The 71,263-nt window shown below is 35.1% G+C and overlaps 7 protein-coding genes and 1 long non-coding RNA gene across 21 annotated transcripts in view; 6 read left to right on the forward strand and 2 right to left on the reverse strand.

Annotated features, from left to right (window-relative positions):
• LOC113717241 (phosphoribosylformylglycinamidine cyclo-ligase, chloroplastic) overlaps positions 1-407 on the reverse strand; it is a 5,840-nt gene extending 5,433 nt beyond the window's left edge. Inside the window, exons 1-2 of one of the 4 annotated variants that reach the window (XM_027241962.2) lie at positions 246-407; positions 104-158 (exon numbers count right to left, since the gene is read on the reverse strand). The gene's annotated coding sequence lies outside the window, so the exon portion shown is untranslated. Of the gene's footprint in view, positions 1-73; positions 179-245 lie in introns of all 4 variants that reach the window. The other 3 variants (XM_027241961.2, XM_072070893.1, XM_072070892.1) reach the window with 3 other exon arrangements.
• A 4,671-nt stretch (positions 408-5,078) lies between these two features.
• LOC113715493 (uncharacterized) lies at positions 5,079-5,598 on the forward strand. The gene has a single exon (XM_027239704.2). The coding sequence runs from the start codon at positions 5,130-5,132 to the stop codon at positions 5,463-5,465; it is 336 nt and encodes a 111-aa protein (XP_027095505.1). The 5' UTR covers positions 5,079-5,129; the 3' UTR covers positions 5,466-5,598.
• Positions 5,599-10,839: 5,241 nt separating this feature from the next.
• Positions 10,840-13,546, reverse strand: LOC113717077 (uncharacterized). Its single transcript, XM_027241727.1, has 4 exons — positions 13,253-13,546; positions 12,911-13,023; positions 11,968-12,553; positions 10,840-11,337 (listed from the first exon to the last, which is right to left on the reverse strand). Exons 1-4 carry the CDS (start codon positions 13,544-13,546, stop codon positions 10,840-10,842), a joined length of 1,491 nt encoding a protein of 496 aa, XP_027097528.1.
• A 9,737-nt stretch (positions 13,547-23,283) lies between these two features.
• On the forward strand, positions 23,284-24,766 carry LOC113717078 (uncharacterized). The gene is made up of 3 exons (XM_027241729.2): positions 23,284-23,814; positions 23,956-24,184; positions 24,291-24,766. The coding sequence occupies exons 1-3, from the start codon at positions 23,284-23,286 to the stop codon at positions 24,764-24,766; spliced, it is 1,236 nt and encodes a 411-aa protein (XP_027097530.2).
• Positions 24,767-35,458: 10,692 nt separating this feature from the next.
• LOC140016843 (uncharacterized) lies at positions 35,459-39,168 on the forward strand. Its single transcript, XR_011823078.1, has 2 exons — positions 35,459-36,975; positions 37,066-39,168. It is a non-coding gene; the product is annotated as an uncharacterized lncRNA (long non-coding RNA).
• A 1,691-nt stretch (positions 39,169-40,859) lies between these two features.
• LOC140016840 (secreted RxLR effector protein 161-like) lies at positions 40,860-41,552 on the forward strand. Its single transcript, XM_072070866.1, has one exon. It carries the CDS (start codon positions 40,860-40,862, stop codon positions 41,550-41,552), a length of 693 nt encoding a protein of 230 aa, XP_071926967.1.
• A 6,963-nt stretch (positions 41,553-48,515) lies between these two features.
• LOC140016999 (uncharacterized) lies at positions 48,516-55,097 on the forward strand. 6 transcript variants are annotated; one of them, XM_072071334.1, is made up of 6 exons: positions 48,516-48,675; positions 48,814-48,872; positions 49,117-49,433; positions 49,640-50,391; positions 50,465-51,051; positions 51,767-55,097. In XM_072071334.1, exon 6 carries the CDS (start codon positions 52,933-52,935, stop codon positions 53,698-53,700), a length of 768 nt encoding a protein of 255 aa, XP_071927435.1. In that variant the 5' UTR covers positions 48,516-48,675; positions 48,814-48,872; positions 49,117-49,433; positions 49,640-50,391; positions 50,465-51,051; positions 51,767-52,932; the 3' UTR covers positions 53,701-55,097. The 6 variants fall into 6 exon arrangements, with proteins under 6 accessions (XP_071927435.1, XP_071927436.1, XP_071927434.1 ...); XM_072071335.1 differs by having other exon boundaries at positions 49,117-49,159; positions 49,381-49,433; positions 50,465-55,097; XM_072071333.1 differs by having other exon boundaries at positions 50,465-55,097.
• A 9,122-nt stretch (positions 55,098-64,219) lies between these two features.
• Positions 64,220-71,263, forward strand: part of LOC113717328 (uncharacterized) — an 8,326-nt gene continuing 1,282 nt past the window's right edge. For 2 of the 6 annotated variants that reach the window (XM_027242126.2, XM_027242130.2), the window contains exons 1-10: positions 64,221-64,383; positions 65,046-65,259; positions 67,060-67,224; positions 67,315-67,433; positions 68,750-68,824; positions 69,300-69,393; positions 69,486-69,545; positions 69,730-69,795; positions 69,876-69,974; positions 70,661-70,705. In XM_027242126.2, the coding sequence (XP_027097927.1) occupies positions 65,137-65,259; positions 67,060-67,224; positions 67,315-67,433; positions 68,750-68,824; positions 69,300-69,393; positions 69,486-69,545; positions 69,730-69,795; positions 69,876-69,974; positions 70,661-70,705 (846 nt within the window). In that variant the 5' untranslated portion in view covers positions 64,221-64,383; positions 65,046-65,136. Of the gene's footprint in view, positions 64,384-64,734; positions 64,902-65,045; positions 65,260-67,059; positions 67,225-67,314; positions 67,434-68,749; positions 68,825-69,299; positions 69,394-69,485; positions 69,546-69,729; positions 69,796-69,875; positions 69,975-70,660; positions 70,706-71,263 lie in introns of all 6 variants that reach the window. The other 4 variants (XM_072070803.1, XM_072070804.1, XM_072070806.1 and 1 more) reach the window with 4 other exon arrangements.

Here is a 71,263-nt window from a genome sequence, read left to right on the forward strand (position 1 = left end):
ATATATTCCAGTTCTAGTCCACCAAAAAAACTTAAAAATACACAAAACAAAAATTAAGAAAACAGAAACTTACAGAAATTTCAAGAAGGTCAAGTTGATTTACCGATGAAGTCAGTCACCAAGGAGTGGCAGGCAGCAAAAAAGAGTTCTGGAGTTGTCTGAGTGAAGCAATTGTATCCTAAGTCAAATAAAATAAGCTGCCGAGAGTAGAAAGAGAGAACAGAGGGGAGCACAAGAAACAAGACCTGAGCAGCGGCGCCGCGTAAAAGCCCAGCTTTGGGGGAGGCAACTACAATTCTTACCTTTGTAAATTGGTTTGTAATACTACTCCAATTTGGTCCCTAACTCGACACCCCGCTGTATTTGATGATCATTCTGTCCCGTCCCAAAAAACCGGACGAGGGGCCTGGACGGTAGGCAACCGTCCAGGCAGTTCACGGCTTGGATGAAGCCTCAAAAATTTATGCGGCTCAGATCACGTCTTGTAATTCGATTTTCACGTCACGTGAAACTCACAAAAATATTATTTTATTTTACTCGCTGTTGTTCAATTATTATACCTTGTACAGATGATGGTACATCATGTATGTATAAATGGTGTTACAACTTCCGGAGCGGTTGTTCTGAAGAACAACCGCTCCAGTCCCGCGTTAGGACTATTACCTCGGGGGCCACGTCGGAAAGCCTACTGACGGGTAGTAATAGTATTGAACTCAGCTGCTGACGAGGGCACCGATTCGACTTTCAAACTCTTTTTTTTTTTTTTTTTTTTATAAAACTTATGGCTAGTCTGGGAGTATGAATAGAAGTATAAATGATAGAAAATTTTCAGTTATGAAAGAAAAGAAAAAAGTTTGATATTATTTGAGATTTTAGAAAAGAAATAGAAGAATTTTAAACATACGGATCATTAAAATTTTATTCCATATACATCAAAGGACAGTAGTGATATTTTGAAAATCTTATACTAAATCTTCGCTTAGCATCCCTTGTTTTCCGCCTATATTTGGGCGGAAAGGTTTTTTCACATAATCTTTCGATTTTTGTTCTTTTCTGTATTTTACTACAAAGCTTGCAAAACAGCATCAACCGACTTATTTATCTCACTTTCTCTTCTTTTTCCATCAAATCTCAGCGCCCAAACGGACTGCTAGAGTCTGTCCCTGTAAAAAACAAAATAGTAGTAGCAATAGATAGATGACATGTTGGTAGGAATTGGGAGCAAATAAAGTTTATTGATTGATGAAGTCCAGTTGATTGGGTTTTACGAGTAGAGTTTTGTCGAAATAACCAGTCACACACAAAAACGCAACCTGTCTCTGTTGGGCCTAAAAATATCATGGTGTGTGTACAATTCTTTAATTTATTGGGGTTATGGATTCAAAATGGGTCTGGCCTAAATTCAAAATTTTATTTTTTGTAAAAATAAATTCAAAATTTTCTCTCACATTTTTTTGGCAAGAATAAAGTCAAAATTTTCACTATTCTTTAAAGGGAAAAGTATTTAATACGTCCCTTACATTTAGTTAAACGAATTATTTCATCCTTTACTTTTTAAATGATAACTTTGCATCTCTTACAAAATCAAGTAAGTAAAATTTGGTCCCCAACTAAGGTTTTCGACTATTTCTTACCCCGAATCGATCATGTGATCCACCTCGGTTATTTTTTTTAGGAACAAAAAGGTTAAATTTCATTTATGATTAAATAAATAATCCAATCCAAATTCATTTTTGACCCCAATAAAAATATCTAATTTGAATCATATTCAAATTTTTCTAAAAAAGTGAGATTTGACCAAATATACATTCATTTTTACTACTAAAAAAGTGGATTCTGACCTTTAGGTACATACAAAATGATTGCATGCAATGATTTCAAGTTAAAAAGTGGTCAAAAATTTAGAAATTTTGCTTATTTAAATTTGTACGGGAAATAAAGCTAATAATTAAAAAAAAGGATTGAAAAAAATGTATATAACGAAATGTAAGGACATTTTGAACTACTTTCCCTTTTTAAAAGCAATATTTGAAAGACAAGATATTTGATGTGTGGAAAGGTAATTGGAATAGAAGCTCCTCGCCTTTAGTTCTTCAGCCTCAAGGCTTCGTTCCTTAGCTCGGAATGTAATATGATAATTCCCCTTGATGTTCTAAAACACACCTCTTAGTCTCAAGTGAACTTAGACATGAGAGGGGCCTAAGAAACTAGCTATGACTTGATTAAAGTATCAATTAGGAGTCCGACTATCAATGGGACTAGGCCAACCCAAACTCAGTTTGTTTGGCTCAAGAAAAAGTTCAATGAGCCCGATCTTTCAGTGAGTCGGTTTGAGTTTGAATCTAAAAATTATATCTGAATTAAATATGAGTTGAGTTCGGGCTTCATTAGGTTCAAACTTGATATAAGTCTGACTCTTTAATTACCTATATATATATATATATAATATTTATATTTTGATATTATATATAATTATATATCCAAATATGTTATTACTAAATACTAAATATATACAAATTATAAAACACAAAATATATCTAAAAACTTCTCGACTAACTTTCTTGAGATTCAATATTGGTAATGCATAACTGAAACTCTAACTTTTCTTGTTGATTGCGTAAATTTTTGTATTAACATAACATTGGTTGATTTCTTTTGGGTCTAGAAACACAAATCATCGAGTATGTTCGGATTCAAATCACAAGGTTTTGAAAAAGTTCCAACTTTTATATTAATTTATGACCGCATGTTTTATTACTATTTTTCATGTACTTTGAATGAATTACATATAAATATTGTTGAAAAATTCTTGACTTATGTACTTTTGAGAACTATTATTTGTTTATGTTTAGTTTTAATGTTGTAGTCCTGTGAATGTTAAATTAATTTTACAACTCAATAGTTATAGCAATTATATTAAGAAAATTGAGAAGCAATAAGTGAGTTTGGCCTAAACCTAAATAAGGCTCAAAATCCGAATATTTTCTGAATTAAATATGATTCTCACATTTATTAACCTAAAACTTACTACCCAAAACCCAAAAATATTACAAATTAAATAAGCTGAACCTAATCTTATGAAAACCCGGCTCATAAAACGCGATTGACAGGCCTAGGACACAATCATTAATTGACAATAGAATATGGAAGAGTTCATTAATAAGTCCACCAAGGATATGGCTTATGAAATAGAATATGGACGAACTCAACGTTACAAGAGTCTGTTTATTTGCTGCTCTAAGAAGTGAGCTCGTGAAAACGTTGGTTTTAGGGTGTAGAGTTTGAGCATAATTACGTCTCTGCACTTTTCTCCTTGCATTGCCTCAGCATAACTGAGAATATTGGCGGATGTTCCAGACTAGAGATATATGACACTGTTTGCAGTCATGGACTAGTGTGGAAGTAAGTCCAGGTTTCAGTTTCCGCTGTGGCAGTGGGGAAACCCTTAAAGACTTCGGGTGTGCGATGGACAATTTTGTTTACTTCTCCCACGGCACCATGGGTGGATGTTGATGATGAGGAATTATGGATGAAAAGCACTAATGGATGGATAGAGGGGCACGAGGATTCGTGGGATTTTAGGCCATCGCCTTGCCCTGCCCTCCAGATTAAAGAACTGCCTAAGGTGATGGCTGGATGTTAAAGAGCACTGCAAAAACTGTGCAAAAACTGCCTAGGGCACAGTTTTTGCAGTGTTCCTGCCTCTCGCCCCTCTCATCATCCTTTTTGACCAATTTATGGCAGTTAATTGTATGTTTTGTCTGAGGGAATTAGGAGTTTAATAAAAATTATATAATTGAGTATGGCAAAAGATGACGTTAATTTTATTACACGAAATTCAATTTTGTCTCTAATATTTGGTTTATGTCCCAAACTAGTCTTTAACGTTTTCATTAAAACAAATTTGGATACAAAGTTTTTGATTTTATACAAATTCAGAACAATTGGCGGAAGTTTAACAATCTTAGAGCTGAAAATTAATTTTCTATTAGTCAAGAGATTGAATATGCTTTTTTTCCCCCCGAAATTTTGACCATTTGAATAATTGTGGTTTCATAAATTTCTAATATAGATCATTGAGAATTGAAGGATGAAATTAGATCCGAATTAGCTCAAAAGAACTTTAGATGTGTACTAGGAGTTCTTTTGCAAAACTTCTTTTTCTTCTTTTCTTTATTTGCTTTATTTCATTTATTCGTGCTACTAGTTTCTCATTTCTTTCTTCTCAAATTGGTCATATTGTATGCATTTATAATTTTGCATTATGAATAAGCAATTGTCATGACTTTTATCTTTTTCTGCACTTATATTGACTATTAAATATTCGAGTTGACATCCATTTATCATTTTAAATTATGAATAATATATGCTCAATGTAAACATGTTGATAATCTAATAAATTCATTCATTGGTGTTTTAATTGGTTATAAAAGGAGTTTCAAATGAAATAAGAATTTTATAGAATTATCTAGATCATTAAATAAATTTATCAATGTACACAAACATAAAAAAATAATTACTTTTAAAACTTTATCCTTAGAGCATTAGATTTTAATAGGAAGGAAAAGGAAGAAAAAGCTAAAGGAAATTTGTTAAAGAATTATTAAAAGCAAATCATATTAGCACTTACCTTTATTAGTTAGTGCAATAATAATCCCTATTGAACCAACGACCCTTGGACTGTTGGCCACTATACAAAGGCACTTAAGGTCTTTGTGGAATGAGAGGTCAAGAGTTCGATACTTACCTATTATCAATTGTCATTAACATGTGGTTTCTCTAAATCCAACAGATGCCAAAGGGTACCTGTCTAGTGTAGAGATGGTTTAGTTCCATTCCTTTGATAGTAGTAATTGGTTAATTTATTTAACCGCATGGAAAAATGGGGCTACTACATTTATTTTGATCAAAATATAACAAACCAATTTGACATACTAGCCACATACTGAGAATCAAATTTACAGATTTATACACTTGATAGTTTTGGTTTTAGGTCATAATAACTAAGGGGGTGCTTGGTTCATGCTCCGGAATTGGAATTGGATATGGAATGAATTATAAAAAATCAGTATGGGTATAAGCTCGTGGTATCGTTGAAATCACTACTGCTTGGTACAATTTTTAGTGGAATGGGTATCAAAATTATTATTGCATTTTTGCCCTATCTTTTTCTTTTGTTGGGTCCATTCACACGGGCCTTTAGCAGCAACCGCCAGTTATCAGCCGCCTTGCTTTCAGCCTATCTGCAGCTATTCCGAAGCCAACCCATCCTCCCACCGGAGCTCTCCTTCAACTTCCAGCAACCGAAGATCCCGTCCCACAAGACCTTCATGATAAAGAAGAAGCTGGTGAAGAAGCAGAGACAGAACAGGCCCATCCCTTATTGGATCCGCATGCGCACTGACAACACCATCCGCTACAACGCCAAGCGCCGCCACTGGCGCCGCACCAAGCTCGGCTTCTAAATCTTCTGCGTCCGCCGTCACCATCATGTTACTTGTATTTGTCTCGAGCTTTTTTACTTCTGCCGCCACTTTTTTGTTGTAGGTCTCGATCGAATTTCATTTGATTCGAAGTCACAAAATTGAAACTTTAATTTGATTGAAGAAAAAAAAAAGAGGGCGAGGAAGGAGTGATACTAGTGAGAAGGAAGGTGAAAGTTTTTGAGATGTTAAGTGATGGCAACAAGAAAAATTTTTAGATGCCATGGATGAGGAGACAAGTGGTGGGAGGTGATGGGGAAGACAAGAGGGAGGATGACGGGATGAGGGTGAAGGGGCGAGTGGATAAAAAAAATGTTTTATAAAAATTATCTTGGAATCAAATATAGGAATTAACAAAACCCACCAAATCACTCAGGAATGGAGAGTTCCCAACTTTTTAGAATTCATTCCAAAATCTTCAATCCCATACCTATTATCCAAGCACTTAAAATGGATATCATTCCAAATCTTGAATCCCATACCCTCAAACCAAGCACCCCCTAAAGTTTTCGATATGTTGTAGTTAGTACTTCATTCATACAATTTTTTTCTCTTTTAAAACTAAATTATAGAAGCCCCTAAAGATGCTTTCCTACTTCCATCATCTCTTCCTTTCTTTACGAGTCATAAGATCCCTGTTTGAAGGCAAACTGCTGAGCAAACTTTAAACACATTGACGGTCTTATGGTAGTATAGGAGATGGAGCGTAAGTAAAAGGTCTCAAATTCAAAACATCCTACTTACATTAAAAAAAAATTGACAATCTTAGAAACAAAATATAAATGAAAATTTACCCAGAGAGAGGTTGCACTGGTTTGCAGATCACAGTATTTAGACATTAACGTTTTCAATTTAGGAAAATTAAACAAATTGTCCTGAGCAACTAAGTTCATTGTCTTGATTAATTAAGTTGAACTGATCGCGCAGTTAAAGTCCATTGATTAATAAATCTGAACAATTGGGCTTCATTAAGGTTTTTTGCAACCTGATATAGATTTTAAGAGTAAAATTGGAACATCACTTTAGTTTGTTCCAAATCTAGCTAAACCCTAATTTGCACATGGCATTAAGCCAACGATGAAACAAAAAAAAAATCATAAAATAGAAAACAAACCTTTAGTTGAAACTTAGAATCTCATTCCATAGAGTAGCTAGCTTTGCCATACTTGAAGAGGCAAACCAAACCCCCATATGTTTGTCATTTTTGGTGGTTTGGTTTGGTTCCACATCGTATGAAGCTGGTCCATTTTCTGAAATGCATCAAAGTTTCCGAGCCTCGATGATACGTTATTGTGACAAGGGACCATGCCATTATTAATGTAATCTTAATTAATTGTCAGTGAAAAATGAATAGAAAATGTGTCATGTTTGGATTGCATTTCAATTTGAGCAGTCTAACCAAAAAAAAAAAAAAAAAGTCTACACAATTGTAGTTCTTTTATCTAATTTAACATATCCTGGCCGGGGTGAGAGATTGACGCATCAAATAAAGTGCACCAAACGAATTGCAATTTGCAGTATTAAATTGCACATATTAACTACACTGATAAGAAATTGTTTTTCTGGTGTACTGCAAGTTGCAGTGCAGAATTGATCTTTAGATTTGTCAACGCTTCCTATTAAAAAAAGATAGTAGTGGTACTACTTGGATCGGAAATGCCCAGAGGCCCCTCTATATGTCCATGTGCTGCATTTGGTTACGTGGAAGAGGGAAATGGGGCCGCAAGGGTTGTAGGTAGGGATGGGGTCTATCGGGGAAAGCCCCCCCTCGTTTAGAAACTGGGCGGGGGACAAGGGTATATCCCCCCCTCCACCCGTTTGGAAAAAAAAAAGATATATATATATATATATATGTACATAATTATATATAATGATATTATTAATTATACTACTAATTATACATGTCTATTAATAAAAATTATTAATTATTTATACTAAATTTATTAATACATTTATATTAAATTCCTAACTACACTTAATACAGTAACACTTTTTTCTAAAAAAATATCATAATAATTTAGTGATTGTATTTGTATCAAAAGTAAAAACTTGATTATTTTAGTTATATTTGTTTTATCATATTAAATTGTATTCAAATAACTTTTGTTTAATTATTTTTATGAGTTTCAATTGTGAAGTTACAATGAATAATAATTTGGTGATATGTTGATATTTTAGTACTTGATTATTTGCTCAAATTTAATTATGATGAAATTATATAATAAAATTTTTTTAAGGCGGGGCAGGACGGCACAAGCGGGGGGTAGGGGGAATTAATAGGCACCCCCACCCCATTGCCACCCCTAGTTGTAGGAAGTTGCCATTCCGGAAGGTTGATGGCTTAGATTTGGTAAAAAAAAAATGTATGGTCCAGATTTCATCTTGTACATCATTTTTCACACCATGTGTGGGACCCACTAAATTTTGTTCTATAGTTACACGTGCAAATTGAGTTACATCTTATGCAAAATGCACAAAACTAATCCGAACGATTTCTCTGTTGACTGTTCCTGCCCCTAATCCCATGGAAGAGATTGGTTGTATGTCATGTGTGTGTGTGTCTATATATATATATATATATAGGAGCTTGGGGCAAGTAGGATTAAAGTTCTTTAGTACCGTTATATAGTTCTTATATGTATATAACATGATATGATGAACGCCAACATTATTTTGATGTATAAGTGTATTTGATTAATATACAAAAATTAATTTAATATATGGGTACAATCATATTTGTTAGTGTGCACCAAATTTTGAAAAAAAGTAGGACAATCATACCAATTGCACCAGAACCAACCGTCACTACACAAACCCTATATAGCAACCATTGGGTTCTAGCCCAATGGCCACCAGGAGAAAGGATTAATCGCTCTCTGGGTATTGGTGGAGCATTGAATCCCTTGCCCGCATATCAGGTGCTTTAGTGAACCATTTGCCAGTTTCTTGGCTTCACATTTAGAGGGTGCCTTAAATACGCCTGTCTAGTCTATCCCCACCTCCTTTCCCCTAGTATAGGATCAGTTGTTATTGTTGTATTGGAAAAAAAAAAAATTCATAGCATGTTTATAATACCTTGACTTCACTCATGTGGAGAAGATATCATAATTACCAGGACATTTACAGGATTTTTTTTTCAAAAAACACTGACGCGATCTTTAATCACCTCGTCTTTACTCCATTAAGGATGATGTGAGTTTTAACTGTTTATAATTCATAGCATGTTTATTACAATTTTTTCTGCATTACGACATCCAAAGACTGCATTTTCACACAAAATTTCTGACCAATTCTTCAACATGACCCATATAATCATTCTAGCGGCCAGTGGATTCTTCCACTGATTGATTTTTGTTGCTCGTTGTGGCCTAAATGTGTTCTTCAACAATGCATTTTTGCATGATCTTTTGGCTTGAATTATATGAGAAACTACAAATTTTCAGACTGTTGGAACTATATAATACTTCTTCATTTTTTCTTCTCTCTCTCTCTCTCTCTCTCTCTCTTCTTTTTTTTTTTTTTTTGGTTTTTATTCTGTAGAATTTGATATAAGATGTCGGGGACCATCAAAAGTATCTTGATAAGCAGCTGTACTTCCATTTCCAATCATAACTATTATCTATTATGATTAGCAAATCTAGGACATATAAGAACTTTACCGGTATAAGAAAGGACAACTACACAAGGGGGTGAATTAATGTTTTATTTTCCTCAAACTTCACAGGGTCTACTAGTAGTTTGGTCAAAACATATGCAAGGTAGATGAAGTTAACAACCCCTGTGGAAGAAAACGAATCACAACAATATTGTTCTTCCCTTATTGATAATATCACATAATAACTGGTTACATAATAGAGTAGAGTTACATCATACATCACATTTTTTTTTGTCGAAAAGATAGGAGAATTTCATTATCGTAAAGAAACTACATGTGCGAGCAACGGCTCAAGAGAACTATACAAAAAGTGTTCAAAGACACTGAGGAAAAAATCTTTCCTTATTTAGCACTAAGTTTTCTGCTATCTATCATATTTTCTTCCCTATCCAATCCAAAGGAGCGCATGCAAAACAGTCTCTGCAGCTTAGAGATATCTTCCAGCAATGTAGCCATTTTGCTATTCGCAGGTCGTTGCTGTGTTATTTGTTTCCACAGCTCCTTGTTACATAAGTTGAGCCTGACTTTACTCCATTGATGTTGCACAGCTTTACACAAAACCAGTTTTAATGCCATTGCGTCATCTAGGACTTTGTTCCCCAGACTTCTCTCTTTCAGCACCCAATCTGCAATTTTAGTACTTCTATTTTCCCTTACTGTGACTCCAATTCCAAGAGTGTTCTATCCTTTCTTCTTTCCTATTACCACATCCATAACTATAGTTCCTTCAGCTTCATAGCCCTAGCTTTGTTGTTCGTGCATGGGAACTGTTTCTTCTGTACTCTTTCTATCTTTCGATTGCTCCACTTCCACTTGCTCCAGCCATTCTTTATGTGCTCTTTCTACTGTTCTTATTGATGTGGATCTAGTTGAGCTCTCAAATTCCTTTTTGTTTCTATCTTTCCACACCTGCCACAAAATATGTGCAGTCAGACCAATATGTTTCTTCCCTTTTGGTCTATTTCTTGCTTCTGAGATTCTAAGCCACCATCGTTTGAAATCTCCCTGCTGGTTATTAGCTCCATCCCACTAAATAGGAGCTGCCTTCCATATGTCCACCGTGTGAGGACAATTTAGCAATAGGTGTTCTATTGTTTCCTGTGCCTCTCCACATGTTGTGCACATAGGATCACCAACTCCTGTTCTTCTACTCACTGCTTCCCTTACTGGCAACGCTCCTTTAATGCATTTCCAGATGAAAAACTTAATTTTGTGTTTAATGTTGAGCCTCCAGAGTGTGTTCCATATCTGTGTCACTTGTTGACTTCCTTCTGCATAACTGGAGCCAGCTCTCTCAGAATTGCACCCCCTTGCATTTCTATTTTTCTTCATCAGGATTTTGTAGCCTGAGTTAACTGTATACATCCCTCCATCCTTTGGTTGCCAATAATAGCTGTCTTCCCTTCCTGATAGGCTTAAAGGGATACTTAGAATCCTCTTAGCATCATTTCTGTTGAAAGTTCTGAAAATGATGTTCATGTTCCATCTGTTGTGACATATAAGCTCATCCACCATTTCCAGCTCGTAGTTACTAGATCTACAGGCAGTTGGCTTACCTGTGATTGTCTCTGGTATCCATTTCTGTTCCCAAATTCTTGTACTTCTCCCATTTCCAATTCTCCTGATCAAATCTTCATCTATTAAACTTCTTGCTCCCATTAATCTTGGCCAAATCTAGGATGCATTCTTGGAGGGATTACATTATAGGATAGACTCCTTAGGGAAATATTTGACTTTCAACACCTTGCTGACATGAAGGTTTAGCTTGGTAAGGAGCCTCCATACTTGCTTCCCTAACAGTGCTTTATTGAAGGCTTCGAGGTCCTTGATGCCTAGTTCTCTTGCATTTTCGTGCAGTGCCATTCTTTCCCAAGAAATCCAGTGCATTTTGTTCCTGCCATTGGTTTCTCTCCACCAAAAATTGGCCATCAAAGCTCTAATGTCTTTGCAAAATTTTCTTGGCAGCTTAAAACAGGACATAACATACGTGGGCATGGCCATTGCAACTGCCTTCAACATTACCTCTTTCCCTACTGAGCTCAGAAATTTGTTTTTCCAATTCTGAAGTCTTCTTTTTATGTTTTCTCTTACAAAGCCAAATATCTGATCTTTAGTTCTTGAAATCACCATTGGAAGTTTCAGATATTTCCCTTGCTTTGCTTCCACCATCACTCCTAGAGCTTGGCCTACCTCTACCCTCTACTCACAGTTCATGTTTCTACTAAAAAAGACTGCTGATTTGTCACGGTTGATCAATTATCTTGAAGCAGTTTCATAGATTTCAAGAACTTTCATGATTTCTATAGCCTCTTGCTTGTTAGCTTACAAAAGATGAGGGAATCATCTGCAAAGAAGAGATAAGTAAGAATTGGTCCTTGCCTGCTGATTTGCAATCCTTTGATCCTTTTTCTTTCTTCAGGTTTCCTCAGCAAATTGGAGAGTCCTTCTGAGCATATTAAGAATAGCTAAGGAGACAAGGGATCTCTCTATCTAATTCCCCTTCCTGGTGACACAAAACCTTTGACTTGTCCATTGTAGTTGAAAGAGTAGTTTACTATTTTCAAGCAACTAGTTATCTAGTTGATCCATATAGAGCAGAAACCCATTTTTTCCATCATAGCCTGCAAAAAGTGCCACTCCACCCTATCATAAGATTTTGCCATATCTAACTTAATTGCCATGTATCCATCTTTTCCTTGTCTTTTGTTTTTGAGGTAGTGCATGTACTCATGAGCTACAATCACATTGTCTAAAATCTGTCTATCTGGAATAAAAGCCGATTGATTTTTTGCTTATGCATTTATCCAGGACAGATTTCAAACAATTTACCAAAATTTTAGAGATGATTTTGTAAAGCACACTGCAAAGAATGATTGGCTTGTAGTTTTTCAAACTAGTTGGGTGCAAGATTTTGGGAATAAGAGAGATGACAGTATGGTTTATAGATTTAAGCATGAATTCTGAGTTAAAGAATGCTTTGATTGCTGGGATGATGTCACTCTTAATGGTTCTCCAGAACCTCTGAAAAAATAGTGGAGACATCCCATCTTGTCCTGGAGCTTTTTCAGGGTTCATAGAAAATAATGCATCATGAATTTCGTCCTCCTCCACTGCTTTGGTCAGCTTGTCATTCATCTCCTGAGTTATGGAGTGTGGAATACCATCTAGAATTTCTGACATATCATTCATCCCTCCACTTTTAAACAACTCCTTAAAGAAATCTGAAATTTCAGTCACTACCTCATCCTCATTTTCTGTCCAAGAACTATTTTCTCTCTGCAAATTCCTGATTCTATTGCTCACTCTCCTTCTCTTGACGTAGGTGTGAAAATACTTGGTATTCTTATCACCCTTCCTTAGCCAACTGATTCTAGCTTTTTGACTCCAAAAGTTTTTCTTTCTCCTTATATGCAGTCTTCAATTGATCTTTAATGTCAGTTAGCTTTCCTTTCCTGTTATTAGATCCTGAGTCCCTAACTCTCTCTAGTTCTTTCTTTAGATCAGTGATTCTACTCCTAGAGTTAGCCTGAAAAGTATTCCTCCACTTCAAGAGTTCAATTCTGCAGTTTTTTATCTTCTTTGTGATTTTGAACACTCTTGATCCTTGCTCCTCCTTATTCCAGGCTTTCTCTATCACTTGTTGCACCCCCTCCCTTTGTAGCCATCTCTTATTAAAATAAAACCTCTTCTTTTTCCTTTCTTTCCCCGGAGCTGTATCTAACAAAAGCATAGAGTGATTAGAGGCAAAGGTGTCAATATGCTGACATCTTGCCTTCTCAAATTCTTGGAACCATTCGACACTGCATAGACATCTGTCCAGTCTTTATCTGACCTCTCCTTCATTATCCCAATGATTACTCCACGTCCAAGGTTGTCCTTCAAACCCTATATCAATAAAGCTATTCTGATCTATGAAGTCTTTGAAGACCCTAAAGCTCCTCTCCTCCCTAACTACTCCTCCCCACTTTTCTTCATTAGACAGAATATCATTGAAGTCCCCAGCTATCATGTATCTAGATCCCCACAGTCTTTTCCTGTTACTCAGCACCCTCCATTGTTCCTTCCTGATCATATGGTCACAACTAGCATATACTCCAATAAACCACTAGACAACCTGAGAGCCAATGTCTTCTATTTTAGCTTCTATTGTGAAGGCAGTTGTGTTCACCTCCAAAATTTGTGTTTCCTTAGTCCAAAACAAAGCCATACCACCTGCTCTATTCATAGCTTCAACGACCACATTATTGTTAAATCTAAGACCTCTAGCTATTCTATTTATAACTAGTTTCTTGTTTTTAGTCTCACTTAAGAAAATCAAATTTGGAGAGAAGAGGTTGTTCACCTCCCTCAGATGGAGAACTATCAAAGGGTTCCCCACTTCTTGACAGTTCCACACCAAGACTCTCATCTTCCTTTGGGGGTCTCTTTAAGGAAAGACCCCTCCTCCTCTCCCCTTATCTCAACAGAATATAACTCTTCCATTGGTTTGGTTTTCTTCTACTGAACTATCTCCTGATTAACTTCTTCCATCTCTTCATCCCTAATCAGAACCTTTCTCTTTCCAACATTCAACTGGCCATCTCCATTACTATTTAAATCCCTCAAAGGTCTTCTGGTTCTAGTTGGGGACTTCAATCTTTTAAACGTCTTCTTGGCTTGCTTATCTATAGCCTCCAACACCCTCTCAGTTCTTTGGGATTCATGGTGGATCACTAGCACCCCTGTAGGTTTCTCATTGACCCCAAGTTCCTGATTCTGGTTTTGGAGCTCTACCTCTCTATCTTCCTCCATCTCTTCTACTACAGTTGGGGTCTGGATTTCTTCCTCAACCTGGATCACTAGAGGGAGGTTTGGTCTCCCCTTTTCACAGTTCATGTAGTTCTCCTTACAGCCTTGGGTATCTTCCTTTTTTTCCATAACATTTGTTGAGGCTCCTGCATCCTTCCCTGTCCTAGCATCCTCTATTCCTTTCCTCAAGTCCTGAGTGCTATTTCCTCCCTTACCATTGAACTTAAGAGATTCCAACATACTCTTATTCAGTTGGGTTCTGTTTCTCTCTTGCTCAACCAGTTCTCCTTTCTGGAAGATCTAATATCTTTTGTCACTTAACTCATCAGGTCTAGCTGGTTTTTTCTGAGGTGAACTTCTATTATTTCCAACTCTCAACCAGAGACCATACTGGTTTTCTGCAGTGCTTTCCCCTATGACTCTCTTCTCTTTGCAGGACCTCTCACTATGCCCTACTATCCCACAGCTATAGCAGAAGTCAGGGCACCTTTCGTATTTAAATGATATCCACTTAAGAGCTCCTGCAGTTTTAACCACAGTACCTTTGAGAAGAGGTTTAGACAAGTCAACAAGAGCCAGGATTTTCAGATGCCTGCCCTCTTTGTCTCCAGACTGTGGGACTAACACCTCTCTAAATTCTTTAAAAACTATCCCAATCTTTTTTCCAACCTCTTTAGAAAGTCAGTGTGCTGGCAAATTCCAGAGTTACACCCAAAGGGGTGCAAACACAAAAGCTCTATAGTCCTCTTCTATTCCTTCTGCCCACCTATTCAGAACTAACACTTGGTTATCTATCACCCAAGGTCCACCATCAACAATTCTTTCCTTGTCATTAGAACTAGGGATGTTGAACTGAAACATATTAGGTCCCAGCTCCATCACTGTCATATTCCTAGGATATCCCCATGCCACAGCCACAAAGTTTTTAATCCCTGTAAAGTTAGTAACTTTCTCTCCTATAACTTTTCCTATAAGACTACCTTCATAAGCTCTCACTCCATTATGAAGGTCTTCCACCTCCAGCGTGGCTCCTGAGAGCTCATTCCCCTCCAGTGAAAACTTTTGTAGAAGCATCGACAGGTCTCCCTCCATGGATAGGATCAGACACTTCTTGGCGGTACTTCCACTCCACACTCAGGAGACACAAGGTATTACAGGGTAGAGACAGAAATAATAAACAATAAGACAAAAAAGACCATGAGATGCACTATACAGAACTACTGACTGAGAATGAAAGTGAAGAAAGAAGATGTAGAAAGGTACTCTAGTCGCAGTTGCCTCTAATAAAGACAAAGGAAAGATAGAACACAGAACCTCGTTATACCTGGCATTTACTTACTAGAGGTTTGGAGCTTGTGACACTTGAGCTCCTTCCCTTCATGCATTCCTTAACTCGTGGTGAATCTGCTTTCGTTAGCCTTAATTCAGACAGGATTGAGAACGGATATGGCTTGGAAGTTCATGTTGATAAAAGTGCGAGAGTATGGAAGTTTGAAAAAGTTTGAGTTTGCTGCATCATACATCACATAACAAAGCAGAATTTTATTGATTTTGAAAAGGAAGAATGAGAACGACAAGAAAAATTAGGCTACTTAACATGGCGAACACGGATCAGGGGTTTCATAAATTGACTTTTTCCCAATTTAAGTTGGTTCATGTAATTCATACTACATTTGGTGTAAACTCGTATGATTTCGAAATAATCGCCTACTCAATTGTATGAGTTGACAAATTCAAATCTACACTCAAACTTATATGTTCACATTAAAAGTAATAAGAATTACATAAATTGATTTGAATTGGGCAAAACTTAACTTGTGAGACACCAATCCGGCAAAAACGAGGACAAACGAAAAAAAAAGGCCTAGACATGAACATTGGATATACAAGGGAGACGAGAGCATTTGCATGGGTAATCAGGTGAGAGAATAGACAAAGCGTGGTGCACTCCTAATAAGAATAATAATCTATATCTATATCTATATGTATTGCAAAGTGGGTTTTTAGGAGAGAGTCTTTCAATGGCTTCCAAACTTCCCATTCTTTTTTCTAGATTTTTGTATTTATTTTAATATATAAAAAGTAGTGGGTTATAACTAACCCTATCACCAGTGAAATTTAAAATTTAAAACTTTCCTACTATCTACTTCTTAAACCGTTTATAGTTTGTTATTTATACTTTAAATCCTTTTTACTCCTTAATTAAAGACAAATGCTCATTTGTATGCTATTTTAATACAATTTTATGTTTTTATAATTAAGAAATATTTATCGCTAAACAAATCCTGTAACCACCCCTATAAATGAGTTTTGTAAATTATAATCACGTTTCAAAAAAATCACAAATGTTCAACTAAATGTAAAGTTTAGGGGGTAAAGTGCAACTAAATGTAAAGTTAAGGGGTTTACTATATTTAACCCTAAAAAAATCGCAAGAACGAAACAATTATTTTTTTTCCCTTTAGGATGGCCGGACATCCATGTGTAGTGACCAAAAAATTTTCCCTTTCTTAATGAACGTAAGATGGTCAATTTATTTATTTTTTAAAAATGAATAGGGCTGTTTCAGATTCCAAAAAAAAACAAAAAAAAAGAAACAAACCCAGGTTCCTCCATTGTTATGATTTTTTTCACCATTATTCTAAGAAATTTGCTAAATTGAGCTCTTTAGGGCAAAGAATGAGATGTATAACCAGTCCTTTTTTTTTTATTTGCATGACCAGTCTATTGTTGACAAAAGTTTAAATTCTTAAAAAGTATACAAAAATTAGGGGAGATAATATTAGGAGTTTATAGTAAATTTACCACACTTCTGGTGTGGTTTTTGCCTGTCCTATACCATGAAATAATAGAATAAATCATTATTAATTATTGCACGCTAAGTAGAATTCGGAAGCATACAACATGATCAAGAAATAGTAGAACCAATTAGGACACGATTTTGACCAAAAAAAAAAAAATTAGAACTAGATGCCACTGGTACGTTGTCATAACTTGCAATGCCAATTAGGACTATTTAGTGCTTTTTCTTTTTGCATGGAATTAGGACATTGTAAAGCTTATTTAGGGAAACTTTATCTCATCGGTGATTTGAGTATACTACCAAGTTATTGAGTATACTACAAATTCTATAATCATGCTCACATTTTCCCCACATTTCCCTCACGTTTCCCACTCCAATTAAGAGTCATACAATTTAAGAAATATTTATCTCTTAACTAATCCTATAACCGCTCCTAAAAATCCTATAATCATGCTCACGTTTTCCTTACATTTCCCCCACTTTCCCTTTCCAATTAAGAGTCCTTCAATTTAAGAATTCCACTCCAATTAAAAGTCCTCCAAAACATAGCATCCTCATTCAACTTTCTTGTGTGTTCACTCTAATTAAGAGAACTTTCTTGCATTTTTCCCAAGAACTTGTTATCTCCTTCAACTTTTTTATGGTATCCATCTTAGCCCTTAACCTAATTTCACTATGGAACATGCCCGCCTACAAGCATTTCAACGACAGCTAAATTTCAAACTCGCAAGATTGTAAAGGAGGAAACATTTCTTTAGAAAATGAAACATACACCGCAATGATTCCACACAGTAGTTCGAAAAGTTTCAACAACTTTGCGTTGACAAAAGAGAAATCTCACATCAAATTCGAAGGACAAAATCCCAACTACACCGATTAAAATGTCTTTCGTATCAAATTAGAAATTCCGGTACTGTTTATTCTTTAAACATTTGCATTTCCATTGTTTTTTTAATTATTATTCCCAATAATGTAATATTTTCGATTGATTATTGCTGTTATTGTCTTTCGTCTTTAAACAGAAGTGAAATGTTAGGTAATAGGTCATCGTTTTAGACTCATTTTCTCATTATTCAATAACAACTTATTACATAATAGTAAGCATAAAAATTTATTTTATGGTCAGAGCAATAGATGTCAATCACTATTTTTATGTTATTTTTTCCCTAGAGCACAAGTATTGGTATTTGACTTTTGATGGAACCAAGTTCCTTCCAGATACAAAAATGATGGAATTTGATATGAGAAATTTCTTACGATAGAAAATTTACATTTTCAGATTGTTTGCGACTTAGTTTGGACTCTTGGAGTTCGATAACTATGTATAATATTTGATATTATCATGATGACAGTTTCCGTACCTTTAGGCCAAAGAGTTAATGTTTCTTATCACAAAAAGATTGTCATTATCTGATTCTTTTTCACTTTGGTCTGCATTGTAATGACGTGGTCGACACTATTGTTAGGTAATTAATTTCGTGTACTTTTAATTTCAACATATTTTTCTGTATTGTATATAACATTTTATTTGTCAAACATGTACAATGTTAACATACAAATTAGAAATTCCAGTGGTAACATGCATCTTAATCTATAAGACATACATGCACGATTCGTATTTGATTGTGATGCTTCTTATCTTAGAGAATTACAAAGGAAGGTAGAGTTTCTTGATATATATTTATTTTTTATAATGCTATTTATAAACTATATAAAAAATACACTAATTTTGAATTTCGTAGGCTTTGTATGGACTCAAAGTTTCCTTTATTCTATTTTCTAAATAGTAAGATATTGGAAAAATTGACCAAGTTGACCAAAAAAACAGTGGCTAAATTTTAAGTGATAAAACAAGTACACTTGCGTTGGTTGTATTCTGACCGTTACAATAAAGTGGTTCCATAAAGCAAGCAACTCAGAACCTCTTTCCCAAATCTCTGTACCTGTCTTCCGGACTTTAACATCTCCATCTTCCTGATTCATCTACCATAAAAGAGCAGACATACAGTAAGGAAGGCGTCTCGCATCATCCTTAAAATTGCTTCATCAATTCCAGATCTGATAGTAGTGCCTTCGTCTGTTTTTGCTTCATGTTTGTGTGAGAACACTGAGCACAGAGAAGAGAGGTGCTTCCATTTTGCATCGGCGGCCTTCTCCCTTGACCATCTAGCAGGATTCCAACAATTTTCCTTTAGGTACATCTCCTTCTATAAATTTCTGCCTTGTTTTTGGTGTTCAAGGAAAGGGCTATGCAATTGCAGGTTTTTTTTAGCTCCAAATAGCAGATTAATTTTGCAATTACTGTAGTTGGGGTTAAAAGTTAGGGTTCTACGTCTTTGGGTTTTTTTTTCCTTTACAACTGTGGGGAGCCAATGGTGAGTAATTTCACCGTTTTTAGAAAACAAATATCGAGAGAAAAAAATAGCCATTTGTTACTACCACTTGGTTAGAGTACGACATTCCCCGGACAAAGTAGATGGTTTAAGAGGTTCGAGTGGTTAACTGAATAAGAACTTGTCAATAATGTATTATTTGGTATATAATCCAAGCAAAACCTGAAAATAGCATGGAATAGAGCTGAAATTTGCTTAATTAATGCAATTACTCTGTATTTAGCTTATTTCTTTGGTATAGATGGCTTTACACCCGTATAAAAAGGACACTATTAACATAAAAGCTGCATTAACATTAGTTCATTTGGGTAATGTGTTATGGGACAGAAAATATTTGTCCGCCAGATTCTTGGAAACTTGCTAAATTGTTTGGAACTTTGCATTTTGGATCTTTTACCTAGCCCATTGGTCAACCTTATACCCTACCCCCTTCATGTTGGGGTTTTACCTATCCTTTACTCTTTAGAATGTAAATGTATTTTAGGAATGGACTTTAGTACTTTCTATTTGAATTTCTCATTCGTAGGATAAGTTCTTCATTTACTTGTGCAGCACCTTACTCTGGAACGCAGTTGTTCCACGGATCTTGTCCTTTTTCACACGTTTATATGCGCCATAAACGCCGTCGTGTCATTAAGAGCAGCGGTAAGACCCAATTGAATGCACTACTTTGAGGTGCATCGCCATTCAACTAATTGTTATATTTTTATAAGTTTATTCCCTGGAAACTGTATTCCTAATCGCTGTTTTAGCACATAGTACTTGTGATTTGGTCGATTGCCTAATTTTCAAACAATATAGCTATCACAAACTTCAGCTGAACTTTTTAATTTGAATGTAAACCATTTTTAGTCCCTAATATGACAATACATCATTGAAATTTACTTATTTTACAGTCCAGCAGTCATATTCCGAGGCCGCTTCAAACGATCTAGGAGCTTGTGCAAGAAACTACTTGTTGAAGGTATATTGATACTCCTACTTTCAATTGCCAGCCCTTATTTTCAAGTCATTTGTGCTTTATGGCTGTCCTTCCTTAACCCAACAGTTATGTATATATGTCGATTAGATGAATGATGATTCCGAAATAGCTGATTGGAAAAATCACCTCACTTTGGAGCCAACTTTTGTTGCAACACTGGTGGAGTGGCACAGGAATGGTGCATGGGATAAGCTGCAAAAAGGCAGGTCAAATTGGTTTCACTTGGCCTTGCACATGAATAACAAGTGCCATGTAAATCTTAAATGGGAGCAGTACAGATCCAAGTTTTATAGGTTGGAAGCTGAATGGAAGTGTTTCACTTGGTTAACTGGGATGTCTCGATCAACTGCAGAGACAGGACTCGGGTGGAATGCCGACCTTCTGACCTTTCAAGCTACTAAGGAAAAGTGGAGTGCTCTTAAGAGGGTAATGTATTCCACGTCCTTCTACATTTAAATTTGGAAAGTGTGTTGTCTACTACTGCACTTGTTTAATGGACAATATCCATAACAGCTTTGCCTATTTGACAACCTTTTCTTTCCTTGCTGCTTAAATATAACATTAGTTATGGATCTAGTGTCACTGGCTATGATGTTTAAACTGTTTTATGTGCCTAATTTAAGACCTTTGCTATTCATCCTAATGTTCTGATATAACTCAATGACCACACTAATGAAATACTGATAGCAAATTGTTCAATTTGAACGTTTGCTATTGCTTAAATTGCATAGCTCACATTTGTGTGTTCCTATTTCAAAGAGGATTGCTGGGGATAAGATGGATTTGTCTTGTTTTTAGCATCTGAGTTTACAGAGTTTTCGATTTAATACTACTGGAATTCCCTTTTCCTTTCCCTTGTAATTGAAAAAATCTTGGTTGTCCTAAACCTGTCTAAAATTTAACTACTATGATTTATGATACCTATACTTGTTCTTTGCTTTTAATACTAGTGAGTAACTATTTGAATGGCAGGAAAACAAGTTCTTTGCACGGTTCAAAGAAGGTCGAAGCTGTGGTATTTTCTTTGAGTTGAGTGAAATTCTGGAGGGGCGCACAGCTACCGGTAAACATGCCCAGTCATCCGCTCAAAGTGATGTCCACCACTCTCCGTGGTCTGCCGAAAAGACAGCAGGTGCATGTTCGAGGCTCAAGGGAAAGGCGAAACTCGATCAACCTTGCTCTGACTTCTGGGGAGAGGATGTGTACATCCCTGTTCGCGATGATGAGGTTGAATTCATTTCAAAGAGGCATGCTAAGAGACCTGCAGCAAGCCTAGGGAATTCATCACATGATGGATCTAGAAGTACTAAATCTCAGAAGACCGGAGATGCTCTAAGAGACGCAGCCACCCATATCAGCCAATTTTCACAGATGAAGATTACAGCAAATGAACGACGTAACGAGTGGTGTGTCGCTGCATTAAAGGTTTGGGATAAGAGCTATCCAAAACATGAGCCTGTTAAGCTCTGGTCACAGAAACGATTGGCTTGCATGAAACAGTTTGAAAAGAGTGAGCAAAGGTGTCAAATGTTCCTCCAATCCGACGAAAGCTTCCAGTATTATTATGCTGATACCGTTCTAGATTCCTAGACCCCAAACAATAGCCATGTTCTGGCACTCCCTGAATCCTTTATAGCTGGTGAGCAATTTTGTAATTTGGTCTCACCAATCCTAGGCATTCGGCATGTATGTTGCTATTCTGTGAAATTTGAACTGAGTTACGTGATATTTGGATATGGAATTGGGGGAACTGTGGCATGAAATTGCTGCCCCATGTGAAATTTGAGCACTGTTTCGATTTGAAGCAGGGACCTAGTATTGGTTCATATTTGAACGTGTTGTAATGTGAAGCCTAGAAGGTTTAGAATCTTTTAATACTTGTTCATTTGTTTGGAAGTATTAGTATATTGTGGATGATGCACATAACTATTATTAGATGCCAATTATATGGATAGTTGTCGAGACCTCAGGATATACATACAGCCTGAGTATAATTATATAGCATGGATTGATGGATAGATATAATTATAAATGCATATATAAATATATAGATATATATATGTATCCATGTATGTATAGATATAATTATATATAGATATAGAATTCTATTAATGTATATGTAAATGTACAAAAATTATATGCATATAGCTCCATAGTTGTATTTAAATATAAATATACAGCTTTCATGGATATCAGATTACACTACAGGTATATGTGTAACTGTATATGTCTACTTATTGAATATTTCTTTTGCAAACAAGTACATGAAATTTATTCATAATAAATTTTGATGAATGGATTTTTAGGAATAGAGAAATGAATTAATAAAGATGTTACTGTCTTGTATGTTTTTGGTTGGAATATGTCATTATTACAAGTGACCCACTTTGCATTCAAATGTCGTTGGCCTAAATTTGATATCAACAAGACATGACAAGGTTCCCTGACCTTTTCATTTATTACTCACATGAACTGAAGTCTGGAAAAAACTGAAGTCTGGACAAAAATAAGGCTGTTGGTTTGCTTAAAGTGTGTATGCACATGGCTTCTGGCTGCTAAAAATATAGAGACTGCAGGTTTTGCTCCTATTTTCACATGCCTTCTGGCTGTTGAAAATGTAGTGATAGCAGCTTTCAGTCCCTAGCCATGCTCTTCAACAGTTGACACCACTAGTGCTTGACGATGCACATGGCTAGCTATAGTGTAACAAAATTGTACTGCTTTATTAGACACAGTTTTGAAGTACTTTTTTTCTCTCATTTTCTTGAGAACACTCAACAGTTTTGAAGTACTTTGTCATACAAACTATTTGGAAATGTTCCCACGCGGACCCGTTAAAAGTGTAAAAGTAAGATTGCATGAGATTCGTTTGCATAACTGCCAGCCACACTGTATCACTACTTTGCCTATAAATTTCTACATACTTGATATCGGCCACCAACTTTCAATGCATAGAACCTTTCAGAAACATATTCCGATTCGTTGCTCAAGACACAAGTTTGCTCGTTTCACAGTGCAGGTAAATGTATCACAAATTATTCCGAGTAGTCTTATCACATCAGTCTATGTAAAATGGGATCTTTTTCTCACCCTGAATTCTTAATATGCTTTTGCATCGTCTAATGAAATTCTCATTTTGAATTCCATACAGGCCGTTTCTATCGAAAGAGGGCAACCCCATGGATAGGCATCTGACTGGTTGGGGAACTTCTTATGACCAAAATGAGGAGGATGAGGACTGGCAACTAATTGAATGGGCAGTTCTTGTTCTTTTCAATCCGATTGCTGAGAGAGCTGCTGGACATATATTACCACTACCATGCAGAAATAGCATGTTATCTGGAAGAGCATATGTCCATGAAGTGATTAATGGACATCCAGCAAGGGTTCTTGAGAATTGTAGGCTCACAGTGGACTCTTTCATGCGACTATGTGAAATTTTGGTTAGTGGAGGATACGTCCCGCAAAACCCTCAGAAAAGAGTACAAATAGAAGAGGCACTGTGCATGACATTGGTGATGTTAAGCCACAACCATCGAATGCGTCCACTTGCTGAACGATTTCAGCATTCTCCGGAAACTATATGTAGGAACATTCACGAGGTCCTTAGAGGTATTTGTGAATTAGGAAAACATCTTATTCGACCCAGAGGCCAAAATAATGTGCATCCAAAGATTTATACGGATCGAAGATTCGCCAATTGGTTTATGGTACGAATATTTTTCACCTTTTTCGTAATGCATACCCTTAACGATTACAAATCGTTCCTTTACTCCTTCAATTAATATTTTTTGTTGCCATAGATAATGCTAATACAGACATCGCAACTAACTCACTTATTTCATGCATAGAATGCGGTGGGTGCAATGGATGGGACTCATATTCCAGCACATGCTCCGCCTGGGGAACAAGTCGCATACATGAATAGGCATGGCCAAGCAACACAGAATGTATTAGCCATATGTGATTTTGATATGCGATTTACATATATTTATGCTGGATGGGAAGGGAGTGCACATGATGCACGTGTGTTGGATGGAGCATTAACAGGGCCCACACATTTTCCAATGGCTCCGTCAGGTGGAAAGGCTTATATAATAATATATCATTTTTTATGGTTTTTACAAGCTTATTTTTTCCCTATTCCGAAGTAATTTTTTTTCCCATTCAATAAATGTCATGGTAGGGAAATACTACTTGGTTGACAGTGCATATAGAAATATTCCTGGATTTCTTGCACCTTATCGTGGTACACCCCGACACCAGCCTGAAAGACGACGAGGTTTCACGTCCCCACAGCAGCTTTTCAATACTCGCCATTCATCGCTTCGGAATGTAATTGAGAGGTGTTTTGGGGTGCTAAAAAGACGATTTGCCATATTGCGTGGTCCAGTGCCAAATTTTTATATGACTACACAAATAAATGTTGTCATCGCTTGTTGCACACTTCACAATTTTATACGGGACGAATTGCCGGAGGACGACATCTTCAATGACCACGAACAGGAGATGGAAGTTGACGGAGAAGGTGGGGTACCACCAAGGCCAGAAATCCAACCCTTCCACGCTTCGCAAGAAGAGGTGAATGAATGGCATGAAATGAGGGATACAATGACAAATGGAATGTGGAATGACTACAGAAGTGGTAGACGAAGGCAGTAGGAAAGAAATATCAATGCTCTTGCTTTAATGTTAGTGTGTCTGTGTATGGTCTGTACTGAACATAACAAGTACAGATATCATCTAATTTCAAGTCCTTGATAATTCTATTAGTATTAAGATTGTGTGTGCTAGATGGTACCAGGGTTGTTGTCTGGCCGATTACAAGCACTGGCTTTGTATTTGCTATTCCGATTGGAAATTAATAAGATGTCTTAGCGGCATGGTACCTGTTTTATCTACAACAGGTGGTTCAATAGTTTACACTTAAAAAAAATGTTAAATTTGGGATGGAGAATTAACAATCCATACAAAAATCCTAAAACGAATTCTAGAGAAATTAACTATCCATACATAATTTTGTTATTCTAATACGGTCAATATATTCCACATACTTTGACTGGAATAAATATAATTATTCAAAAGAATACTATGAGTCCATACAAAGCCGTACGTACTTAATTTTCAGAAAAATAGTGATAGGTTGTTCAACCAACGAATCAATTTATGCAAAGATCGTGCATTTTCATTTGCAGTACGCACTCCACAAAATTCAACAGAATTAATTAAATCACCAATTTTGACTTTCATTCTAAAAGTTGATTGGTGTGAAGAGTGTTCGCACCTTCATGCAAGATTATTAAATCGACTGCATAATATTTGTAAGTATTTCATTTTAACAACATTCAATTACATTCATTTTTATTCACATATCATTCATTTTCTAATATAAATTTCTATTATTTTTTCAGGATTTATCTTCCGGAAAAAGGCAGTTCTTGAATGATATACACATTTTATCATATTTCAAACTATTGTTAGACAGATATTACATTTTAATTGTGTTGGTACAATTTTTTTATTCACCAATTTATTTTCATTTTTTTAATAATGTCAGCACCGTGTGTAGCACGGGTATTCACACTAGTAATTCTTGAATCTAGAGTGTCGGCAGTTGCAGGGTATTGATTAACTGCAGACCTGAGATAACCGGTGGAAGGTAAAGCAGGACAAGTGGTAACGTCACGCAGGTTTACCTCCAAGGTGAGTCTTGCAAGTAGAGTTGTTAAGGGCAAGTCCGCAACCACAGTTAAATCAGTTATACAGAAACTGAAAGTTCCATCTGGCAGAGTTGTAGTATGGAAAATGGGCAGCACTGAAGAAGAGTTAAGATAAGATAAGGTGACGCTGATAAGAGGGGTTGGGAGCCCGGTGTTGGGTTTCCGTTTAGGTGCAGGCCAAAACGCCACTTACCACAATTACATCTACGTTTTGGCCATTCCAAACAATGCCCTGTGCTTTTGGAGATGTGCTAAGTGCAAAGAGGAGAGGAATGCAAGGACAAGGAGCACGTTTTGGGGGTAACAGTTATAAGCCATTTGATTTGGCTGTACTGCTTTCTTTGATGATTTGGTTTGCAGTAACATGATTTTTTGAGTTTGAGGCAGGCCCTATTTTGAGATAGATTTCTTCAGGCTTGGGACAAGTACGATTGGCCTTAGGTATGGTTGATATAATTATTATACTTTTTTCATGATTTGATGTACACTCATATAAATATTGTACTAGTATAATAACTACACCAATTATACCTAAAGTCAACTGTGCCTACCCATTCCCAATTTTTTCCACTAAGTCTAATCCTAATTTGGAGAACCACTTGCATAGTAGTAATTGAAACGTCCCAACTATGCAAGGGACTGCGAAGGAACTAATTGTTGTACAGGGTTAAGCGTCACATTGGGAGCCACCTCTAGACTCTATGGAATTAAATGCCACATTGGATGGAGACTATCTTTAGAATCCGTATGAGTCACATCTAGAATTCACTCAAGTTTGATGGGTGCCATCTCTGGAGCCTATATGAGCGAGAGCCATCTTTGGATTATAATGGATTTGTGAGAATGCAAAGTCTCTAGAATTCACACATGGCTAAGTGAACAGTTTGAATTGTAATGGATTTTTCGAGAACGCAAAGTTTTAAAGGTGAGAAGAGTGAGATGTCCCACATTGGTATGGAACAGGATAAAGATATATTATATAACCTCCGACCCATGGGTTACTAAATAATTTGGATCAACCATTTTAAACCTATGATTTTAGCTTAAAAGTTATCTCATGTAGACCCTAGGTGTGGATGATTTTCATTTTCGGGGTTGCTTTCCACATTGGACCATAGTTTATTGAACTCCATGTTGCCTAATTTAATTTAACTAGCATTTTAATCCGTGCTATGCATGGGGTTATATTTCAAGTCAAAATAATATTGTATATATTTATATATTGTGGTACAGAATAATATATATATACTAAAAGTTTTTAAGAAGTGCATGCTTAACATGTTGAAAAAATTTTTAATTTATAATGTTTACCTGATAGAGGAATTGTTAACACATTTAATGAGAGAGTTAGGTTGGCTGGTAAGGTGAGAAGAATTTTTTTAAAAAAATAATTTATCAATATCCGACAAAATATATTATGTTATACCCATATATCAAAACTTATATTATAAAAAAAGTAAATTATACCAATTTATTTTCTTCAATTTTTAGAAAAAAAATTCTTTCTCCTATCTTGTGCCCCTAAAATTGTTGATTGCATTTAGATTAGCATTTGTCATAAACTTTAACGTAGATTTTTAAAAAAATCTCTGCAATATGTATTTTTAGAGTTTTCAAAATTATTAAAAATCACCATTCTTGTGTAGATTTCATATCCCTGCGACCCTTTCGTCTTTTCTCCTTTCTCTGCCCATCCTTGTAATCCATATTTTTTTCTTCAACCTTTCCTGCCACTTTTCAACTCCTCACCATTCCCTTCCCTCTCCCACGCACCTAACCTCTAGATTCATATCCCTGCGACCCAATATATTTAACTTCACCTACCATAATGAAAATATAAAACTAAAAATTGATTGCAATGGTTGCAATTATTTGCATCTAAAAATTGAAATGAAAAACTGATAATATCTATAATATCTTCGAGTACTACAATCAATATATATATATATATATATATATATATATATATATATATATATATTAACATAGGAAATACATATCTACATATGAAGACAGCAATAAGACTACATAAATAATTAATAATACCAAAAGATATCCTTAGTGTTTGGGTTTTGCATTCTTATTCAAATGTAATCAGGGCCAAATTTGGCTCAGATATATACAAATTAACTAGTATCTTAGGGTCGAATGTTTTATATCTTTCTCTTAAACTAGAATCTTACTTTTTAAAAATATTTGGTAGAATTAGTATTGTTATTATCATTATTTTTATCAAAAATGAATTTTTCAAATAAAAATTTCCACGTTAAAAGGCCAGTAGTGGGCCAATTGAGTCGAGGAACCTGACGGGAATTGAACCATCATCAGACCAAACGAGTGCACCACTCACCTATATAGATTTAGAACACTCGTCATATAGAGGCACATTGATGGGAGGCAAGGTTCGAATCCCTGACTTCCTATCCCACTATTAATGTGGTGGCCAACTCTACTATTTCACTTTATTTACACACACTGATTTGCTTGTATCATCAACACATTTTTCAATCACCTTTTATCTTACATACACCATATCAAAAAAGTGCTACAGTATTTTTTCACAAAATTATCTCAAATAATTTACAATACAAACACACTCAATCATTAGGGAAGTTTTGGAGTCTGATTCAAGTATTATCTTGCTAAGCCCAAATCCCAAACCAGCTCCAGACCAGACCCTGAATTATAGCCCACAATTCTACTGTGACATTGCTGGCTTCTCCAAGATTCACGCAAAACCCTGCTAACCATATTCCATTTGCATCCCTTACTATCACCTGCTTTCCCAGGATTTGCTAGCTGAAGTACCATCTACATTAATTTTGTTCCAGTCCACATGAGGCTTTTCCCAACCTATCATTCTCCAATCCATTTGCTTGCTCATCCTTCCTTCTGTTCACACTTTAGTTGCTTCCTCCGCCTGCTTCCTTAGTACTTGGATGCTTGTAAGTGGCCTCCTAGAGCTCCCTGCGTGGCAGAATTCAGTCCAGGCGTGATAGAGTATCTGCTGAAACATCACCTGCCAGTTGGAAATTTCCACTCTCCCAATTTGTTTGCCTCCTCTATTCCAGTCCAGCCACTCCATCAGCTTCCTTGCTTTAAAATCCACCCGGTGTTTTGGGCCAATTAGTTGTGCGCAAATATCAGAGATCCACCTACAATCCCTCAAGAGTCGAGGCATGCAACGTAGTCTCAAATTCATCGTTGCATATTGGGCATAGACCACTGTTCTGCAGGTGCCTCCTGCGCTTTTCTTGGTATGTCAACAATCTGTTATGTCCATGGTCCAAAGAGTCGGTCGAGTCATCACTGTCTCGAGCCCTCCCGATAGGATACCGTGCTGAAAAGATATCGAGATACTTGATTTGCTGAGAAATCGACCGAGATGTTACCGTGACATTCATGGGTTGAAACGACCAAGTCACTCCGAATTATCCCGAGTCAACTTGAATTCAACAAAAAAACCTTTAGAAAACAAGGAAAAAAAGGATTAAAAAAGGGAAAAGCGGAGCCATTGGAGTAACAACTACAACTAGATCCCAACACACAAGAAGGAGAAGTCAATATTGAAATCATTGTGGTCTATGTTATTTTGATTTTATTTGTGATGCATTGTCTTAAATAATTAAAAGTATTTATTGTGTTTAATATGTATAAAAATAGTACATTTTACAAATTTTCTTTTGCTATTTTTTTATTATTTTTGTTTAGCATAATTTTTTTATATTATTAACAATTTTTAAAATATTAAATGCTTTAAAATTTGCATCTCATCGAGACTACGATCAATATGCCAAAACCAATGTGGAACGTTCTGGGCGGCAACCGCGACTTTGAACCGTGAGTTATGTCTGATAAGCCATACCAGAGACTGCCATCTACCTGGCCCTTCCTGCTTCCAAACTCTTTCCCACGCTCTGCTTGATGTTGCTAATCCCTCTTCCTTCTCTATTTGTGCAGTATAGGCTGACTTCGCGGAGAATGCCCCATTAGGTTCCAATACCCATATCAGCGTGTCTTCGCTATTTGGTTATCATCCACACATACCGCATGCAGCTTTTCAATAAGCTTACCAGGCAGCAGTTGTAGCAGTCTTGACATATCCCAAGTCCCAACCCCTCTCAAAAGTCTCTATCCAACTCAAAAAGTAACCCAATTTCTGGATCCAAAATCAACTTCCAAGGTAATGCAAAACTCTGGACGCTCCTGCAAAACATGAAAGAATGTCCCAGTTTAAAAATCCACCTGAATGCAAAATGTCTAAAATCTTAATATTCGATTAAAAAAAATCCTCACTAAATGTCAGCTTTCCATGTTACAAGGACAATCCTGATTTTGAGTTGGTTACAGGGAAAAACCTTTTCCTGTAATTGCATTTTCAAGAAAGAAATAACCACAGTCAGGCAAGGCCAGCTAGAAGTAATTTCGTCCAGAACCTAGACATATGCAGTAGAAGCCAAGGTACAAATCATTTTTAAGCTAATACAAGGGACTTGTAAATGTTACCTCTGAAAATACACAATACACAGCCTTTTGCATTGGTGACTCAAGGAAAAAACTGTAATAATAGCTACACATTTTAATAGGCAATTTTTATGCACTTACTTAGACATTTAATTGAATTAAAAAAAAACTCAGACTTCTTAATTCATTGATTTGGTTGTAATTAGGCAAATATCCATCGTTGATTATTTCCATCATCACTACAACTTCCAGCAGACCATTATGCTAGAATCGTGCAATACTCTTTAGTAAGTACTAACAAATGAGGGGTGTTTCATCAACAGTACATTGATAAAACATAACAATTACTATATGATACAGACATTACTTTCTCTACAACGTCCAATATCTAAATTTAAAAACCATACATAATCCAGGATCTATAAGAGTGATTAAAAGGTATGAAATTCTGAACCCAAAAGTTCTACAGATAACCAAAGGTTATTGAGAAAATCTGGTCTTACATGGATCAAAATACAGTTATCCTAAAAGTACATTTCCAGATTTATTCAATCTCCAAAAAGGAGATTTTTCCACATGTTAGCCGCTTGTCAACCATTATGACCCAAGACCGGCTCAAAATCATTAGAATTCAGTATGTCGAAAGTGGAAAAGATGAACAAACAGCTTTATGCACAGTTTAATGATGCCAACATCCGCCACACAAGCAGTAAGCTGTCTGCAAATTAACACCTCAAACCACATATATAAGCTCTACAGAGATCTACAGTTCATGTAGGAGAAACGATGAGTTTCAAATTTTCTGTCAGAAGTATCTATAGAACAGTTTTTTCACTTGGTGCACGGGAAGGAACTGATATGCAAGAAAACGTTCTCTACCTTCCCTGCCATCTAGAGTAATCCTGTTCAAGGTCTTGTTGTAGAAGTTCAAGGGGACAGATATGGAATTCCAGAACTCAGCCATTGATAGAAGTCCATTGGTCAGTCATCAAATTAGACATCAATTAGCCACATGAGAATGCATACCATGAATGAAGAAGTTTTTGAATGCCTCCCTCTATTTCCTAGGTGTGAAGGAGTATTTCTCCTTAGGGGTGCATGCTCTTTCTTGGAGAACTTTTCAGCTTTTCATTTCCTTCTACAAAGGAACTGATCATGCCAATTATTTACATAAAAGGGTGCACTTTTGAAGAGCTCTTCTAAGGTTTTTGTGGTCTATCTAATGCATGTCTACTTGATTTTGTAAAGTTCGTTTTTATGGGATGTTCTTTTTCTTAATAAAAAAAAAATAGCCAAACGTGCTTTAAAAGCATGTGTGATAAAATCTTAATATTAATATAACTCCCTTATAATTTATATAAATGTCCACTTTACCCTCCTATGATTTTTGTATTTATCCATGTAATATTCCTATATTTTTATACAAGATAGTTAAACCATTAATTAATTTAGCATTTAAGTAATAGCACTATTGGTATTTCAATTAACAACATTCTCCAGTTATTTTTTGTTAAATTTTCACTTTACATAAAATCATAAAGGGGTGAGTGAACTTTTTGAAATATTAGGGGGCCATATGACAATAGATAAAACCACGGGGAGATTATATATAATTTATCCATTTTATAATGGGGCTAATTAGTTGGAGAAGAGCCTCGTTTGGCAATTTTCAAAAAGGACATGGAGCAGATAAGGAAAACAATAGATGAATTCCAGCAGGTTTCCATCTTTGATTCCACCAAGTCTGAAATTGGCGGGTTGGTGAGTACTCTTGACAAACTCTAGGATGGAGAAGATGTAGAAACATCGTTTGAAAACCCATCGGTACCAGATTGGTGATTAGAACCCATATTTCTTCCATGCCCGTGGTACAATTTTCCCGAAACGGTAGAAGTTTTTATTTCTACTAATAGAAAAATTACACTATTTGAGCAGAGCCTCAAGTTTTTCTTCACAAAAGTGTACTGAAACACTGATTGAAGAATTCCTCATCAAAATGTAAATGCATTGCCTGCTGACTCAGTTTATGACTGAGACAATTAATGCTATCATTAGCTCAATCAAAAAAATCAAAAAGCCAAGTATCTAGATGGTAGGTGGTGTGATAAAAAAAAGTAACTGTAACAGAATTTTTTCTAACTGGTGCCGAATAGGCACTCGTAAATACACCTAAACTATATTGAGATTATCATGTGAATACACACACTCACATTTATTGTCCCCCTTGTATTTCGATACTTTTCTAAATTAACTTCTCTTGTATAAAAAAAAATGAATACCTAAACTCTTTGCTAATGAGTGCACATTGAGCACCCCAATAGCCAAGCCGATAAGAAAAGGTAATTCAAACTCAGCAAAGAAAAAAAATATTTTAAGTTGGATTAAAAGATAAACTAAACTATTCAATACTCGAATTGAACTCAGATTTATAACAGCTCCTTCGATCTTAGCTTACCAATTGGTCAAGTTAAACTTGAATATTATTTTATGTTCAATGAACTTTCAAATTTGACTTGAATTTTGCTTGATTAGTATAAAATTATATTTTATATGTAAAAATTTTAAATTACTTGACCTCAATTCGAGTTTGGCTCAATAAAAATGTGATTGCATGCAGCTGTGCTATTGCTTGTATTCAATTCGATTCTCCTAATGGTTTAACATGACGAAGGTCAAATTGGATTCGGGTAGATAAACTAAAATGACCTCCCCGTCTCTCAATCCTTGACCCTAGTTGCTGTTCTTGTCAAAGTTGGGGTAGGGAATTGTTGATAGACAAAATCTAGAAGGGGAATTACTTAGTCCGGAATTAAGGAGCTAAAATGACATTAAACAAAACATTAAGGACGATAAGAGCCATTAACATAAATGTAGCTTTAGCTATAAGGCTGGTGATATTGTCAAAGCAATAATATTTCTGTCAGAGCAAATTTTCCTCAAACGTCAAAATTACTAAATCAAAAACAAAATGTTAAGATTACCTTCCATCAGTCAACTTTCTATATTCTTCTTGATTTTATAACATCTATTAAGAGAGTATTGCAATTTTAGTTCCAAATGTTTGGGCAACAGCACTTTTAGTTCTAAAAATTTGGATGAAAGCAAATATAGTTCTAAATATTTTAATTTCTAAGCATATTTAGACCTGTTAATTGATTTTTACCAATTGCTACTAGAATCCAGTCATGTGCTATTACTTGCTGGCAATTAAATTTTTTAAAAATGAAAAAAATGAAAAAATGTTATTAGCCATAATGTGTAGTAAATAAGGGCTAATGATTCGCATGCTGATCAAGTGAGTAATTAGTTTTTAGCCTAGAAATACAAACATTTGATTGAAAACAAAAAAGAAGCTTAAAGACTAATTACTCACATGATTAGCATTTGAGTAACTAGTCAACTTTATTACAGATTACGACTAGCAATATTTTATCAATTTTTTTTAATTTTTTAAAAAATTAGTTGCCAGCACATGACCTATTTCCAATAGTAACTCAAAGAAATAGTCATTAGGACTAAATGTGCATAGAAACATAAATATTTGTGACTATATTTGCTTTGATTCAAACTTTAGGAACTAAAAGCGCTCGTAGCCCAAACACTTAGAATGGAAACTGCAATTCTCCTATCTATGTAGCACTAATTACTCCTCTTCTTCTCTTTCCAATTAAAGTTTTTTCCCACTCTTTTACTCGTCTTCTTCTCTGTCTCTCTCTTTCTCATTAATTCATCAATTGTTTTCATGATTTATTGAATTGATTTTCCTATAATAATTTCTCATAGACTAATTCTACGTTCTCTTATTTTTTTTTATTTTTATAATTTTACTCAAAAGGTTCTTTTTTCAAACACATGGTGATTTAATTCAAAATCAACAATAGTTTAAAATGAAAATAATCTCAAAAAAAGTAGCCTTACTTTCCCTTCAATAGCCATGGAATCTAAAATGTAATGTAATTTAAACTTACTTTCATTTAATTTTTAGAGAATATGAATGCTGATGGAAACTAAGGCTTACATGATAAATATGAATATTTGATAAAAGTCAAGAATTAATGCATAATGGATCTAAGAAAATCAATGAACATATATAAAGACTAGAGTTGATTGATTGAGGGTAATTTTGGTATTTCAGTAAAATGCGCCCTAACAGGAAGATAATTGTTCCGGCGATATCACTTGCAAGCTTGTAACTTTTTGAGATTTACTAACTGTTTGTTACAGTTACCAAACATAGGCCACAATCTAAGGATGTGCGTAAATGCTCTTTATCCGATATAAGTAGAGGTTGCGCCAGCAAAGAATCACAACAAATGTGCAATTTTTTTCTTCATTCAGTGATGGATAATCTGTACTCTTTTTTTTTATCAGATTTTTAAAATTAGTTAATTAAACCTAATTCCAAATTTAATCCCAAAAGCCGGCGTTGTACTCTCTTTTGTTCTGTATTTTCTTGCTTGTTAGTTCACGTAGACTGAGCGGAAGTACTGATGTTGCTGACGAAGAAAGGAAGGCAAGTGACTTTTGCTATTCACATTTGTTCTTGCTAGTGTTGAACAGTGGTATGGACTATCATTCTCAAAGAAAAACTTTATGATATGTTTTATTGCATTATTTTTTTTTTTTGTGATGACTGTCATTTTTTATTCCTTAAATATACTTTAAAAACTTTTATAGCAACTCTATGTTCTCGTGGCGTGAAGATAAAATTGTAATTATTTACTTTTGTCGCCAAATTTTACCTTTCATATTCATTGGAAAATCAGCATTAGATATCCATTGAGGGAGTTTGCTTGCGACTAATTTTTTCGAGTGAGCAAAATCATTGTTACTATTTTTCCCTTATTTTTTGCCCAATTAAATTATTTCCTTTTCCAATGTTGTTTTTAGGGAAACAGGTCTTCATGATTTCCTTCAACTATGCCGAAAGACTTTAAGATCCAGGGAGCAGACAAAATAACAATTGCGTGAAGATCTAACATCAGATAATAAGAAAGAAGGAAAATATCAATAATATAAGAGGAGAAAAGAACAAAGAATCAGAAGCTTAGATGTTTGTAAATTGTGTGAAATAAGGAATAAGGAAGAAAGGGAAAAGATAAGGAATAAAAATTAAACCAATATCAATTTATTCCTGTTGGTATTTTCTATGAGTGATTCTAACAGTTGTCAGATGGGCACCAGTTAATAGATGTAACATACTATAAAATTGCACATACTAATTATTATTACCCTATTTTGTATTTATACACTTTTTCTAATTAATTTCATTTTTTATAAAATTTAAAACCTAAAACAAATCTTAACAAATGTACAGCGGATATTTGTTAGATAGGGCTATTTTCTATATTTTATTTATATATAATTAAAATTGTGACATATGATGTCAACCAATTCTCTGGTTTTTGAACCCTGAACCAATCGATTGAACTAATTGACACTTGATCCCTGAACCCACCCAAGTCGACATTCATTTGGTCCAAATTTCAAAACATAGCTTTCAAGCGTACAACAAATTCACTCATTAACATATCTTCAGCACAAATCAGAAGTGAAGTAGTTTTTATTATCATTTATAGGGATAGCAATGGGTCGGGTGACTAGCGGGCACCCGTCCCGCAGGGGACTGTCGGGGCGGGCGTTGGAGCGGGGGCGGGGGGAAATTTTATTCCCCTATCTAGAAACGGGGCGGGGTTCCCCCGCCCCAACCCCCGCCTCGTCCCCCACCAAAAAAATATATACATACATACATATATATATATATACACACACACACACACACAAGTAACAAAAGAACAAACGAAGAAACGAACCTCCATACTTCTCACACCCTCTCTACAGATAATAACAAACCATGACCAGATTTTGAGTCTTCCCCAGCAGACTTCTCATCATCATCAACAACTAATGCATAATTTAAACTAGGCCCACTAGCTACTTTGCCAACAGGAGTAAAATTGTCAGCGTCTACCAAATCATCAGCAACATTGAAATGCAAACTAGGCTCACCGCAACTTTGTTGATATTTCTGCTTCAATCGTTGTTGATTACCAGCACCAAATCTTCCAGAACATCCAGATGCTGGGCTCTTCAGATTTGCCCTCAAATCTGAAGAAAGTTTCGACCTTTGGGAAGAAGTTTTTGAAGTGGGCCTTCTAGCGGATTGCCACTGGGAAAGGAAAGAAGGGTTCTTTCTAAAACATTGTGAAGACGATTTTTTAGGCACATCATTTTCGTTAGCAATGGATTTATTAGATCAAGGCCTGGAGGAATTAGGACCTAATTTTGGGGCGGACTTGGCAAGGAGGGGTTTATTTTTGAGTTTGAAATTGGGATCCTTCTGAAGATGGGAACTCGAAGAAGAAGAAGAGGAGCGAGGTCTTGAGTTTGACGTGGAGGAAAGCAGAAACTTGAGGCAACGGGGGACCGCGGGGGACTGTGAGGAAACGGGGCGGGGGGGTGGGGGGCAAAGGGCGGGGGGAGATATTTGACAATGGGGCGGGGGACGGGGGAAGGATCCCCCGCCCCTTTGCCATCCCTAATCATTTATATGGTATGAGAAAAATTGTGCTCTTCTTTCTATGGTTTATAGGTTTACATAGTATACATGATGAGGAGTCTTCCTAATGGAAATTATTCACCTACAGAACACCATATCAGGATGTTACATGAAATGGTCAATAGCAGGTAAAACATATCTTATAATCAATCGTTACACGCTATGATTATAACTTTTTTCTTTTTTCACTTGACCATTTACTTTCTATTTTTGGACAGTAATTCAAGTGCATACCTCATCAGAAGTTACAAGAGAAGGTTTAATGGATTTGCAGTGAATCTTACTCACACTGAACAACAAAAATTGGCAAGACAATCTTTAATGTAACTATTGTTGTAAAAAATAATAAAAAAAAATAGATATTTCAAAAGATTTTATTATGTTTGATACTGTTTGGATAAGAGTTTTATCTGATAAAGTTTCATCAGAAATGTTTGTTCCTATTTTGAGGGAGAAATTCTCAAAGATAAGATTTTGATAAAGGACTAAAAGCCAAAACCAAGAAGTCAGATTGTGAGACGTCTTGATAAGTTCGGTCAAATGGCCTTCCTGATGGCCGGACCTTTTCCAACTATTCACAATAGAGGATAGACCTCTGACTACTTCAAATGATAAGTCTGGCACAGGATGCATGGCCATTCTCACAGGAAATCAACTTTTCAAAATTCTATCCTCTTCCGTATCCTGTATCATGAAGCCTATAAATAGAACCATTTGTCAGGTTCATTTTCATACTGATGAATGAAGTCTACACTTCGTAAACTCGCTCCTCCTTCTCCTCTATTTGCTCTCCTTAACTTTCTTATTTTACCTGCTAGTTTTGTTCCAAAATTTTGCTGGTTCTACGTCCCTCTCACAAAGTAAAGGAAGACTTGTTTAATCTTGGGGAAACATTTCAATACTCTGAAATAGTTTCTTAGGACAGTACTTTCAAGCACGACTCAAGTGTTCAAGTGTTAGCATTATTCGGGCCATTTATACTACAATCTAAGAAACTATGGCAGTCGACAGTGTTAACACCCCACAACCATCCTCCACAGCAGTCACACTACCTTTTGCGAAACCATTTTCTGACGTCTCTAGAATTGAGGTTTTTGCTGACGAAAACTTCAAAAGATGGCAAGAACGTGTTTACTCTGTACTCAACATTCATGAAGTGGCCCATGCACTGACAGAATCTCAACCTGCTGCAACCGTAGATGTCAAGATACAAGAGTCGTGGCAATATGCCAATAAGGTATGTCGACATACAATTTTACAAATACTTTCTAATGAGTTATTTGACGTATTCTATAGCTGCAAAGAAACCAAGCAAATTTGGGAAGCGTTGGTAACAAAGTTTACCACTGAAGACGCAACCAAACAAAAATTTGTTGTGGGAAAATACAATCAATGGCAGATGACCGACAACAAAGAAATGAAAGCTCAGGTCACAGAATACCAAATGTTACTCGAGGAGCTAAAAAATGAAGAGATCAAGCTGCCCGAGAAATTTGCTGCAAGCATGCTAATTGAAAAGCTACCTGAGTCATGGGCCGACTACAAAAATAACCCGAAGCACAAGGAAGAAAATTACACAATTGATGAACTCGTGAAACACATCCTGATTGAAGATTCACACAGGAAAGAGTTGAGAGCTGCTAAAGCAAAGGAGATGGCATTTAAAGCTAATCTGGTACAAAGCAACAACAAAAGGTACGCCAATAAGTCCCAAAGTAACAAGTCTTGGAATCCCAACTACAAATCAAAGAATCCCAACTTTAAGAACAAGAAAGGCAATTGCTACAGTTGTGGAAAACCAGGTCACCATGCTGCTCAGCGCTGATATAATAAAGGAGACAAAGCAATTGGTAATCCTCCTAAGGCTAATTTAGTCGAAGGGGATGAATAATTGTTGCAGTTATTTCACAAGTAAACATTGTAGTCAATGTGAAAGAGTGGGTGGTAGACTCTAGAGCTACTCGGCACATATGTGCAAATCGAGAAGCATTTTGCTCCTATACTCCAATAGAGGAGGGTGAAGAGGTAGTCTACCTTGGAGACTCACGAACTGCTAAAGTTCTTGGTAAGGGCAAAGTGTTCTTGAATCTCACTTTAGGAAAAACTTTGGCCCTTAATGATGTGCTGCATATTCCAAATATTCGGGCAAATCTTGTTTCTGTGGCTTTGCTTGGAAAAGTTGGGGTGAAAGTGTCATTCGAATCTGATAAGATTGTAATGAGAAGAAATAATGTATTTGTAAGGAAAGGTTATTGTAACCAAGGACTTTTTGTATTTAACATTTCCAATGTGATCAATGAGAATGCTTCTTCTTTTGCTTATATTGTTGATTCAATTTCTTTATGACATGCAAGATTAGGACATGTTAATATGAGTTATATAAAGAAAATGCAATCTTGTGGTCTAATTTTTGGTATTAATGAAAAAATGGACAAATGTGAGATATGTGTTGAAACTAAAATGACAAAGAAGACTTGTATAACTGTTCAAAGAGAAACTGAACTATTAAATTTAATCAACACAGATTTAGGTGATTTAAAACAAACTACGACTAGAGGAGGAAAAAGATATTATGTTACTTTTATAGATGACTACTCTAGATATATTAAACTTTATTTACTTAGAAATAAAGATGATACTCATAATACTTTTTTATCTTATAAGTCTGAGGTAGAAAATTAACTTAATAAGAAGATAAAAAGAATTAGGTCTAGAGGAGGCGAATATTTAGCCTTAGATAAATTTTGTGAACATGAATGCATAATACACGAAATAACACCTCCTTATTCACCCGAATCTAATGGAGTAGCTGAAAGGAAATATAGAACACTAAAAGAAATGATGAATTCTATGTTAGTTAGTTCTCATGCTCCTGATAATTTATGGGGAGAAGCTATCTTGTCCGCATATCACTTACAAAATAGGATACCTCATAAGAAAACTAGCAAAACCTCTTATGAGTTATGGAAAAATTATAAACTTAATTTGAAATATTTGAAAGTATGGGGGTGCCTTGCTAAAGTATTGTTGCCTGAATCTAAGAAAAGAAAATTATGTTCTAAAACTTCTGATTGTATGTTTATTGGATATGCTAAACATAGTGCTGCATATAGATTTCTTGTTTTAAGAAGTGACATGCTTGATTGTAATACAATTATTGAGACAAAGAATGCTGAATTCTTTGAACATATTTTTCACTGTCTAGTAAAATTTCTCATGCACCAGTTGAAATAAATAGAGAAATAATTCCGAATAAGAAATTAAGAAGAAGTAAAATGGCAAGAAAAGAATTTTCTTATAGAAATGATTTTCAAACTTTCTTGTTGATAATGATCCTCTAACATACTCAGATGCTATTTCTTCCCCTGATTGTAAATTTTGGAAAGAAGCAATTAAATCTGAAATTGATTCTATCTTGACAAATAAAACTTGGATTTTGGTAGACTTACCTCCTGGTGCAAAACTTATTGGTTGTAAATGGATTTTTAAAAGAAAATATAACTCTAATAGCTATATAGAAAAGTACAAAACTCGTTTAGTAGAAAAAGAATTTTTTCAAAAATAAAATATTGACTATTTTGATACATTTGCACTATTAACAAGAATTGCGTCTATTCGAGTTTTATTTGCCTTGGCTTCTCTCCAGAAACTTGTTATTCATCAAATGGATGTCAAAATAGCCTTTTTAAATGGTGATCTAGAAGAAGAAATTTATATGTTTCAACCTAAGGGATGTATTGTATCTGAACAAAAGAATAAAGTTTGTAAACTAATTAAATCTCTTTATGGTCTAAAACAAGCTTCTAAACAGTGGCATGAGAAATTTGATCAAGTGTTGATAAAAGATAGATTCTCGTTAGTAGAAGTGGATAAATATGTATATGTCAAAATTATAAATAATCAATATGTGATAATTAGTTTGTATGTGGATGATATACTTATATTTGGTACTAATCTAGATATTGTAAATAGTACTAAATATTTTTTGTCTTCTAATTTTGATATGAAAGATATGGGTGAAGCCAGAATGATATTGGATGTTAAAATCATAAGGAGAGGTGATGGTATAATGTTGTCACAAGAACATTATACAGAGAGACTTCTTAGGAAGTTTGAAAATTATGATGTAATACCTGTGAGTACTCCTTATGACGCTAACACTCAGTTAAAGAAAAATAACGATGACCCAATTGCTCAGTTTAAATATGCTCAGATTTTTGGAAGTTTAATGCGTCTGATGAATTTCACTAGACCGGATATAGCTTATGCTGTATGTAGACTGAGTAGATATACTCACAATCCCAATCGTGAGCATTGGTTTGCATTAGTCAGACTAATGAAATATTTGAGAGGTACCATGAATTTTGATATCTTGTATAGTGGATTTCCTACTGTATTAGAGGGTTACAGTGATGCTAATTGGATCTCTGATTCAAATGATACAAAATCCACTAGTGGTTATGTGTTCACCCTTGGTGGTGGTGCAGTAGCATGGAAGTCAGCCATACAAACGATTATTGCTCGGTCAATTATGGAATCGAAGTTCATAGCTCTGGAGTTGACTGGTTCTGAGGTAGATTGGTTAAGAAATTTCTTAACCAATATTCATCCTATTAAGGATCTGTTGCCTCCTGTGTTTATACACTATGACTGTCAAGCGGCTATTGCTATTGCAAAAAATAAATCTTATAATTGTAAAAGTTGACACATGAGATTGAGATATGATGTCGCAAAGCAGCTGCTTAGAGATGGAATTATTTCCATTGATTTTGTGAAGTCGAAGTTGAATTTGACCGATCCTCTGACTAAATCTGTAGGAAGAAAATTAATTCTTCAAACTACAAGGGAGATAGGACTTAGGCCAACGGTTATCAATAGAGATGGTAATCCAACCTATGTGATTGGTGATCCCATGAAATAGGTTCATATGGGTAATAACAAGTTGATATTGACTGTAAAGCACTTGAAATTTAAGTCCCTTCGAAAATAAGTGCTTTGACTGCCAGTTATTGTGAGGCTGAGTTTAATACTCTTAATGAATTTATATCCCTTTAGGGAGGTGTATTTAGGGCAGTATACACTTGATAAATTCACTTATATGTGAGAGGAGTAGGGCCGCTCCCATAAGATTTTTTGGCCGAATCTTTAGAGCTCTCATGAACAACCAGACAGGCGCATGGCCTAAATGCGCGAAACTATATTGAACAGCAACATTATGGGTTACAATGTGATTGATAAAATCTCTATCATACAACAAGAATTATTGGTTCATAGAAATTTATTTTTTCACCAATAATTCTATAAGACATATTTTATCAATTTAAGTTTGGTTCATAGTCTAAAAAATAACAAACTGATTACATTGAACTCAGACAAATCCAGCAGATGTTCATACTCTCTTGTCCAAAATCTTTTGAAATAGGTGGGAGATTGTTGTAAAAAAATAATAAAAAAATAGATGTTTCAAAAGATTTTATTATGTTTGTTACTATTCGGATAAGAGTTTTATCTGATAAAGTTTCATCAGAAATGTTTGTTCCCATTTTGAGGGAGAAATTCTCAAAAATAAGATTTTGATAAAGGACTAAAAGCCAAAATCAAGAAGTCAGATTGTGAGACGTCTTGATAAGTTCGGTCAAATGGCCTTCCTTATAGTCTGATCTTTTCCAACTGTTCACAATAGAGGATAGACCTCTGACTACTTCAAATGATAAGTCTGGCACAAGATGCATGCCCATTCTCACGGGAAATCAGCTTTTCAAAATTCTATCATCTTCCGTATCCTGTATCACGAAGCCTATAAATAGAACCATTTGTCGGGTCATTTTCACACTGATGAACGAAGTCTACACTTCGTAAACTCTCTCCTACTTCTCCTCTATTTGCTCTCCTTAACTTTCTTATTTTACCTGCTAGTTTTGTTCCAAAATTTTGTTGGTTCTACGTCCCTCTCCCAAAGTAGAAGAAGACTTGTTTAATCTTGGGAAAATGTTTCAATACTCTGAAATAGTTTCTTAGGACAGTGCTTTCAAACACGACTCAAGTGTTAGCATTGTTTGGGCCATTTATACTACAACTATCAGTGGAAAAAGAGTGGTAAACATGGTATCCGCATCTCTTGAGTGGTTTGATGGCATCCATATTGTTAGAAGTCCAATAATATTGTATACAAAAAAGTGAAACAAAAACTGAGGCTGTAATAGTCTAATCATTGTAATTTAGTTCTTCTACTGAAACTTAAGTAATGAAGCATGCCATATATTGGACTGAAGTGTTCTGAATGTAAACAAAGTTGGGATTCTTTGTAGTTATGAAGATCAACTCTTACACTATAAAGAAAAAAAAAATTGGAATAAGATGAGAAGAGAAAGGAAAATAAATGGATAAAATATGTGTGGAGTCCAAGAGAGGGGGGCGCAAAACCGTATTTGTTTTCCAAGAGAGGTGTGCATAAAGGAACCTCCTTGTTCTTTGTTGACTTCTAATGCCATGCTTTCCCTATAAGCTTAACGTTCGGAATATTCCCTATCTCCTCTTATGCTTTCTCTTCATTGTTGCAAAAACATTTCGTGATGCTTCTTTTTCCTTGAAGATCGGGGTTTCAATACTTTGAGTTAATTTTATGAATAAGAATTGAATGTTTATTAAGGGATAATTTCAGAAACCTCCCCTCGAGGTCTTTAACAATTTCAAGAAACTCCCCTTAGGTTTCAAAAATTACACTTACCTCCCTTACTTTCACTATTTATGCTTCAAAATAGGCCCAATAAGCTACCAATTCCTTCAAATATCCTAAACTACCCTTTTCATCAAAATGATAAAAAGGAAAAATAAATAGAGCTTTGTTGATTGCCTTTCTCCCAACACCAAAGCCAACAAATTCTTTCTACCAAAAAATAAAGGTTTGGAAAAAAAATTCAACTATGATGATTGCCTTCTTCAAAGCAATACCACCACAAAAGCCAAGCAAACACCCTAATTTAAATCAAAATAAATTCTAATAATTATAGCACTCAAAACACTACAACCTAATTTATGTCCAATAACCCCAACCCCTACATTTACTACATAAGTCAATTAAATCCATCACTTGGTGCTAAACTAGATAAAACCCAACCTCAAATTTTACCCAAAACTAACATCTCATCAACAATCAATAGCAGTTCTTTTTATCTTCCTCTCTTTGCAGCCTTCTTTATTATTTTTTTCAACCACCCATTTCTAAAGTCCATCAATCCCTCAAATTCTTGACTTTTGACATCACTAAGTCTTATCATCCATAATCAACCAACATTGGATAAAATAAATAGACGCAGAAAAATGAAACCCATGACATTTAAAATTAAAAGGATAAAAAGGATGAACCTAATCATATTTGCAAAAAAGAGATGAGAATAGAGATAAAAAAAAAAAGAGGGAAGGAGAGGGATAAATATGGGCAAGGTATGATAGATAGAATTTGGTCTTAAATTAGAGGAAGAATATAAGGCAAAGAGGAATGGGTGCAGGAATTTAGCAAAAATGGAAATGAAAGAAAAAGTAAGGTAGAGAGGAGGAAACAAGAGAGAAAGAGAGAGAGAAATAGATAGAATAAGTCAATTTTTGGTTTTTCTTGAAATTTCTGAAATTTTCCAAAAAAAAGTCATTAAGTATCCTATATAGGGGTAGTAGAGTACTTTTCCAGTAATAGGGAAGGTATGTGTAATTTTAAAATATTAAGGGGATCTTTGTGAAATTGTTAAAAAGCTCAGGGAGGTTTCTAAAATTATTCCGTTTATTAATTGTCCACTAGGAGGCGCCAGTGGCAAGAAATTGGTCAACTAAATTTGGTTGTTCACAATCTAAGGTTGAATTAAGCGGGTCTTGAAATATTTTAAGTAATTATTTGCATATCTCATTTGGATTGAAACTATATCATCTTTGTTACTATTCTATGTATGGACAATTCTTGTAAGTAGCTTATCTTGTAGTGACGAGTAAATGTGCACAACTAAGAATAGATTTTTTATCGAGTTTATCTCTCATCAATTATAGAAAGAGACCCGTTGCTTGATTACAAATGCGAGGAAAAGTCTTAATTCTTTGAGCTCGTTTTTTAGGTGGAAAGCCCCAGAAGTACCCAACAGTTTTGGACTAAATAGCTACTAAAAATAACCAAAAAATTGACATAATTTATAAAGGCTCATTTTAGACTCTGAATCCTATCCAGTCTTAAGGTCTAGAACCATACCCAAAACCAATTGGAAGGAGAGGCCAATCATGGGTATCTGTTGTCTCTTCATGTAATTTAATTAAGAATATGCATGTATGTATCTATATATGTACATAAGTATGAATGTGTGGTATATGGACGTGCATGTTTGTGTGTACATGTCCGGTATATTTTGGATATCAGTCGATTTATTCTAAGTTTGGAAGCGAAAATGATTTATTCTAAGTTTTTTGTGTCGATTTATACAAATCCTGCCTAATTAAGTCCAATGATTCTCTTTTGGGATTTAGATTTGAGGAAGGTGTGCTTTTCAAAACTCCCCAGCTTGTTTGAAAGTATCATGGGTCTTTAACATATCCTTATACTATATAAAATTGAGTTTTGGTCAAAGAATATGTTGAATTTCAACCGCATAGGTGGGGGCTTTCTGGAAATGTGACATATTGTGTATTAGTTTAAAACCTTTAGGTACAAGTTAAGGAAGCATGTATTTAGGTATGTTTACTGAAATGACCCCATTTTAATACATTTAAAGTTGTCATTGATGAGGCATCTGGGTATTGATGGAATGTGTAATTAGTGTGCAACCGTTTTTGCATTTTGTAAAATCCATATATGCTTGTGTGTTGGTATAATTACCGGAATATCCCTTAACTACCAATAATTTCCCTTTTAAGCCGCAAATAACGGATTGAGATGTTGCTTTGTCTGAAACATTTGATGGCAATCGAGTTTAGGAAATGAGCCAATAATTTCTTTATCAATGGTAGGAACCCATTTCTCTATCATTTATAATCTGCATTTATGAGTCACAAACGTTGGTCATTTTATCTCCTTTCAACTTCAGGAGTTAAGGTTTCCCTTTTTGCCTTTGTCTACAACGATTTGCCTTATCGTTTTCTCTTCCATCCGAACTTAACTATGAAATTACCTATTATTTCGTCATTAATTACACCCAATTCAATTCCCGAACCGTTGGTATCTTAATGCCTAAACGGCTGATTATCAGTTTCTCCCTGTTCACATTCCAGGATTGGGATAATTCTACCTGACTTCATACTAATCAGCTCAGAATGCTCTTCAGTCCCAACTACTCCTGGTGGTTCAGCATGAGGTTAGATTTCACCCTCCCAATTTTTCAGTTTCTCCCTTAATTTTGTCGGTATGTTCTTAGTACCTACAATTAGCGACTCTTATCGTGTTGCCTAACGGCAAGATAGCATTTTTCGCATTGCCTAAACTCAATTGGTCTGAATTGGTTATAATCTTATAGGTTTGGAGCAACAGCAAGAAAGAGCTCTCGGTGGAGATTCTGGAATAAGGTTAGCTTTTTGTGTTGCTCTGCCTTTCTGCATTATCAACGACCTTCAATTTGACACAGTTTTATTGTAACGCTGTGTGAATTTGATTGATTATATCGTTTATCTTTTTATACTAAGTTTTATATCTTCTCACAATGTACTATTGTTTGTTCAATGTGTGAATGTCATTGTCTTCAATTGAGTTCAATTGCTGAGGTGGTGCGTTGCGATTGGCCGATTGGTGGTAGTCCACCAATTGATTCCAATTTGATGAGTTGTCGTCCTCTGATTTGTCGATTGGTGGTAGTTCTCCCAATTGCACAAGAAATTGATGATGTGGTGAATTTTGATGGGATGGGAGGTGGTGGTCCTCTAATTGTAAGTGGGATTGTACTAAAATTTGGCTTCTTTTTTATTAGCCCAACATATCACATTAACAAAAATTTGGTTTTCTTTTTTTTGTTGTCCACCAAATCACCTCTAATTACCAATTCTTTGCAATTAATTGTTAATAATGTAATGTTTTTGGTCATCCAACAAATCATGTTTGATTAACAATTTTTTGCAATTATTAACAAAAAATTGACTTCTTTTTTATGGTTGCTCAAAATACCACATTTAATTATCAATTTTTTTCAAATGTTATAAAAAAATATCCTCTTTTATTTGGGTTATCAAACAAAGCATGTTTACTTATAAATTTTTTTACAGTTAATTGTTCATTAATTAATTAATAATTTCACTTTTTTTATTGCATAACAAATCACATTTAAAATTACCAGCTTTTTGGTCAATTGATGGTAGTCTTCCAATTGATTCCAAATTGACGGAGTGCCATTTTGTGATTGGTCAATTGGTGGTAATCCTCCTAATTGTATATGAAAATGGTGATGTAGAAAGTTTTGATTGAATAAGAGGTGGTAGTCCTCTAATTACACGTAGGTAGTCAATTATTAACAAAAAATTGACTTCTTTTTTGTGCTTGCCCAAAACACCACATTTAATTATCAATTTTTTTTCAAATGTTATAAAAAAACATCCTCTTTTATTTGGGTTATCAAACAAATCATGTTTAATTATACAATTTTTTGCAGTTAATTGTTCATTAATTAATTAATAATTTCACTTTTTTATTGCATAACAAATCACATTTAATTACCAGCTTTTTGGTCCATTGATGGTAGTCCTCCAATTGATTCCAAATTGACGGAGTGTTATTTTATGATTGGTCAATTGATGGTAATCCTCCTAATTGTATATGAAAATGGTGATGTAGAAAGTTTTGATTGAATAAGAGGTGGTAGTCCTCTAATTACACGTAGGATTGTGCTAAAATTTGGCTTTTTTTTTTTTTGCCCAACAAATCACATTAGCAAAACTTTGAGCAAAAATCACATTAACAAAAAATTGGTTGTCCACCAAATCGCGTCTAATTACCAATTTTCACAATTAATTGTTAATAACTAATTAATAATGCGCGTTTTTGGTCATCCAACAAACCACGTTTAATTAACAATTTTTTGTAATTATTAACAAAACATTTTGACTTCTTTTTTGTGGCTGTCTAAAAAACCACATTTAATTATTGATTTTTTTTTCAAATGTTATAAAAAAAATGTACTCTTTAATTTTGGGTTGTTCAACAAATAATATTTAATTATAGAATTTTTCGTAGTTAAATTGTTCTTTAATTAATTAATAATTTCACTTTTTTATTGCCTAACAGATCACATTTAATTACCAACTTTTGCCAATTATTAACACTTTTTTTTTGTTCCCAAATAAATCACAATTAATTATCAATTTTTTGTAATTGACATATATTAACATTAAACATAGAGTAAATCTTATATATATTGACAGTGTATATACTATCACCGTTTGATTCGTGATATGTATGTAAATTTTAAATTTAAATTCAAAATTTACATAATTTTCATTCTTCTAACGCTGGCATTGTATACACTGTTAGTGTAGGAAGATTAATCCTTAAATGTACGGTATAACAAAAGGGTGAATGGTTTCCTGCGACGTCCGCCCATGTGGCGCAAGAGGATTGGCTTCTTGGTGACGTGGCTAATGGAGATTGGTGCCAAGTTTGGTAGTATTCCATGTGCGCATTTTTTTTTCTTTTATTTGTTTCCTTTTGTGCAGGTGTTTGACCACCGGGTAAACTAGCAAGGGAGAGGTCTCCCTCAATTCCTCAATTCTTGGCTTTTGCAATAAAGCTATTGGCTGAAGAGTGGCAGAGCTGGTCAATTCACATCAATCACCTCAATCCGTCAACCCGTTGTACCAGAAGTTTCTTTCTCATGGTTTCCTCCTGTTCTTCTCTCTTGAGTTTTCATCTTCCTCTCAAATCCACCGTTTCTCCACTTTTGTTCTGTATACATTTTCCCCCTTGATTAAATTTTCTCTCATTCTCTGATAAGTTTCATATTTTTTTGTCACAGGTTGAGAGGTCAGACTATCAACTAAACCATGAAAGAAATGTGGAGATTGTTCTCTAAAGGTGAACACTTTCTCTGTGATTTTTTTTTTCCTTTTTTTGTACATTTTCTCCGGATTTTTTCCCTTATATATCTTTTCTGGCCAAGGTATCTGTTGGATAAATAAGAAAGGAAAAAAGGATGCAATCTTTCTGTGTTTGATGGCCGTTTTCTTTCCCGAGATTTGTTATCAACAGATGTGATTTTCTTAGATCTTCAAAAAACCACGTCTAATTTTTTTTCTTTTGTGATGTTGCGATGTTGCAGGTATGAAATTTGGAGATTTTCTCCATCGCCGTCATGCTATTTTGTAAGTTTTTTCCCCCTTTTGGAGACCCTTTTCCTCTCTTATCCTTTGTTTTCTCTGATCGACAACAACAAAACCAAAGATCTGGTTGGGATTTTTTGCTTCAGTTCAATATCTCTTTTTCCAAAGCTTCTCTACCCTTTTGTGGTTTCTTTCCTTTCATTTTTTAACTTCCTTTTTTCCCCTTTTGTGATGTTTTGATGTCGCAATTACGAAATTTGCAGATTACCTCCACCATTCTCATGCTTTTTTCTAAGTTTTTCCCCCTTTTTTAAAGGTAAGTTCTATATGATTATTTTCTAAAAAAGACTTATTTTTGTTGTATCCTCCCCTTAATTTTTCCTTATTTCCATCTTTTTTCCCCCGTGACTAAAGACACGTCAAAATGCATTTAACAAATTTGATTAAGTTCTTTTTGATGGATTTAAAAATTTTTTTGCCCATGTTTGATCATATAATTTGTATATTTTTGTGATGTTGCAGGTCCAAAAATTGGAATTTTATTTGATTCTCTCAAAAAACTACTAATGCGGTAGTATGGATCAATATTATTCCTAGCCTGTTTTGCATAATATTGGTGGAGCGAGTCTTCTTCTATTCGCTTATATGTGATTACAATTTATATTCTGCTTTTCTTTATTTTTTTTCTCTGCAAAAGAGATTGCTTTGGATTTTTTTCATTTATTTATTTGTTTTTATAACCTATTAGATGTAAGTTTCAATTTTGGTTATCATGAAGTGTTTATCCTCTTAGTTGTGTCTTGGAAAGTTAGTTTTCTGACATGTTTCCTTGAGCCTTTATATTGACAATTTATAAATCCTCACTAGATGTTAGGACTCATTTGTGTATTTCATGGGTCTATTCCTTTTGTGTTTTTTTGTACGTGGGGTTGCTTTTTTATTTCTTCTTGTTTTTCCCCCTTTTTTGTTCTAAAGCACTGTAATGATACAATCATATTTTATTTATCAAATGTTTGATAGAATGCTAAAACCATTAATTTGTTATACAGTAGCTAAAATTGGAAAAAAAATTGTCCACTCTAACCCACTTTCTTGACTTTCAACCGAAAGGCTTTGTTCCTCTATCCATGAATTTCCTCTTCCTCTTCTCATGGTCTTCACTTGCTAATAAAAAAGGAGAGCTATATATGCTTATGTTATCTCTTCTTCTATTGTAGTTTTAAAAAAAGAAAAGTGGAGATTGTTCTATGATAAAGTCTCTAAAATTTCTCAAGGTAGTTTCCTCTATTTTATAGTATTCTCTATATCATCATTTGGCCAGTAACGCTTACTAATTCTTCTACACAGAGGTTATGCCGGGCTTCCTTTTTTCCACCACCAACATCGGTGCACATGAGGTGATAAAGTGGGTGTATTTCTCCTGTTCTTTTGTTTAGGCCTTTATTTTCCATAGTTTGGTTGCCCGGTCTATGTGATTATCCTCCGGAGAAATGTTTTTGCTAAAGTTCTCTCTTGAATATCTCGCTTTTGGCCATGGGCTCGAGGAGTCTGGAAACGTTCATCAGAGTCGCTTTTCTTTTGGGCATGGGCTCAAGGAGTCTGGACAACCAAGTTTAATCCTTTTTTCAACTGATCTTTATTTTGTTGAATGTCTCTAGCAAATATTTGTGTTATACACTAAAATGTATTATTGCCTTTTAAGGTGGCTTTTTCTTTCCACCTCATTTATCACATACATTCAATAGATGATTTTACCTTTTTTTTTCTCTTTTTTTTTTCAATTTACCTAATTCAATATGTATTATTAGGTTCTCTATACTGAGCTGAGGAACATTATGGTTTGTTATCTAACATTCGGCAGTTAGTTGAGATACTTTCTGTCATACTCTTTGTTCTTTAATAGTTATCAAGAAATTGGGGGCCTTTTACAACAGGTATGTGTTTTGTTTGTCCACTGCAACTATGTATTATCAGGAATTTGTATTTAATTATATGCTTTTGGTATTATGTTAAATATGTTCTAAGTGATATGAAATAGGACTCTACTTCTTCTAAATTTTCAAGTCTCAACTTGTGCTCTGATTATTAAAACCATTGACATTCATGTATTTGCTAATAATTGGGTGTTCGATTTTAGTTTGCGAAGTTGCGTATCTGTTAGTTTCAATGAATTCATTTGAATGAAGACAATAATTAATGATTTGCATTTGATGCTTGCTAATAATCAGTGGTTTATTCCACTGGGGCAAATCTTGCTTTATTTTTTTTAATCTTTAACCCCTTTTTAAAAACTAGAAGTGAGATTTTTTGTCCTTGATAGGTTTACCTTCCAATATGTAAGTTGTTGACTGGAATTGTTTACAACCTAGAGGGGCTTGACTTTGATGATAATTTCATGGGATGCTTGACTTCAAAAAATTAATGATAAATCTCATTTGATGCTTGTGAAATGAATGGTGGAATTTTCCCTTTCTATAAGGCAGAAGTGTTGTTTGGATTTAAGCATTTTGTCTTCTATTATTTTCTTAAATATGCTTTTAGTACTTCTGGTAATAAAAGCGTTTCACTCATTTGCACTTTAGATGGTTAGGTACTGTTATTTTTCTGGTGGTGACTTTCTTTTAACTGGCAAAATGATACGAATCTTAGGAGCTGCCCAAAAGCTATTACGTGGCCCATTGACGAGTCGTTGGGGTCCAATGAAGAGAGCCAAAGCCAAGCATTCAAAGTTCAAGAATTTCATCTGCAACGCGTCGGACTGATTCAGTTGTTTTAGCAGTTTCCGTTATTTCCAATTATTTCCTAGTTTTATTGCTTCCAATTGGGTCTTGTAAGCCTACTAAGGCATATCTAGTATGTTAGGGCAATTAGTTATGTTTTGGTGAAGTCTTCCAATTCAATTAGGAAACTTACCTCTTTCGCGTAGGCTTAGGTTCAGTTGTTTTGTAAGCCTATAAAAGGCTGCTCAATTCCATAGAGAAGGGACTTTTTGGATTTTCAGAAATTAAGAGAGTTTCTCTAACTTCTTGTGAGCAGCCTTGAGCACCTTTAGAGGATCTAAAGTTTTCGTTGACTTTATCAATCAGGAAACACGCCTGATTGTGGTGTCTTCTACCGTTCGAAACTATCTCGCGCTGCCCTTGATAGTCTAGGACTCCGCTTACCCCAAACTCATTACCTTGGTCTTGGGCTTGTGGTTCGAATTCTGGCGTCCTCGGATCCGAGTTTGTATCAGTTGGTATCAGAGCATAGGTTAAGGTATCAAGTTATATCCCTTTTATTTTGTTCTTGTCGTATTTGTTTAGAGTTTATTATTAGGGTTTTCTTCTTAAATTCTTTTGTGTTGTCGGTCTGCCGCAGTTTGTGCTGCTAGTTGTCAGTTAATCGTGTCTTTGTGTTTGGGTTTGGAAAAAAAAAACTCGAAATCACTATTCACGGCACTGTAGCGCCGTCACTGTTCACGGGTACTGTAGCACGGTTTTTGTAGCCGTACTGTTCACACGATACTGTAGCAGCTACTGTTCATCCGTTTCTTTTAATTACAAGAAAAAAAAATTTTGTGAATTTTTGAGTCCTTGAAATCACCAAAAAAAACAAAAAAGGGAGCCTAGCTGCACTTGCGTGAATTATTGGTAGTTGATTGCTCATCTAAGGTCATTCTAAATTTCCTCAAGGTGGGTGATCAAGAGCTTTGAGAAATTGGTGAGAATTACTGGCACGTCCCAATTTGAGTGACATACACGAGTGTGAGAGAAAATTGTGAAGGAGTGAAGTGAGGTTCTTTGTTTGTCATTGATCTCCCGCAGGTTTAAAACATGTCAAACGAAGGTGAATCCCAACCTTTTGATTTAAGACTTCAAATGGAGGATATGATGGAAGAATTCAGACGCATGCTTAGAAACTCCATTGAACCATTGCACGAACGGATGGAACAATTGGAGTCATCCAAAAATCGAGCTAGTTCGAGCAGAGGAAGGTCGAGGCAAGTTGAGTCGGATGCGTCTAATAGTGAGGATGGTGAGTTTGATCTACAACCAAGGGTTGCCCGAGGAAGGAGAAACGGCGGGAATGAATCCATCAAGGGAGTTAAGCTCAACATCCCATCATTCCAGGGTAAGTCCGATCCTGAGACATACCTTGAATGGGAACACAAAATTGAGCTTGTTTCCGAGTGCAATAACTATTCAGAGCAGCAAAAGGTGAAACTTGCCGCCGTTGAATTCACAAATTATGCATCCGTATGGTGGGATCAACTTCGAACTAGTCGGAGGAAAAATGGTGAGCGAGCAGTAGAAACTTGGGGAGAACTTAAAGGAATCATGAGGAGACGATTTGTCCCAAGCTACTATCATAGGGAGTTACACCAACGGCTACAAACTCTCACTCAGGGCGACAAGAGTGTGGAGGACTATTTCAAAGACATGGAGATGCTCATGATGAGAGCTGATGTGAATGAGGATGCTGAAACCACTATGGCACAATTCCTCAATGGCCTAAAATCCAATATTGCTGAGATAGTTGAACTCCAACATTACATGGATATGAGTGAAATGTTGGATAAGGCTGTGAAAGTTGAAAGGTGAATCAAGAGGAGGGGTACCACTAGATCTTCGTCCCATGTAACTCCTTCAAGTTGGAGCACCAATCCCGGACCTAAAGAGGAAAAACCTGCAAACTCAACTTCTCCACTCAAGCCTAAAGGGGACATAGTTGGATTGGGTACAAGTAAAGGAGCGCCAACCCCATTCAATGGTGCTTCTAACTCGCGCAATCGGGATTGAAAATGCTTCAAGTGCCAGGGGTATGGTCATATACAATCCCAATGCTCTAATCAACGCATTATGGTTATAAGGGACAATGGTGAAGTAGCCACAAATGATGAGTCTGATTATGCAGGGATGCCGCTTTTGACGGGTGATGGGGACTCGGAGGAAGAGATTGCACCGCTACCTGGGAATGTAGGGTGTTTGGTTGCTCGTAGGACGTTAACCATGCTTGCTAAGGAGGACGAGGGGTCTCAATGGGAGAACATCTTTTACACCCATTGCAAAGTTAAGGATAGGATTTGCAACTTAATTATAGATGGGGGAAGTTGCACCAATGTTGCGAGTTTACTCATGGTAGAAAATTTGGCTCTCCCAACCAAGAAACATCCTCGACCTTATCGACTGTAATGGTTGACAGCTGATGGGGATGTGCGAGTGTATAGACAAGTATCGATGCCTATTTGCATAGGGAAGTATGAGGATGAGGTGATCTGTGACGTTGTTCCCATGCAAGCCACTCACATTATTTTGGGACGACCATGGCAATACGATAAGGATGTATCCTTTGAAGGTCGAACTAATAAGTATTCTTTTATCCATGATGGTAGGAAGATTACTTTAGTCCCTTTATCCCCCAACCAAGTTTGTGAAGATCTAGAGAAGTTGAGGACGGAGAGTGCGCATGAAGATGCAAGGAAAAAGGAAAATCGAGTTGCTAGCCATGAGAGAAAGCAAAATCTCTTGATGCGCTTTACACCTGAGGGCAATGCTTCGCGCCCCTCACCTCTAACATTTGTTTTGTTTAGCGTCCACTCTTTTGTACAGGTTGAGCAAGGGGCAAAAGTTTTGGTCCTGCAATGTTCTATGCCTCCTTCCATTGGAGCTTATAACCGAAGTGCTGTTAGCCCGCGCTACCAATTCTTGCGTTTCCACGATTTGAGGACAAATCTTTTTAAGAGGAGGGGAATGATACGAATCTTAGGAGCTGCCCAAAAGCTATTACGTGGCCCATTGAGGGGTCGTTGGGGTCCAATGAAGAGAGCCAAAGCCAAGCATTCAAAGTTCAAGGATTTCGTGTGCAACGCGTCGGACTGATTCAGTTGTTTTAGCAGTTTCCGTTATTTCCAATTATTTCCTAGTTTTATTGCTTCCAATTGGGTCTTGTAAGCCTACTAAGGCACATCTAGTATATTAGGGTAATTAGTTATGTTTTGGTGAAGTCTTTCAATTCAATTAGGAAACTTACCTCTTTCGCGTAGGTTTAGGTTCAGTTGTTTTGTAAGCCTATAAAAGGCTGCTCAATTCCATAAAGAAGGGACTTTTTGGATTCTCTAGCTTCTTGTGAGCACCCTTGAGCACCTTTAGAGGATCTAAAGTGTTTGTCGACTTTATCAATCAGGGAACACGCCTGATTGTGGTGTCTTCTACCGTTCGAAACTATCTCGCGCTGCCCTTGATAGTCTAGGACTCCGCTTACCCGAAACTCGTTACCTTGGTCTTGGGCTTGTGGTTCGAATTCTAGCGTCCCCGGATCCGGGTTTGTATTACAAAAGATTTTTCACAATTCACCTTGAGAATGAAAATTGTGATTCAACTTAAGGTGACATAGCGATAACAAAATAAATGTGCTTAAGAATAAAATGGGCTAAGGCTTGCAAAGAATCGTAGTCTTTAAGTTTTTATAAAATAAAAAAGGTCAAATCATTTCTAATGAAACTATTGCATTACTTTGGCATTGATCGTAAACTATGGAAACATTTTTTTTTATTATTGGTTATGCATGCAAGTTCTTTGTGTAATTTTCTAAATGAAGGGGGAGAATTAGCAAGCATTAAGGGGAAAGCTAAGTGATTTAGTTGTCTTTATCTTCTACTTCTATGCTTGTGATTGTGTTCAAGCATGTTTTAACACTTGATTGAGAAGTTTGGTCAACTTTTGCTACCACAGTTATGGAAGAAAAAAAATCAGTAATAAAAAGTTACTTAGGGGTTAGAACAAAAGATAACGAAGTTAAAATAGCAAAACGATGATGTGGAAGGTTAATAATATAGCTATCATGGTAAAGTTTGCTTTGCTTTTTTTTTTTTTTTGTTGGTTTTCTTAAATCTTTCTCCTAATCAAAAGTAAAAGATAAGAAAAAAATAAGCAGATTAAACGAAAAACATGGATTTTCAACCTAATCGAGTCATGTAAAATGGCTGTGAACGAATGTTGTGTACGACGCATGATTTTTTTGCATTGTAATTTCTTCTTCTTTCTCAGTACTTCTCTAGCCTTTTGGGATTTTTGTGGGGTTTAGTAGTCTAATTTTTGTGTATTAATTTGTATATATATGTTGTAGGTGCAAAAAATTGGAAATTTCTTCCAGCACCAGGTTCTGTAAAAATTTTCCCTTTAATAACGTGCATTCTATTTGGTTATCTATTTAAAAAATACAAATTTAGCTTTCTGTTTACATCTTGTGCCTAATTTTTTTGGAATTTTTGCCATATTGGAATCTTAATTTTTTTCCAGAATAATTTAACAAATTTGAGAAAGTTCTTTTTTGATTTTTTCCTTTCAAAGATATTTTTGGGCTATCTAATCTGTTTATTTTTTGTAATATTGCAAGTCCAAAAATTGGAACTTTGCTTTCATTTTTTTTCGTGGTTTTCTCTCATATCTTGTAATTCTTGCTTTTGTTTGCTTTGCTTAACTACTTTTTTTTTCCTGTATTTTCTTTACTCTGTTTATTTGTTTACTTATGTTTCTATCTGTTATTTTTCAATCTTCTGTTTTTCCTAAGCTTTTTTCCTCAAATGAAAAAAATAGAAAAAAATGATTTTGTGTTTGTGGGGTTGCAAAGTAAACGTTTGGAGCAAAGTAGAAAAGAAAATGTGAAATTTGTTAGATTGTGGGGTTGTATGTTTTTGTAAATTGTGGTTATATTCAGATTCGAGAGTTGAAGCAAAGAAGTTGGGACTGCTAGCTGAGCCATATTTGGCGGGAGCGCAATCAATGTGTAGATTGGTTGGCTAAATGCAGCATATGATCCATTCGGGTTATAAGTTCCCAAGAGATGCAAGATTTGTTAGAATTGGATATGTTAGGAGTTGCATATCATTATTTTTTTTCTATTTAAGAGATTATGGCCTCTTCCAATGTACCAAAAAATAAATAAATAAAAAGGTTCCTTTATGATATATATCTTTGGTGCTTCTTGCAAGATTTTTTTTTTCCCTTTTGATTGGTCTTATCCCATAATGTTGTAAAACTACCTTGGCAGCAAAAGTGTATAGAAATTTTGAGGTTGCTTTCCTCAAAGCTCAAAAGACAAGAATATCTTAAGAATGAGTTTGGAATTATAATGAGTAATGCAAATATGTTAATATAGTTGCTTTTAAGTATGAGATTTCATTTGTAAATACTAAGGATACCAAAATATAATTTGTATGTTGGGTCAATGGCCAATAGTATATGTCCTTATCATGTCTTTCTCATGCCTTATTGTCAGTGGCGGAGTTAGGAATTGCAATTAGGGGGGGGCGAGTCTCTGTTATTTGGACAAAGTCCAAATAACTTTCAAACATTATTATTTGGGTCCTTAGGAGGGGGCAAAGTGAAATTTTTTATCAATATTTTGGGGGGGCAAAACAATATAAGAAAAAATTTTTTTACTTAGAAATTTTTTTATAACAATTGGAGGGGGGGCAAAGTGAAAATTTTTATCAATATTTGGGGGGTAAAACAATATAAAAATTTTTTTTTTTACTTAGAAATTTTTTTTTAACAATTGGAGGGGGGGCGGTTGCCCCCCTGGCCCCCCCTTCCCTCCGCCCCTACTTATTGTATCTTTTAAAGGTATTGTATTATAATTTTCATCTTTTGAACTTTATGTTTTTAATAATTTTAAACTAATTATATACTTTTTAAGAACACAATTTTGAATATTTTGTTTATCATTCACATTCATAATAATTTGTAAACTAAGTGAGTATAATTGGGCATTTATCTCCTAGTATTGGATGTTGGTAAATTGCAATCAAATACATGCCTGGTAAAGGATTTACATGTGAACGTTGTTGAGATAGTGACTAATAGGAACTACAGTTTTCTCCTCATCTCTTTGCACAAGCCGATTGTGATATCTTTATTTTAAGTTAGGGGAATTTTTTTTTCATAAAATATCATCATTTCATTAAATCTATATTAATGGTAGAAATTATATCATCAAATATACATAAATATCAAAGAATAGATCTGAAAAAAAGATAGTCCAGATTTGAAGAATAATAAAAATTACATTATAAAACTCCAAATTTAAAACTCCAGATGTCTGTGCATGCTTTTAATCACCAGATCTACTGATTAACTATTACAAATCCAGATATTATGGTGAGATCTGCTGAATAGATCCAAGAAATTCCAGATCTGATAATCAAAATTTGAAAAAACTCAGATCTAAGAAAAGAAAAATGAAAAATTTATCAAAAACTCTCACTAAAAAATTTAGTAAAGAAGACAGTGCTCCCAACTTTCACTTTCAGGTTACTGAATTACGTCTAGCTAAATACACGATACTACAAGGTAAAATCTAGAGATTTGGAGAGGATCAGGGAGACGTGTCGTTCCTTTTGTTTCAAAATGAAGAGGAAATGAGTAGCATTGTCAAGAATCTTGAAAAATTTACAGAAAAAGAGTTTCTGGTAGTAAAAGATGTCATACAAGACTCGGCAAATGGATGCTATTGGCTTGTTGTTGAATACGTTACCAGTTTGATAGTAATATAGAAGATTGAAATAGTCTAGTCGGGGAAAAAACTTAGCCTGCCATACAGGCAAATTCTGAGATAAAGCTAATGAATGTTGTAGCTTGGATGATACTAATGACATTATAAGATAATTCTAATCACAAAATATGATACAGGGACATGATAATTGGTTTTCATAAGTTGCAGGAAAAGGATACTCAATATAGTCCATGATAATTAGTTTCCATAAGTTGCAGGAAAAGGATACTCAATATAGTCCAATATCTTCGTCCCCAAATATATATTGGACCTGGGACATGGGAAATTGGCTCTTTGAGGACCCATGCACAATACTTATTATACTTGCTTGATTTCCTTTGTTTAAACATATAGACTCTTTGAGGACCCATGCATAGTACTTAAAAATGCACATACTTGCTTGATTTCCTTTGTTTAAACACATGGATACGCTTGATTTAACTTATTGAAATCAATATAGAAAACAAAATCTATTTTAATTAATTGAAACTTTCTATAAAAAGTGTCAAATGCAAATTTGTTTAGATAATTTTGTAATTTATTAGAAAATAAGAAGTTCATAATAAAAAAAAAAGAAGAAGTTGAGGATAAGATGAATACATGGAATACTAAGTTAAATTATTTTATTAGAACAATCTACCTAACTATGTTTTTTTAAATATGCTCATATGAATGTTAAACAGTTTCGTAACACGAAATGTGCTTGCTCGCTCCATAATTTGATAGTACTAGGAGATTATGACCATGCTCGCGCACGGTAGTAAATTGTAAATATGCCCAGGATCGAATGAGGAAGTTCTTTATTATGTCTAGCCGTAAAACGCATACTCAATTCCTTTTCTACAGCCTGGGGAGAAAACATTGGAGCTACAAGTGTGAGTGTTTGATACAGCGCATATTCTATTTGCAAGCATGTGTAAACCGTTGATGAAACTTCATCTATGAAGAATATCATTTTTTAGGGATGCACAGTGTACATATGGATGAACATGCAGAAATGGATAATAGAGGAATAGATGGAGTTTTCAAACCAAACGTTGGTTAGAAAAGCCATTAGAATACAACTAAGTTGCCGCATCTCCCATGGTAGAATACGCATAAAAGCTATCATACCATGGGAAGTGTTTTTCTGCACCATGTCTATCAAAGATTAGAACAGTGTAGGTAGTAATGGATTCAGGAACAAAGACCAAAACTTCTCGAAACTGCAGTTGGTGCTTTGCCACAAAGATGTTCCAGTTGTCCGTAAACTGCCTTCCACGCATTGCAATAGTTATTGTTTTGTTTCCAGTCCTTAGAGTAATCAAAGGAGTCTTGCTATTATGGACAAACTGAGCAACAAACCTTGGGACTTTCTAGCATTGTATGGTGTTAGAGTTAAGAATGTTATGATACAAAGATGCCAAATAACTGAATAAATCTATATATAAAACTCAGAACGTTATGCCGATTCTGTTTGTCAATGAATTGACAGAAACACATGCCTTTGGTTAAAGTTTGTACAAAATCAGGCCTCATTGATGATGACACTCGCTGCCATATCATTTTTTGCTTCGTATCACCTGGAAATTAAAGGACAGTCGCATGAGGCAAAAAAAATTAAAAAATACAAATGGGCTGATACAAAACAAAAGCAGTTAACCCTCAACTTCCTAACTCAAGGGATGGATGTGACTGCAGTATATTAGGTAGAGGATCTGTCCATGGCATGTATACTTGTTTTTTGTCCTCGCAAAAGTGGATGACGTCGAAAATTAGGTGACCAGAATGTCGAAGCAAGAAAAAGTAGTTTTCCTTGATGATGTTGCTGCGGCAAAACTCCTGCCATCCTTTACCGAATGACTGCCGAAGAAGCTAGATAAGCCATGTTCTATACCCTTCTCTTATAGTTAGTTATCTGGCTACAATAGTGCTTGATTAGAAGGGCCTGGAATTGAATAGGAACTATCTGTAGTTCATATGTAAATATGAGTTGCCTAAGGAACGATGTGAGATGGCACTTCAATTCTTGAGAATGAGAAAGACCTGAGGCAGCAGGGCAAAAGCAGGAATAGCAAGACCTGAAAGGAAAACACCATCCATCACACAGGAAGTAACAGAGAAGCAAGTGCAAGAAATTCATCAAAACAGATCACAAGAACGATAGGACATTTCTCGTAAAATGTACAACACGATGGAAAACAAGCAAAGCTGCAGCTGAGGCAGCGAAGTCGACAAAGACACAGCGGCATGCTAGCCGTTTAGTTTTTTAGTTACTACAATGCATTTTTCCATGGAGGCTAAAAAAACCAAACAACAAGCTACAAAGGAAGGTGAACAGCCAGCAGAAAAGATACCAAATAAAGCCGGCAGAAAGCAAAAAACCTTCCACGGACTAGACAAAAAGCAACGCACAGCACATATGTCTTTACGAATGAATGACAAGACTAAGTAAACAGGCCACAACTGAAAGGAAAATAAAAGAAAAGAGGCAGTAATGATGATGAGTATAACTACTGCTCATAAGAGCACGACAAAAGCGATAAGCAACAGAAAACTGGAAAGTAGCAAGCTAAGCAGGGAAAAAACTGCAAAATGGACGGAAACAAGATACATACGCTCAAAAAGAATGGCAAAAAAAGAACAAAACAAGTACCTGACTCGAGTAATAGTAGCAACAACAACGCTGATGAGGACGGCAATAAGAACAAAAATAGACAGTAGCACAAGTTAGATGAAGGCAAGAGCAACAGATAGTGGAAGAAAGCTAACACACGCCAGGCAAGAGAAGAAGACAAAGAAGATGGCGCAGAGGCTATATAAGAATGAAAAAATGAAGCCATGGATCCTCGTTTCACGGAATGGCAGAAAGAGAATCTATGAAAAGCGGAAAGGCAGAAAGAGATTCTACGAAAAGCGAAGAAGAGAATGCACGAGAAGCTTGCAAGAGAAGTCTTGGAAATGAAAGGAATTATTATATTGCAAGTAGAGCAAACCTCCGCTACTAAAACAAAGCATGCCAGCATAATTAAACTCTTAATAATAACAATGCAGCCGCCTCTCCGTAGCTGGAGCTCAGATGAGAGATTAGCGATTGCCCTTCCCAATATATGCTCTTCATGATAAGCACTTCGTCGTTGACACACTGGCGATAAAAGCGGAAAGAGTAATCATCCCTCCTTAGTCCCAAAGCAGGGGGAAAAAATGGGGAGGTTGGGTGGGGAAAAAAAAGGAAACAAAACAGAACATAACTCATTCTCGCACGTGAAACTCACATGGAGGACGACCACACTCTCAAACCATCTTCCCCGTTTATACTACATTTCTAATGATCCTATGCAAATCATGTGTAACTTCAATATCCTTTGCATAACTTTTTCTTCTTTCATAGCTTGAATCCTTGGGAAAATATCATTCTTCATCTTTTTCAACCAAAGCTGAAGCTATACATCATGATAGCACAAAAAAATTACAAATTAGCCAAAAGAGTAAAGAAACTACAAATTCTAAATTTTTAGTGTATGATACTCTTGATTGACTTTCAGTCAAATAATTACCCCTCAAAATTCATACTTGAAACACCTATGATTTTTTCTTTATTTTAAGATGTTATGGTTTCTTTGGAATACGTATGGACTTAAAAAAAAAAAGCTAGAAAAGTTTTATTAAAACTTAAAGTACGAAAGAAAGCAATGTATACATAGGCCTGCCTAAATATAGTGATAAATCACTCTATCTTATTTTTAGAAGGCTTTTGAACCAAATACCCAATTTCCCATAAAAGATGAACTTAAAAATATGAAAAAAGAAAATTGAGTCATCCTCGGATTAATAATCCAAATCATCTAGTGTTTGGTTGATTCTAGGTTGGATAGAATATATTGAAAAATAATTCTATTCTGTGTTTGGTTGGAGATTGGATGAGATAGATTATTATTTTAATGACCAAAGTACCCCTTAATTTGTAAGATCGTTTTAATAAAATAATTTATAAATTTATAAATTTTATTAAAATAAAATAATTTTAAACTTTAGAATTATAAAGTAAATCAAGGGCTTTGGTATATAAAAATTTGCATTCACTTAAATTCAGCTCATTCGGGCACTTAAAAATAGGTTCTAACCTAGTTTCTAAATCTAAATTTGAAATTTAATTAAACAATGGGCTGAATTTTGGCTAAGTTAGGGTTAAGTTGAATAAAATCTAATCCATTTAAGAGTTTTAAATGAGCTAAACTCAAGCCAATAGTATATGTTTCTTTAGACCGAATTTGAGCTTATTAAAGCCCTCATTCGTAAATCCCAACTGATAAAATTATGTATTTATATAGAATTTGATTGAGAAAATAAGGTTAGTAAAGGCAATATAGTCCTTTTATTATGATGTAAGTAGGGACAAATTAGTCAAAAAATTTGAACTAATTAATAGGGGTAAATTTGTCAAAAATTTTAAAATAATGAATAGGCACAAATTAGTCAAAAATTTTTAATATAATTAGTAGGGGCAAATTAGTTCATTTATTATTATATTATTGTGTGAGAGTATGGTTATATAATATTCATCATGAATATGTATCATTCACAAGGGCAAATTGGTTCAAATATTGTTATGTTAGTAGTAGGGGAAAATTAGTCAAAAAACTTTAAATTAATTAGTAGGAGTTATTCAACAGACTTCAAAAAACTATCCCTAACCTCCCAGTCAAATTTTTGCATGTGTAAAAGAAAATAATCAAATCAAGCTCATGAGCTCTTTCTTTTGTTTATCCGATGCTGAAATTTTTTTAGTAATTTTTTGTGATTATTAGGTAAAATGATACTCACCATTTAAGCCACAGTCAATATATACACTCAATCAATTACTTTTAGAAGCAACTGTACTCATTTTCTCATTAAAAGAACTATAGTAATCACTTCATAACTATTCTTCTATACGTGTAGTTTATCTTTAACATTCAATGATTTGTTAGATTATTTTTCTATTTTCTTCATTAAAGAATTAGTCTTTCCTTGCTAAGTATCTAAGTTCTGTTTGGATTGATCATTTTTTAAAAAACAAGTTTTTCAAATACAATGCTATAGTAATACACAATAATTCAAAAAACATTTCATCCATACAATATATCAAATATTTCAAAAAATTTTTATGGTAAAAATTTTTCATATACACTGTTACAATAAAATTTTTTAAAAAAACCCCAAAAAATAACTAATCCAAATGATAGTCTTTCCTTTATTTCTCCCTCTACTTTTCATTTATTACACCAAGTCCATAAAATCCTCTCAAAACCCAGGTCAAATAATTAATCTAAGTAATGAAATGTTTAAACACTCTAAAGCTTCTCTCGTTTTTTTAGTTTAAAAAGTACATTTATCTCTTCCCCGAAAGGACCAATTTCTCAATCGTAATGCAGGCCTCCAAGGCTAAAGGCAGTTTTCAAAATATCAGGGGGTTTAACAGCTATTTGACCGAATTTCAGGGGTCCTTTGAACATTACTATTACCTCTTACAAGTCCTGGAATTGCAAATTTGTCTCCCAGTCCTGACAACCCCACCCAACTCTTAAAAACCCGACCCACCCGACTTTCCTATTTTGGATATGGTTGATTGGAACATCACCGTTCCCAACGGCAGCAGGGGTCCCGAGCGTAGCAAGAAACGCCAATCACGAAAAAACCCAGAAGAGGAAGAAGAAGGGATTCTTTGATCGTCCTCGGTCATTGCCAGCGGCCACTATTTTTCACTTACTCATGTGGGTTTCTGTTTGTTCTTAATCTTTTGTAGTCATATTTGATGGGTTCATGTTTATTTATTTTTGTTTCTTTTGATCCTCTTGGAAGTTTTGTTTGAGAATTCTTGGTTTTTGATTTAGCCACTGAATGTGTTTCATGTCTGAATTTTCTGCTCAACTGCCTTCTGGATAGTGGGAATTCAATTCAATTCAATTATGGGCAATTAACTTAGGCTAGTTAGATTCATTTCTGTGATTATTATTTCTTGATCAGAAAGCTAGTTTCTTTGGTTTTGATGAACTGAATTTAGCTTGCTTTGTATGGAGTCTCAGCATCTATTGCTGAATGTTGTTGTACTCTTTTTCTTGCAGTTATTATCAAGTAACGAAATGCTTTAAACAGTGAGATTCCCTGGCTAGACATGGTGTTCGGATAGTGCAAAGAGTTGAGATTTTAACTTGAGTGAGTGATAAATAATGTACTTTTTTCAAGGGCCATCAGCCGCAGCTCGAAAGGTGACAATGTGTAGAATGTAATGGTAAATTTTTCTCTAGCGAGCTGCCCTTAAGACCTCCTTGGACTTTTTTGAGGCTGGTACTTAATTAGTTTTATAGGTGCAGACATTGATGCCTGTCAAACAAAATAGAGATCTTTATGAGAGTGATAATTGTTTCCTTTGCAGGTTAACTAGCTTAAGTGTACCGCTGGTGATATCTTAAAGGAGCATTTGAAGATAGGACTGAAGTTGAGTGATCAATTGGTACACAGAAAACATGTCGTTCTCATTCTTCAAGCCCTCGCGGCCTAAAACTCCACAAGAACTTGCCAAGGCCATAAGGGACAGTCTTATGGCTCTCGATACCAAAACTGTTGCTGAAGTTAAAGCACTTGAGAAGGTCCTATTTTTTTGTACCTTCTTTTCTCATTGTTGCTTTAAGTTAATTTTTTTTGAACCATGTGTTGATAGTTAAAGTTCAACATGGTCATTCTAGTGATGCACTCTTCTTTAGAAAATTAACTCAGTCATGCTATTTTTGGAGTTTGTGGATAATGCTAAAGAAATGATAATCTCATGCAGCTGTTGTTTGGACTGAGTTTTCAACTGTGAGTTGTCATGATGGAGAATTAAGTGCCATAAATAAAATAGACAAGGCTTCGGTTGTTTTCAACGTCTGGATTTGGTCAGTAGATAAAAGCTTAAACTTTTAAGGAGGCTATAATTTCTGCATTTGGAACACTCACTGTCTTTTTGAGAGTAGAATTCACTTGTTTTGTTGGTTCAAGTTGTTATTTTAAGTGTTTTTGTCTTTTACTTGAGCGTGGCTATAAATTGTGGGTAATTGTATAATATGACACGGTGAGAGATAAGGAATGTAATAAATGTAGTGGTACGAAGCGATGAAGGTTAGATTTAGTATAGATGAATTATTAGAGTCTTCTTTTTTACTGCTTACTCATACTTTTCTTTACATTTCTGTATGAGAAATTTTCTATGTCATCGTTTGGTTTCCTTAACTAAAAAAATGTTATTGGGTTGCTTGAGAAGGATTCCAGACCGAATATTTATTGCATATATGCAGTTAGAATTTACTCAGTCTGGACAATACATGTTGTGCAAAAATACTAGTGTTATTAATTATTTGAGAATTCTAGTAAAAATTCTTAAACTGAAGGGCTCAATCTCTCAAACGTGCTATGCATTCTGCATAGATGGCCAAAATTCCCAATTCTCTCGAGTTTCCTTCCCCTTGTATATCTTATAGGTTGCATCAATTTCTGATCTGCTGGTTTAAGGAGTATGCCTCGCTTTTACCTTCACTCAAATTGATATCTGCACTATTAATTGCTTTATCCAGAAGAAAAAGAGAAAAGTTATTCCATGAACTATTTATTCAGCAAGGTTCTGGAAGCAATTTTTAACTCCTTGAGGCAACATTTCTGTGTGTCAAAGGAGAAGGAGCTTTTTTTTTCCCCCTATTCATCTGGTAATTCTCCTTGGTGTTTTTTACTAGTTCAGGAGCACATCTTGGTTTACAAGGTTTTCCTGATTCTTAAACGAATTGCTGATGTAGTTGCACTTAATTACTGGGCTATAATTTTTCAACTAATGGACAGATTTTCATGTACTTCAGACACAATGTAGACGGATTGCTTGAATTTTTTTTATAATTAAAGTAAGGATATGAAAAGCTAGTTTCATGGAATATTGTCATTCATGTGTTAATTGTTCCTGTGTCGCACAATAGAGAAAACGTTGAGCCCTTGAGAAGCTGAAAACTTGAGTATGGTCCTTGCTTACTAGTGCTAATATGATTGCAATGAGATGTCACATGATGATAATTTGGAAAAGAAGATGATAACCTATTAAGTGCTTCTAGTGCAAATAAGGGAAATGGAGACACTGAATTTTGTAGCATTTAGTGAATTGTCGTACCCTTGATCTGCCAAATGGTCCTTGCCTTGTCTGATTTCATTTTGTATGATCCAATGTGGCTCTTTGTAACAACTTCTTTTAACTTGCTTTACGGAACTCCCCTAAAAATGTAAGTGAATCAAATAATTCTGGCAAAGTGATCTATCAAAATTCTTGTCTGCCTGCCTCTTGTGTATGAAGCACGTATAATGACTGCTTTAAAATGCTATATAGGCATTAAACTATACAATGTTGATGTATCTTATAGTGTTGTTTCTAACAGGCTATGGAAGAAGTTGAGAAGAATATTATGACAATGAGAGCTCTGGTTTCAGGAGATGGGGAAGTTGAGCCAAATGCTGATCAAATTTCACAAATGGCAATTGAAATTTGTAACGAGGATGTTATTTCTCTTTTCATCCATAAGTTACCCATACTGGGATGGGATGTAAGTTGTTCATACTCTATTCTTCAAAGAGACCTGCTTTAATATCTGTTTTAACTTATTTGCTTTACAAACTTTTCTCAACTTTGCTAGGCTAGAAAAAACTTGGTCCACTGTTGGTCGATATTGCTGAAACAAAAGGTTGATGACATATGTTGCTGTGTGCAATATATGGAGAACCACTTGGAGTTGTTAGACTTCCTTGTCGTGTGGTAAGTATTTACCCTTTCATGTTGTGTCCTATCTTCCTCACCCTTTTCCATGCTTTTTGAACAGTGAATTGTTTTATTGCACGATTTCCCTGATAGAAAGCTTATCTTTCCTGCCAACTTAAGGAAGGGACAAAATGGTAGATCTAGGTTATTAATGCCCCAGTTAATTCTTCAAAGACAATGTGGATTTGAGTGTAATATCTGCAATGGTATTAAAACACAGATCAATCTTGTAATGATTAGCTGGTTGAAACTCAGCAGAACAATTGAATGTCCACTCTCAAGTCTGAAAATGCATTTGGTATTTAGTTATTTATCATTTAATTGGTTATCTAACAAAATTAGACAAAAAAAGAAAAAGGAAAAGAAAGGAGTCATTCAGATAATTCTTTATTTACATCCTGCTACCAAGGTTCATAGCAACTAATGTCTCAAATGTGGTTCAGTTCTGTAAGAGTTTCCAAGTGCAATGAGTACATGGATTTTGAACTAATTAATGAATTTTTCTTTTATAAGTTGATAAACTTTAATAACAAGGTGTAGCGGATAAAGCCTTATCATCGACAATAGTCAATGAACACTAGGTCTTAAAGCCAATAAAAGTCATATACTATTGCATTTGTTAGAGTAGGATGGATGATCTAAACTACCAAAAACAAAATAAATATCAGTGCTTGCTATAACTTCAAAGAAAAATTTTCTATCACATCTCTAAATTGTATGTCTTTTTTAGCAGAAGCAGATCGTAGCCAGTCGGTCATAATTTTATAGAGTTCTATTGCTGTTTCCCTACTTTGTCTACGTCAACCAACTAATATGATCTGGACTTTATCCAGATAAACTGACAGGCACTTAAGAAGTTTAAGTACCATGAGCCAATCCTTGTTACCCCTGAATAATTAATCAACAAGCTTTTTATACATGAAATTATATATCTTTCTTTTGTTTTTCTCAACCTTTTAGCAGTGATAAATGTGTCCTTAACTAGCACAGAGAGCTAGCAAGGCTAACTTGGAGTGATTCATTGGAATCTTTCATTCTTTCTCTTCGTTATTATGACGCAGTGATAGGAAAATATCACTGCTAAGATATTGCATTCAACATTTATCTTCACTTTCCTAAGATTGTTGCTTGAAATGCTGTTTATTAGTTCGCTAAAAGCCTCCAATACCTAGTGTTGTAAGGGTCTTTTAAAGTCAAAAAGCTACATCCATCCTTTTAGCCAGATGTTTCAGCGCTTCATGCATTTAATCTATTAGTAGTTTAGGTTGAATGTTATTTTCTGACATGTTGCCTCTTGTTATCTTTGTGAGCAGCTACGACAACAAGGAAATTGCCTTGCATTGTGGGAGTTTGTTGAGGGAATGCATCAAAAGACCATCTCTTGCAAAGTAAGAAATTAAAGTTCTTGGACTGCCCTGATTTTCCAACAATAAATGACTGTGGTAGAATGTTAATAGATAAACAATTAGGAGACATGGCATAAAAGATAGCTTTCTGTCCCACACACATCTCTCTCTCCCCCTCTCCCGCTTCATCTCTCTCTCTCTCTCACTCTCTCTCTATCTCTCTCTCTATCTTTATATATGTGTGTGTGTGTGTTGTGTGTAAATAATAGAATTCCTGGAATCTAGAAAATGGAAATCTAAAGCCTTTTGTCCTTTGTTTTTTATTCCCAACCTATAATGGTCATATTGTCAGCATCTGCATTCATGGGAGAAAAAAGTCAATGGCTGTCACTGAATCTTGCAACACATATTTCATTGTTCAATTTCCTTCTTTTCTTGGGAAATTTTTTCCCATTGTATTCTGTTTCATGGCATATGTGATGTTCATACTAACAATTCTTCAGTAGAATCCTTTCAGGTACATATTGGGGTCTCCAAGCTTTGAGTTATTCTTCAAATTTGTAGAGTTGCCGAACTTTGATGTCTCTTCTGATGCATTTTCTACTTTTAAGGTTGGATATATGCATATATGATTTCTGGTTTAAGCAGTGTTTATTGTTAGTTTTTTGCATTTTTTGCTTATATTTGTAAAAGCTTTGTTCAGGATCTACTAACTAAACATGAATCATCTGTTGCTGAGTTCTTGTCTGCTCACTACAATGAGGTTAGTTCCTCCTTTCCAGCTTACTGATTGACAGAATAGTTCCTTTAATTGGAATAGATCAAATGTGAAACAAAAATCACTCTTCATTCATGCGTAATGGAAGTATTTATCTCAAAAGTAGAACTGCTTCTGTTATTCTTTTTCTTCTTTGCCTTTTGATTTACTAAACAATTTGTTTTTCCAGTTCTTTGAGCACTATGAAACACTTTTGACCTCTAAGAATTATGTGACAAGAAGGCAGTCTTTGAAGGTTGGTGCTCCGTTTATTTGATAATTTAATACTTGTAATACTCCTGGTTGTCACTTAGTCTAATGCAAATTGAATTTCAGCTTCTCTCAGAATTTTTGTTGGAGCCTCCAAATACCCATATTATGAAGCACTACATTACAGAAGTCCGCCACTTGAAAATCATGATGACATTACTGAAGGTTTTTGTTACTATTTCTCATTACCTCTAGGACGAACAGCTGCTCCATTTGCAAGATCAATATGTCATCTTAATAAGAAACAAGAATTGGATTTGTGGATATTTGAGAATGATATGAGTGTAAGGGAAGAATAATGATTTCTGCACAATGTGCTGCCTTCTAAAAATATCTAGATGTTCATTGACTCTATTATTACAAAAAGTTGCATAGTCTAAATTTCTTATTAAACTGTGTTTCAATGTATAGATATAGATGTATATATTCTCAGGTTTTATCTTAAAGAAAAGGTCTAAAATGCTGTCTAGGAATCTCCCAAAGTTGTCTTGGATGGTCCTTATCAAGCAGTTTCCATGTGACCCAAACTGCAGGCATCTAAAAATGGTTCTTGGTACCATAAAATAACTGTTTATTTTTATGCCATCTCAAGTGATGTGCTAAAAATCCCAAATATGTTACAAGGTTTGATGGAGGCGTGTTTCCTTTCCAGGTAGTTATAACTGCATGAATTTCAGGGCAGTTGCGAGGGACAAAAATTACTTCTCAGCAATAAAGTTGGGAAAAGCAGAATATTTTTTAATTGTTGTTGCATCAGTTGCTGACCACTTAATATCCACTTTCCCCAGGCTGGAAAACTGGTTTTGATTTGCATTTATGATCGATAACAATTTTTTTAATATTGTATGCAGGATTCAAGCAAAAACATCCAGATTTTGGCTTTTCACATTTTCAAGGTGCTCAAATTTTCCTTTCTTACTGACTGCTGGTTTTGATCCCCCTTGGAAATGGTAAATTAACAATAATAGCGCCTCCATTGAGAGGTGGAAGATTTGGTAAGAGAGTTTCTCTCTCAAATTTTATGAGGTCTCATTTCCCCAAAAACTTTTTGATAGAAGAGCCATAAGGATCTCAGTCTGAGCAAGACACTAAGGGAAAATACTCGAGTGAAAACAAACCACACTAGTATCCATGGCTTAGGATAAGCAAAGCTTCTGTGCCTAAAGGGGTTCTTTATGTATAAAATATTGATGTGCCATGGTATGTGTGTTTGATGTAGAACAAATTGTATAATACATGCATAATTAAGATGCTTATATGTACATATAATATTATTCGACTTGCATATTTTTGCTGTTATAACCCAGAAGAAAAAACTAGAAGGATGGTTGATAACAAGCTAGTTACAACTCTGCAGAACAAAAACCTCTTGTGCTTTATCAATTAGTAGTTGATGTTGTTATTTGAGTAGCTAAGTTTGTCTTGGCATTAAATCCCAATGCCACCTACTTTGA

This window comes from Coffea arabica, chromosome 11c (assembly GCF_036785885.1).
Source record: "Coffea arabica cultivar ET-39 chromosome 11c, Coffea Arabica ET-39 HiFi, whole genome shotgun sequence".
NCBI classification, from domain to species: Eukaryota; Viridiplantae; Streptophyta; class Magnoliopsida; order Gentianales; family Rubiaceae; genus Coffea; species Coffea arabica.

Bases quoted from the DNA above. Each gene is read 5' to 3' on its own strand.
- LOC113715493 (XM_027239704.2), top strand. From the start codon at position 5,130: ATGGGTATCAAAATTATTATTGCATTTTTGCCCTATCTTTTTCTTTTG.
- LOC113717077 (XM_027241727.1), bottom strand. From the start codon at position 13,546: ATGAGAGTCTTGGTGTGGAACTGTCAAGAAGTGGGGAACCCTTTGATA. The intron at 13,024-13,252 runs GTTGTCTAGTGG...TTATTGATATAG, and splicing joins TAGAAGACATTGGCTCTCAG to GGTTTGAAGGACAACCTTGG. The intron at 12,554-12,910 runs GCAAGATGTCAG...GATCAATTGAAG, and splicing joins GGTTCCAAGAATTTGAGAAG to ACTGCATATAAGGAGAAAGA.
- LOC113717078 (XM_027241729.2), top strand. From the start codon at position 23,284: ATGGATAGGCATCTGACTGGTTGGGGAACTTCTTATGACCAAAATGAG. The intron at 23,815-23,955 runs GTACGAATATTT...TTTCATGCATAG, and splicing joins GATTCGCCAATTGGTTTATG to AATGCGGTGGGTGCAATGGA. The intron at 24,185-24,290 runs GTGGAAAGGCTT...ATGTCATGGTAG, and splicing joins TTTTCCAATGGCTCCGTCAG to GGAAATACTACTTGGTTGAC.
- LOC140016840 (XM_072070866.1), top strand. From the start codon at position 40,860: ATGGGTGAAGCCAGAATGATATTGGATGTTAAAATCATAAGGAGAGGT.
- LOC140016999 (XM_072071333.1), top strand. From the start codon at position 52,933: ATGTCAAACGAAGGTGAATCCCAACCTTTTGATTTAAGACTTCAAATG.